The sequence below is a fragment of the Erpetoichthys calabaricus genome, chromosome 3 (genome assembly GCF_900747795.2).
Source record: "Erpetoichthys calabaricus chromosome 3, fErpCal1.3, whole genome shotgun sequence".
Classification (NCBI taxonomy): domain Eukaryota; kingdom Metazoa; phylum Chordata; class Cladistia; order Polypteriformes; family Polypteridae; genus Erpetoichthys; species Erpetoichthys calabaricus.
Genome location: NC_041396.2, coordinates 92,035,452 through 92,102,478, shown reverse-complemented (window position 1 = coordinate 92,102,478; position 67,027 = coordinate 92,035,452). Strand labels below are relative to the sequence as shown.

The 67,027-nt window shown below is 37.0% G+C and overlaps 2 protein-coding genes across 2 annotated transcripts in view; both read right to left on the bottom strand.

The window, feature by feature from the left end:
• Positions 1–13,576: 13,576 nt before the first annotated feature.
• Positions 13,577–34,086, bottom strand: LOC114648226 (pepsin A-like). Its single transcript, XM_028797124.2, has 9 exons — positions 33,981–34,086; positions 33,716–33,869; positions 30,713–30,830; positions 30,433–30,551; positions 27,499–27,698; positions 22,695–22,811; positions 15,436–15,580; positions 14,989–15,087; positions 13,577–14,116 (listed from the first exon to the last, which is right to left on the bottom strand). The coding sequence occupies exons 1-9, from the start codon at positions 34,034–34,036 to the stop codon at positions 13,964–13,966; spliced, it is 1,161 nt and encodes a 386-aa protein (XP_028652957.1). The 5' UTR covers positions 34,037–34,086; the 3' UTR covers positions 13,577–13,963.
• A 20,278-nt stretch (positions 34,087–54,364) lies between these two features.
• The window catches only part of LOC114648227 (pepsin A-like), a 14,307-nt gene continuing 1,644 nt past the window's right edge, over positions 54,365–67,027 (bottom strand). The window contains exons 3-9 of the mRNA XM_028797125.2: positions 64,943–65,060; positions 63,254–63,372; positions 62,916–63,115; positions 62,653–62,769; positions 57,505–57,631; positions 55,004–55,102; positions 54,365–54,693 (exon numbers count right to left, since the gene is read on the bottom strand). Coding sequence (XP_028652958.1) covers positions 54,538–54,693; positions 55,004–55,102; positions 57,505–57,631; positions 62,653–62,769; positions 62,916–63,115; positions 63,254–63,372; positions 64,943–65,060 — 936 coding nt within the window. The 3' untranslated portion in view covers positions 54,365–54,537. The remainder of the gene's footprint in view (positions 54,694–55,003; positions 55,103–57,504; positions 57,632–62,652; positions 62,770–62,915; positions 63,116–63,253; positions 63,373–64,942; positions 65,061–67,027) is intronic.

The following is a 67,027-nucleotide window of genomic DNA, read 5'->3' as shown; positions in this document are numbered from 1 at the left end:
ATTTAAATGTGAGCTTTAATTTAAAAGCTGTGACAGCAGGGGTCGCTGTTGACCCGTGAACCCACAGACAGTACGTCCAGACACCAGATAAAAGTATTAGAAATGAATGTAATAATTATAATAATATGCACAAAGCACCTCCACCTCCACAATACTCAATTAAATCAATAATCAATACAATAACCAACAATAAATCCTCCTCTCCACCCAGCCGCTTCGTCACACTCCCACCCAACTCCGGCTCTGTCTGCTGGGTTTCCCACAGTCCTTTTTATAGTCGTCGACCCTGAAGTGCTTCTGTCCTTCAGTCCATGTGATTCCATAGCATTTCCGGGTCAGATGAAAACTCTTCTTTTCTTCAGCCTGAAAGTACTTAATTTCTTCCGTCCCCGTGACAAGGTAGTACTCCAGGCTATAATAGAAACACTCGTGTCTCCCTGCAGCGTCCCCTGGCAGCCCCCATGGTATCCAGCAGGGCTGTGAAGCCAAACTCCATTGTCCATGATGCCCTGCGGGAATTCGGGGCACCTCCATGTTGCAGGGAGGACTCCATCTAGCGGCCTGGGGGTGCTGGCCGGGATAAACTGTCGGCCATCTTTCACAAAGCTTAAAGTCTAACTATTCTAAATTGTCACTCTTTGATAGAGGTCTATAGGGGGTTAGATCCCTAGCAAGGAATAAAAAAAGTTTTGAAATCACTGACCTTGAAATTGTCGAAAACGGGACCCCACATGCATATGTTTGAAACTGGTCATTTCTAACATTCTGGGAGTGGCTCTTAGAAGATTAAGACCACTTGTAAAGAGTCAAAAATCAAATAAATATCTGTGATCAGCAACCTTGAAATAGCATAAAACTTCACCCCATGTGCCTGTATTACCAATGCCAATTTTTTTTAAAGTCACATCAAAAGAAGTAACTTTGACTCCTTGATCCCTCGGGGTCATTTGATGTGGCATGCACATGTTCAAGTCCTTTTGATCATTTCTGGTTAAGACACCTTTTTGTTTACTCTTTATCATAAGAGTGTAATTTCATGCATTAATTATGGTCCAAAAATGGCATAAAATGAAGGTTTTTCAGGCCAAAAATAGGTGGAGCACCAAGACAAAAAACAAAGAGATTTCAAAGGGTTAAGTAATCCTTGTGGACACAACAATCAGGAATTGGTTCTGAAAGGGTCTAAAAGGGTCACATCAACAGTGGTAGATCTTAGTTTAATGAAACACCATTTTTGTGAGCTGGTTTAGTTTAATAAATTCTGTCAGGATGTACAAGCTCCTGTAGTGTGCCCTAGATATGAAAAAGAATGGGGAAAAAAGATTGCAATACCTAAATAGACAAGTGAACCTATATGGCAGTGGTCCTGGAGGGTCCCTAGAGGATTATATGGGTAAAGCAAAGATCTCCTTCTTTTGTAACATACATGGAATACCTAAAGATGGGTTCCTGTGTATCACACAAGTACACGCAATTTTCAGACTTTACCCTGAAATGAGAATGCCTCTGCTGTAGAAGAAGATTCTATGAGATAATCCCATGGACAAAGTTACTGGAGCAAAGTCCTTGGAGTTCAAGGATCTACATTTCTATATACAGTTTTGAGACCAGGATTCAGTCAAGGCCTAGATGAGGTTTAGACCCACTATAAAGTAAGATGGTGGCAGAACCGTAGTGTGGTGGTAAGCAAAGCTACTTCATGGACTCAATGTTCTAAATTTGAATTCTTTCTCTTGTCATTGTTCTTGTGGAGTTTATACAGTTGCATGCTAGTCTTCCTCTGGGTCTTCTTCAGCAGCAGCAGCAAGACAGCAGCTAGTCCGACTGCATGTCCTTACCGTGCGTTCAGCCCCCACTTCACAATGCGAGAGGCAGAGATGCGAAGTGGCAAAAGGACAGCTGCTGTACAAACTTTTAAATGATCGACACGCAGTGCGACATGCAGAACACGCAGCTCGCTGGCAGCAGCAGCAAGACAGCAGTTGGTCCGTCCACATCTCCTTAGCTTGCGTTCAGCCCCCCCCCCCCTTCACAACACAAGCAGCGTTATACGTCCCGCGAGAAAGAGATTTAACCATGCCCGGGGCCGGAAATAAAGGACAAATATTGTTTTTACAAAAGTTTTAAAGTAAAAGTGAAAATAATGCATATGTAACAATTCCCATGAAAATAGCAATCTCTTTAAATTGTATATCCGGTAAACCAAACCCGGGGGTGGATGAGCGAAGCGAGCAGGGAGTGGAGTCCCCTAGTCTTATAAATTATGATGCAGCTATCATCATGGGCACATATCAGTTGTAAGCAGGTCTTCCTAATGCAGTGGTGAAAATTATTTCACAACAATAAAGGTTCATAAGTGGCTCTGGCTTCAGGCTCATCTGTGACTTTTAAAAAAGTAGTTCTCATCTTGTATTTTGAAATTCTTGAGTTTATTCGAATCATTTGCAGCAATAAACCCAGCAGGCACTGTTAAACCTTTGAAATAATGACTTAGCCTTTGATGGACTTACCATTGCTGATTCTTGTCTTACATGTAATGCTTTTGGGACAGATTCCCAACAATTAATTATCTTCATTAAAAAATTAATGTAGCCATTAACAAATTGATTTTTTTTTCTGTTTTATCACACTGAATGGAAGTTCCTTAGCAAGTTTTGGCTTTCTTAATTAAATCTGCTTTTGGATGGTGGTCATTTGCAGCCTGTTGGAATTCAGATAGATCCGTCTGTTGCATTTCTTTGACATTGCAAATGTCTGCAGCAGTGTGGTGTAGTGGTTAAAGATTTGGCTATCAAGCCCTGAGCCTGAGGGCTCACATCCCACTAATGTGGGATTTGACAATGTGTGGCTGTAAGCAAGTCAATTCACCTTCTAGTGCTCCAATAGAAAAACAAAATGTAACCAATTTTATGCAAAATGTTGTAAGTCACCTTTGACAAAAAAGATGACTTCAGGTTAATAATAACAATAATTTCTGTAACTTCAGGAGCATCTCTTTCAGTGTTTGACTGATGCAGAATTAATTATTATGCCACATTGTCTGGTTACTAAATGTAATCTCTTGAAAAAGTGAAAAATTTGAAATCACCCTTTCTTACCATGTAAGTGGTCAGTTTGCTGTGCTAATATACAATCACTCAAGGTATGAACGAGAGATGTGAACTGGAAGAAACGGAATGAGAAGTTAGGGAAGGAATTAAACAAGAACATCCACTTTTTTGTTTTTTTTTTTATATATCAATGTGGTATGAAACCTTGCTGTAAGAGTAATGATTAAGGAAATAATTTTCATATTGTGTTTCATATATAGCAGACTAGCCTTTATTGCTCCATTTTGGAAGCATAGCTGGTGCAGTAAACAGGCAGACTGAGATAGTGGTTAAGGCTTTGATCCTCAACCCTGAGATTGAAAGTTCAAATCCCACTTCTGACACCATGTGACGATGCATGAACACCTGTCCGTGCTTCATTAACACCTCACTCATCTCATGTACATTTCCTACTATCTTCAAACATACTCTCTTAGCCCTACATCTCAAAAAAACAACACTCAGTCCATCCTAATTTAATAATTAAAGGCACAACACTCTCTTTTCCTTTCTTTCCTAAACACTTCAACGCACTGTTTCTAACCAGGTCTCTTCCTTCCTTGTATGGATAACTGGATTGCTTGATACCAAGCAGTCCGGCTTCAAGAGGAAGCACTCAATTGGAAATGGCTCTACTAACAGTGGTCAACCACCTACAATTTGGTAGAGCTACTGATATGTCATCAGTCCTGATCCTGTTAGATCTCTCTTCTGCCTTTGACACAGTCAACCACAACATCCTTCTTGCCACCCCTTCTATAACAGTGGCAACACTGTAACTGTTCTCAGATAGTACATCTCAGGTAAATCCTATAGTGTTTCCTGGTGATTAGAGTTGTCAAAGGCACACCAGACCTGCACAGGTATACCCCAAAGATATGTGCTGGATCCTCCATTTCTCTCTTTGTACATTACCTCACTGGGCTCCATCATCTAATCCCATTTGTTCTGTTATCAGTGCTATGCTGATGAAACACAGCTGTACCTGTCGTTTCCTCTGGAGGACAATATGGTATCAGCTAAAGTCTCTACGCATCTTAATGATATCTCAATCTTGATGAAGGTCCACCATCTACAGCTCAACCTAGCATAAACTGATCTTCTAGTGATCCCGGCCTAAGCCAGTCTGTTCAATTCTCCATCTCTGTACAGCTTGGCTCGCTGTCACTAACACCTGTCAAGTCAGTATGCAACCTTGGGGTGATGACTGATGAGCAGATATCTTTTTCTGACCACATTTCTATGGTTTCTCATTCATGTAGGGTCATGCTGTACAACATCTGCAACATCTGACCTTATCTGACGGAATGTGCAGCACAACTTGTGGTCCAGGCTTTGGTCTTGTCGTGTCTGGATTACTACAACTCGCCTCTGGCAGGAGTACCTGCATGTGCTATAAATCTGCTGCAGATGGTCCAGAATGCAGCAGCCCATCAAGATGGGCACATCTCACACTTTTCTTCAAAGAAGAAACTCTTGCTAAACTGCCCACAAGAATCCTGTCCAACAGAAGGCAGTATAAATGTGTAAAACATTAGCATATTGTAGTGAATGTTATAAAACTAAGTGAGGTTATGTCAACCCAAAAGTAAATAAAATAAGTAAGTAAAATTTTTTTCTTTATAAAGTAGAAAATGCTGATTTAACAAAATCATTACTATATGGCTACATTCATTTATTTAACAGAATCTTCTTAAAAGCAGGAGGATTATGTAATTGCAAAATATCTTGAAAAGCAGTTGAGATATCCCAGAGTGATCTACAGATGATTTCTGGGATACTGGACCTCAAAATGTAATCATGATATCCTACAATTCACTTCAGATGCCTTCACATTGATTCATCTTTAAGAAATCTCAGATGTGCAATTCCATTAAATTCCATTAAATTGACATTGCAAGTGTATGTGTGTGTGACCCCCTATAACAGACTGGTGCCCTGTCCAGGGTTGTTTCCTGCCATGGGTCCAGTGTTGTTCAGATGAGCTCCTACCCACATGATCTTGAATATCATTTTCAAATATCTAAAGTACAATTAAAAGTATCTAAAACACTTCTTGAGCATTCTAAGATTTCTTTAAATATACAGGAAGTCCTATTGAAGGAGTAGGATATTGTATAGAATGTGGCAGTGAGATATTTGTAAATGAATTTCAGATATTCTAAAATACACAGCAGGTCAATTTGAGCTATCTTTCAAATGTATTTGAAAGGCACATGAAAATTTTTTGAGATACTTTGAAATGCATTTAAAGGGTCTTACATTGAGATACAGTATATTGGAATAAGTTTTAGATATCTGAAAAGCTAAACTGCTTTTTAAGGTGCCTGAAGTTCATTTTGAGATACCTCTAAATGTATTTGGTTTGAAATATATTCAAAAGAACATGAAGTGCATTTGAGACATCTGAAAATGTAATACTGAAATACATTTCATGTATTTGAAAAGCTAAACTGCATTTTGATACATGTGCAGTTCATTTTGAGATATCTCTAAATGTTAATCTGGATTGTTAAACTATTTGAGAATGAGCAGAAACAACACAGTGAGTGATCAGGCCAGGAACCTGAACTCCGCTCTATGGATACGTAAGGCAATGGTGCTTACCACTGAGCCACCATAAAATTAATATAATCATTCTTAAAGTTATGTCATTTGAAGATCAATGCCACTTTCTACAAGCTCACCATTCCAAGGTGTAACTGTTAATTTCAACATACGCATTTACAGTAAGGAGTACATCAGGTATCCTGATTTGTGTCTTCTTTTAAATTCAATGTATTACTGTTTTTTTCTTGTTGATTATCTTGTAGAATGTTAATCATAATTTCACTATTCTGCACACATGACAATACTACCCCTAATATTCTGCTTCTGAAAACTGGTACTCCGTTTCCATCTTCTTGGTAATCACCCATAAGAGTGACATTCCCTGTAATTGCCTTTTTTAACAATGGGTCTTTCCTCATATTTCCCTTTGCATTGTTGGTGTCATAGCTCACACCAGTTCAACATACAATAGTCTCTAAGTGCACAACTTACAGGAAGTAAAAGTCTAGGTAAAAACTAGGACAGACTCAGCATCTTTCTGTCATTTTTGCTTGATTTACTTTATCTGCTCTTCACATTTAAAATTGCTGCTTGCAGACAATTATCTGCAGTTTGTCCAGAAAATCCATCCCATGTGCTCTTTGAATTAACCTAGATACAGTATGTGGCTCATTAACTGAACAGCCATCAAACAATATTATCTTTTCACTTGCCTCAGCTGCTGTGTTTGATGCATTCAACCAATAAAAAAAGTCTAGTTGCTCATATGTACTGGGCTTTATGTGGAAGGTGAGAAAGATTTTTTTAAGAGAAGTCTGCATCACAGATTCCTTTATTGTTTATAGAGGTAAAGTGACTATTTAGTCATCCTGCTACTTATAAAACCTTACATCTTGGTTATTTTTTATTGTGATAGACCAGCTCCTTTAAACCTGATGTACTGTAGAACCGGTGGCCTATCTCTACTTTATATTTATTGATTCCTACATTTCCAAAAACCTGGAATCGTTTTAAATATTGTCACACACGCAAGTATGGGAGGCAGTCTAAGGGCTTACCTGGGGGTAAGATGCAGAGTCAAGGGTTGATGAACAGTACTAATGCCTTTTCTCCCTCTTCCACAGACCACCAGAAAGATAGCCCAGCTAAGAACCCGCCCACTTCCACGACTATAACACACCCTCCTGCTGACCTCATTTCCATCTGAGACCCCGCCCTTTCCTGTCCTGTGCCTATAAACCCCAAGCACTCCACTCTCCAAATCAGTAAATGTTTTTCGCTCAGTCTGTTACGATTACTCGTTTTCCTAATTTTGATTGTTGGCAAGAATATAACGGGGTGAATCACCCAAACCTTTACTGTTTTCTCTTTTGCTTCAACAATATATATCTATACATATTAATAAAAGGCAAAGCCCTCACTGACTCACTGACTGACTGACTGACTGACTGACTCATCACTAATTCTCGAACTTCCCGTGTAGGTGGAAGGCTGAAATTTGGCAGGCTCATTCCTTACAGCTTACTTACAAAAGTTAGGCAGGTTTCATTTCGAAATTCTACGCGTAATGGTCATAACTGGAACATATTTTTTGTCCATATACTCTAATGGAGGAGGCGGAGTCACGTATCGCGTCATCACGCCTCCTACGTAATCACGTGAACTAAAAACAAGGAAGAGATTTACAGCACGAGTCAAACGCGGGAACGAAGGTAAATGACGTTAATTTTTGACTGTCTTTTAATACTGTGTAAGCATACATATTAACACATGTGCAATTAAACGTGTGCATTTACGGGGTGATTTCTCAGGCTTAAAAGCTCGCCTTTTATCAAACGCGGGAACAAAGGTAACTGACGTTGTTCACTGTCTTTTAATACTGTGTAACCATACATATTTACACATGTGCAATTAAACGTGTGCATTTACGGGGTGATTTCTCAGGCTTAAAAGCTCGCCTTTTACTAAAAAGGTAAATGCAAAACTATTTTCAATCATTCTATGATCTGCTTCTCACAACTGAAGGCACCGTGGCTGATGGTAAATGACGTTAATTTTTGAGTGTCTTTTAATACTGTGTAAGCATACATATTAACACATGTGCAATTAAACGTGTGCATTTACGGGGTGATTTCTCAGGCTTAAAAGCTCGCCTTTTACTAAAAAGGTAAATGCAAAACTATTTTCAATCATTCTATGATCTGCTTCTCACAACTGAAGGCACCGTGGCTGATGTTACGTCACTTGCTGTCCAACCATAAGCTTTACCTGGTAGGTAACCGGACACTCACTTCACTCCCTTTCAGGAATTGAAGCTCTGAGGTTTTCTTTTGTTCTTAATTAAAATTTAAAAGCAATACTTCACCGCTGCTAAGCCCCTCTAGCGCTGGCGTCCGAGGTTCGATTACCGTAAGCAAGTGCAGTGAGTGTGTAATTACATTCACGGCATTCGTAGTCTGATTCACAATCTGATTGTATGGGTGGTTACCTACGAGGTAACGCTTATACTTGGCCACCAAGTCAGGTCGAAGTGATCACTCGAGTAAAGGCAGCTTCACAAAAAAAACAGATCCTTAACAAACTGTTATTAGTATATTTTCCCTCAATTTAAAAACGTTTTATTTTCTTCTTAATAAAAATTTAAAAGCGGTACTTCGCCGGTGCGAAGCGCGTGGATTTGACCGACTGACACATACAGACATATTCATGAGTGCAGGTACTTCGGAAAGAAAGCACCGTGTAAACCTAAAGTTTAAATTAAGTTCATAGACCTACAAAAGGTTGCCATTCATTTGAGGCAAGATTGCTTTTCTTCTGTACAACTATACGTTGCATTCTCAAGAGTGTGCTTGCACGGCTTCAGATATATATGTATATATATATGTATGTCTATATATAAATATGTAAGCTTATAAGTACTGCCTTACTTCTCTTTAAGAAAGGAAGATGTAATGATACTTGATTTAAACGATTCCATGTCTTCCTGGGTTTGCGTAGCTTATTGTCAATATCTTTACACCTTTTTTTAAGACTTATTTACTGAAACGGGCTTTCACGAAAAAAGTTAGGGCTTTGCTACAGGATACACCCTCCACAAGTTAAGCAAGTAAAAATAAAATATATATTTCTGTTTTATTTAAACCTTTTAAGTTCGTATGCATAGCTCCATTTGGCTGTTTAATTTTTTTTTTTTCTTTCTTCAGTAATATTTAATCTCCTTAAAGAAAAAGAACATATCCATTTTACTTTTTTTGTACCTCTTTAGTAATATTTTAGTGTAAAAGGATAACCAGTATTTAAACCTTTTATGTTACTTTATACATTTATTTTACACAATGTTGAAAAATTAATAAGAAAGCTACATATTTTGGCAGCTGCTGCTTTCATTTTCAATGAAATGAAAAAAGCTCTCCAAGAGAAAACGTCAATGAAGAAGAAACAGTTTGCACTATCTAAAAATCAGAAACCCTCATTTATAAAAGTTTGCTGCAGATGACTTAACTGAAAATAAATGAATAGTTCCTATGTGTATAATACATATTTATCTATTTTACTTATGCCTTTATTCCACCAACTTACAACATCTGAGGTACAATTTGTTACATTACTTTTGTTTTTTGCAGCACAGGCAGGTGAAGTGACTTCCTCAGGGTCACACAGTGGTGTCAGCACCAGGATTTGAACTGACAAGCTCCGGGTTTACTGAAATATTACTGAACAAAGAAAAAAAACGAAAACGGGCAAATACAGCTATGCATACAGATGTCCATCCGTCCATTATCCAACCTGCTATATCCTAAATACAGGAGCCAATAAGTACATATGTATATATACAGTATATATACAGTATATATATATATATATATATATATATATATATATATATATATATATATGTGAATGTATGTATGTATATATGTATGTCTATATATATATATATATGTAGATATGTAAATTTGTATATGTATATATATGTTTTTGTGGATGTGTATATGTGTAGATATGTGTATATGTAGATATGTATATATATATGTATATGTATATATATGTTTATGTGTGTGTGTGTGTGTATATTACATATATAAAAGACAGCAACACTCATAACAATGACAACACAATTACATTGACAATCATGTGACGTTATTTTTAAAATGTTTCCTTTTTTTTTTCATAACCTCTTTAACACACTACTTCTCCGCTGCAAAGCGCGGGTATTTTGCTAGTTCATTATATATTCATTATATATAATATTACATATATTATATATATAAATATTCAGATCACTATATTATGATATAATTTCTTGGAAAGCCAGGTTAAAAAAAAGGCTTGTAGAAGTTTTTTGAAATGTTCCACAGATTTTGCCTGGTGTATTTCTATTGGTAAATTATTCCAAATTTTAGGTACATAAGAACAGAAAGCTGCCCCAGCAGTTCTTTTATCGTTAGGTTTAGGAATAACAAGCAAACTACAATTAGCAGATCTAAAACTGTGATTTGGTACACAAGGAAACAGGCATTCTGAAATGTAGGTTTAAAGCCTTTTATACAAGGAGAAGTATTTTAAAATCCATTCTAAAGGACACTGGTAGCCCATGTAAAGATATTAGTATTTGTGATATATGCTCATATTTTTTCCTTTAGGTTAAAATTCTTGCTGCTGCATTCTGGAGAAGCTATGGCAATTTACATCATTTTTAGGTAGTCCTGATAGGAGAGCATTGCAGTAATTCAGTTGGCTAAATACAAACGCATGTATTAATTGTTTGGTATCTTTAAATTTTATAAGAGATCACACCCTTGCAATGTTCCTTAGATGGAAGAAAGCAGTCTTGGTAATATTATTCATATGCAAACTGAAATTAAGGTCAGAGTCAATAAACACACCTAAATTCTTAACATCTGGTTTGATTTGCAGGGCCAGAACATTACAGTTTAACTGGTTAGAAAAAGTATTTGCGAAGCCGCCACCTTTCATCCCTTGATGAACAGAATGAAAGAAATTATACCCCGAGGAATAGCTTCTAAAATGACACTAGCACCATTTACATTTAACCATGTTTCTCAAAGAATTAAACAAATGTGAAATGTTTTACTATTTAAAGCCCTGTTACTAAATAAGGCCATATTAAGGGTAGTTTTAGCACACAGCTTTATAGAAGCCTTGGGTTGACTAGAGACACACATTAAATTGTTTGTACTTACAACAGGTTGCTTGTTGTTTCTAGCTGACCTATGTTTCTTTATAATAGGTTTAATGCAATGTATTTCTTTAGATAAAGCCATTATGTATTCATTATATTTTAGTACATATTTATGTCTATCATTGTTCAATAATCAAGAGCGGTGTATTACCTTTGCAATGTTTTCAGAAAGGACCCGAGCTCTGACTCTACTGGGGTGTAGGCCATCCTACCTGAATAACTACGGTCTCTCCTAGAAGAGATCCCAGTTATCTACAAAGCCAAAGCGGTTCTCTTGACAGAAAGTCTTCATTCAGTAATTCAGACAGTGAAGTCTTCAGAATGCTTCATCTGATCTTCTCATCTTTAGAAGTGGTCTTGGGATAACAATCCTCACAGCCAGGGTCCCCTCATTGATGGCATGAACAAGCAATGAGAAGTCCTTCTTCAGTATCTCAGACTTATGGTGCCGAATATCATTTACACCCACATGATATACAATACTTCTAAACTGTTTATGCTTAGGGTCCTATAAAACAGGTGTACCTACAGCAGCCTATAAACCCGGCTGTTGTTACCTGCTCACAGTGATCTGCCAGTAGGTCTCTGACGAAAGTGGTATACAGTTGATATTCCCTGTGTAGTGGGACGTGTCAGTTCCACCAAAAAGCACCTCACTTCCAGATTTCCCTTCCCTAAAGAAAAAGTAGAATAGCATCTTAGGTAATCCAAAATATTAACATATACATACATTTCACATAAAAAAAAATAGAAAGGTTAGCATTTTATAAGGGGTAGTTGTGAGGTGGCTCTAAACTATTTTTATTGGTCTCATTTGACCTGTTAAATTCGGGGGATGAATCAGGGACAAATATCTCAAGCACAGTGAAAATAGGTGACAGAATGAAAGAAAACAGAGAACCTTAACAAATTAAAACATGGCTATGTTTTTTTGAGGGCATTGACGTATACATGGGACTACACAGTGATAGAAGGGCTTTAGGCAGAACACCTTCAAAACAATTTCAGAAATGAGGAACCAGAACAAAGGCATGGATGGCCTTAAAGTTTTTTTTCTTTTTGATCTACTGTGAGGCTAGTTTTTTTTGTCTACATTGGATTAAACAATCTTACCAGTACATTTTATGCATGGTTGCAATCCATGCCAGAGGCTCTGATACTCCTGCAAGTTTTAGACAGAAGGAGGAAATCCCCAAGCCTGAGTTTAAATACTTGGGATCAACAGTACAGAGTAATGGGGATTGTGGAAGAGAGGTGAAAAAGAGAGTGCAGGAAGGGTGGAATGGGTGGAGAAGAGTGTCTGGAGTGATTTGTGACAGACGGGTATCAGCATGAGTGAAAGGGAAGGTCTACAGGACAGTAGTGAGACCAGCTATGTTATATGGGATGGAGACGGTGGCACCGACCAGAAAGTTAAAGATGCTAAGATTTGCATTGGGTGTGACGAGGATGGATAAGATTAGAAATGAGTACATTAGAGGGTCAGCTCAAGTTGGATAGTTGGGAGACAAAGTCAGAGAGGCAAAATTGCGTTGGTTTGGACATGTGCAGAGGAGAGATGCTGGGTATATTGGGAGAAGGATGCTAAGGATAGAGCTGCCAGGAAAAAGGAAAAGAGGAAGGCCTAAGCGAAGGTTTATGGATGTGGTAAGGTGACAGCCAAAATAAGTTAAAAAATAGTACCCACCTGTTACTTTTGTTTAAGAAGCATTTGAAGACATTTTTGGTGAATTTCTATCAAACTGATATTAGAATTGAACTTTAGAACCTAGGCATTGTAACTGGCTTTCATTTTGTTCTGACCTCTTCACTTGTGATGATTAATTTGTAACACTTCTGTAACATGTTTTTCCAACTAGTCCCCCAGACTGATGTTTACTCAGCTATATTGACCTCTTTTGTAAGTCTCTTTGGATAAAGGCATCTGCTTTAGAAATTCAATGTAAAATGAATTCAGGGTTGCTACATTCTACTTTCAGATGATCAGTATTTTGAGATATATTTTTACTCATTCATTCATTAATTCACTAATTCTATGAACCTTTGCTAGAAAGCTACAATTTGCAGCCCAAATGGAGCTTTTCTGACACTCTGGGACTCTTTAGCAGCTCAGCTGAACCTTTCTCGTGGCTGACCTAGCCATGCATCACCTGCTGCCACTTCAATGCTCCTATTTCAGTGACATTTTTAATTTACTCTTATCATAACTATACATGATATACAATATGAACAACAATCAAGGTATCACTTTTTTAAAATTTGCTTTTGTTTGTCTAGCTCACAACTGTTAGATCATGGCTGGGATGTCTTCTATTTCCATCCATCCATCCATTTTCCAACCCGCTGAATCCGAACACAGGGTCACGGGGGTCTGCTGGATCCAATCCCAGCCAACACAGGGCACAAGGCAGGAACCAATCCTGGGCAGGGTGCCAACCCACCGCAGGACTGTCTTTTATTTGCTAGTGTTTATCAGACATTTCATCAGGGACTTTTTTTCTCCTTCCACATTCTAAAGACACCTTGTTAGGTTGATGGATAGTTTTGAATTAGCTATGTAAAGTGTGAATATGAATGTGTATGAATGTGGTCTGTCATAGGCTGGTATCCTTCACTCAATTTCAGGGATTGACTCAGACTCACTATGGCCCTGGATTAGAGCCTTGTGGTGCGAAATAATAAAGTCAATATTCAGAGAAAAAAAAGTGTGAAATAAAACACCCATAAAACACTGTTTCTTGATAAAATTATTATTTAATTAATTTTCAAAATAAAGACTTGAAAAGCATTCACCAAAAGACTACTGTATTTACTCTCTGGTGTTGAATTAATTTGAATTAGAAAAAAAAATACACAGAAGAAAGAGGTGACTGGGGAAAGATTGGGGTAAATAATGCTTTACATATTGTTACATGTAGTTACAAAAAAATATTACTTTGCTTATCAATAGTAAGAAAATTAAAATGCATGCTACACTATCACATTGTTTTTTAAGAAGAGCTCATTGTAAAAGAGAGCAATTTTCCTAATCTGGATGAATATTCTAAAATGAGATCTAACAGAAAAATTAAATCCTTAGCAGCTTGTGCTTAAGAATAACTAAACTTCCATAACAACTGGGTTAAACTGACTTGGCAAGGCCAATCATATTTTGACCTCTGTTGAAGATGGAGTAATACTCTCTAATGAAGACATCGCCTAGGATCCATAATTCACTTGAAGAAATATCCATGGCCTCAATTCCAAGATAGCATGTTGAACTAGTTGGGTCTTGCTGTAGAAAGAAAAGGATATTAAATTAGCAGATGAACCCAGTTTTTCTTTCAAGTTATATTGGAAGAAACAGCTCGATAAAGGATACATCATAGTTGCATTGATCAGAAAGTCAAGAAATAAAATGGCAGTTCACAGAACGTTAATTTTCTAAGAAATTACAGAATGCAGATGACTGCATTCTTTAAACTGCTGGTTAGCTGCATGATATGTATCCATTGTAAAGTATAGCCTTTAGGAATAATTGACATCATTTTTTGCAGGCCGCCATCAAGGCAGCAGCTCTTTGATCTTATGTGTATTCTTTTATTTATTTTTCCAGCCAGACAGTGCCCAAATCTCTCAAGCCGTGAGGCAGTAGAGGTAACCACTGCACCACTATACTCTCCATTTTGGCAATAAATGCATATTTCATTTTGTATAGGACAGTTTCGCATGACTTCACCAAAGCATTTGTTTATTATAATAATACGCCCTTCACAATTATTATGCAATACAATATTATTTTAAGTACTAATCATATTTTTTCTGTTGAATTCTGCAACATTGAAAATTGATATATGTTAACCATAAAATAAATTTGGGTTTGTGACTAACACAGCATTCGTCAAGTTGCTTCCAACTTTCTGTTTGAAATTAATTAATGTTCAATATTTATTAAAAGAAATAAGAACTAAGGTATTTTTATTTTTTTATTTTTCATGGCTGGTAAATTATGCCTTAAAACTATGTTTTGTCTTGATTAAGTAATATATTTAATTGTGTTTCAATGTTTGCAAACTTTGAATAATTGAATTAATATATTGGCATGTTTTTCATTGAAGGCTTGACAATATAGCTTGTGTTTTCTCTTTTATAAAGATTGCTTTTTACCTCAAATACATAAGCCGATGGTGGAAGTGGATATTCATTTCCATCAATGTTGAAAACAATGGTGGGCATTTGTCCTGTTGTGTTGCACATAATACTTTCCTGGTAGAAACAAAACATCAAACCGTATTTGTTGAAAACTGTAAAAGAGTGCTTTATAGGTAGACAGACAGGAGCAAGGAAAAGCTGACAGCAGGACACTGAGTTTATGAGCTTTAATCACTACAGCTCTGCGCTTTCAGTAAGGTGATATATTTATTTATAATTATTTTATTTTAACAACTTTGGTTCTTCATAGTTGTCATATTCTTTAGTGTAATATGCCCACATTGAGAAAATCAAAGTAAAAGAGCAGGGACAAATCCTCTCTATGGTTACAAGCAAGAAAAAAAAGAAACAAGATTAGAGAAAAGCTACAGATGTTTTATCATCCATCAATCTGCTGCTTACATATCCATGTGCATCTTTCGTAGCTCCCAGCACATTCAGGAAATTCTGAAGAGCATCAGTGGGGCCAGTAAGAAACGAAGTCCCAGTATCGACAATAGCTTGACAACTATCAGCACATGCTGCAATATTGCCATTGATTGTGATACTGAAATTGAAAATCATAAGTTGTGTTTAAAACATGGAATACAAAATCTCATCCAGTCTTCAGAATCCAAAAAAGCATTAGCCATTAGTTAATGTTTCATTTTTTTAATTCACCAGTACATTTCCCTTCATAATCAAAGGTATCCACAAGTAACTTATAATGATACTTAAAACAGTGACACAACGTAATGTCCATTGTGAATGGCAAATGTTAAAGTTATGCTGAAAAATCAAAATAGAAAAAGTCTAAATTGGAACAAACCACACTAATTCATGGTGTTCCTAAGAAATGCAATGAGTTACTTCATGGAGTAAAAGTACATAACAAACAAGAATAGTTGATTCAAGTATTTGAAATATTAAAAATGTGTGTTTCAATTTAAACAATTAAAGTCTCAATTGCAACAGAAAGTTGTAATTTTTCTCCCTTTGATAGAGGTCCATAGAGGTCTACCTCCCCAGAGAAGGATCACAAATCAAAAGTAACATCATTTTCATAATCACTGATTTTGAAATACCGTATTCTAAAACAACACCCCACATGCTCCTGTTTGAAATTTGACATTTTTAACCGTGTGGGAATAGCTCTTAGAGGGCCAGGACCACTGATAAAGAATCAAATATCAAAAATATTATATTAGCAATTAGTAACTTTAAAATAGCAAAAAAAAATAAATAAATAAACATGCCTTTAATACCAATCTCTATTTTTCCAAAGTTATGTGAAAGGGAGTAACTTTGGCCCCTCATATCCCATTACAACCTTTGGGGGTCAGTTGATATGGCATGCACTACTTATGGTCCAAAAATGACCTAAAATGAGGGTGTTTCAGGTGTAGAGGGCAAAAACTAGACATCAAGGCGAGTTAAACAGTATATCTTATGTGGGAGTGACACAAAAAGTGAAGTAATTTCAAAGCGTTTTAAGTAATTCTAATGAACACAACATATTTCCAAAAATGGGACTAATTGGAAAGTAAATTAATTAAAATAAGTAAGAACACAGAAACTTTAATAGATTGTTAAAGACTAAAATTCTTGTTTGCAATATGCATTTTTCCACATTTCAAAGAGAAGTTACACTGTTACACATTTTTCATGTTGAGGTAAGGAATCTATGTTGAGTCATTTCATTTGATAATAATAGTGATAATTCTTCATAATAAAAAGAATATGGTGTCCCCCTAGACCCAGCTTCTGCCACAGCAGAAACTCTTGCCAGTCTGCCCACAAGAAACCTATTCAATAGAAGGCAGTGTAGGCGCATGAAACTTTTGCATATTGTTATGAATCCTAAAAAATTAAATTAGGTTATGACAATACAAAGGTAAATTAAACATTTTAATTTTCTTGATAAATTAGAAAATGATGGTTTAACTTCTTTACTATCTTTACTATTTAGGATATATTATTTTATTATTAGGATCTTCCTTTCCAAAAACAGGAGGACTATGTAATTGCAAGATATCTTGAAATGCAGATGAGATGTCCCAAAGTGATCTCCAGGTTATTCTGGAATAAGGGGGCTCCGCCCCCTACTTGCTTCGCTCGCCTACCCCCGGCGTTTTGAACCCGTAACCGCTGGGCAGCCACGTGTGAGGATGACGCACGTTTAATACGTAGCGTTCGCCCGTGTCACTCTGGGGCCCCCCACTGTTAATACGGAGCTCCGTCCGTACTATTATGCGGTGCATTGTGGACTACTGCGGACCCTGTAGTGTTTCCCGTTTCAGTTTGTATCTCGGTCAGTCGAGCTTTTGTATTCCGGTCTTCATTATCTGTAACCTCCTGTCCATGTGTTTGGCCCCCTCGTTTAACCTGTTTATGACGTTTTACTCTCCTTTCTACTCTGTCTTTCATTTCTGATCTCGCTTTATTCTGCTTTTGTTTCAATGACACCTGGTCTGTGGTGAATATATTTTCCCTTTTTCGAGTAATAATTTTCATTTGTTTGCGATACTGTGATGTTTATCGTACTGTTAATAATGCATCACTGTAATGTGATTCACCTATGCTGTCTAGTTTGGACGTGTGAGGATGACGTATGTTTAATACGGAGCGTTCGCCCGTGTCACTCTGGGTCTCCCCACTGTTACTACGAAGCTCTTTCCGAACTATTATGCGGTGCATTGTGGAGCACTGCGGACTCTGTAGTGTTCCCGTTTCACTTCATATCTCGTTTAGTCGAGCTCTTTCTTTTTGGAGCAGTGCCTGCCTGGTCAGCGGCATTTCAGACGCACGTTGTAGGCGCCTGCGTTCATTAATTATATCTAGGCAGGCGCGTGTTTGTATCTCGGTCACTCGAGCTGTGTCGTGTTGAATCCGTGCCTGCTTTGCCTACGCAGTTTGAGACGCGCGTTGTAGGATGTGTGGTGTGGACGTTTAACTGTCGTTGTTTCTGCCTTTATATTCTATATCTCGGTGTGCATGTGTTTCATGCCTAGGTTTTTTTGAAGCTGTTACATTCCAGTTTTCATCGTCTGTAACCCGCTCTCCATGTGTTCGTCCCCGTTCTTTAATCCCTTTATAAAGTTTTACTTTGTTTCCTACTCTGTGTTTTATTTCTGACCTTGCTTTATCCTGCTTGCGGCATGTCAGACGGTTCGTAGTCTCTCTTGTTTTACTCTGGGGAGGGGGGCTTTGTTCTGTAACCTGCTCTCCATGTGTTTGCCCCCGTTCTTTAACCTCTTTATGACGTTTTACTTTGTTTCCTACTCTGACGGTTCGTAGTCGTTTTGCTCTGGTGCGGGATTGGGCTTTGTGTGGCACTTGCGCACTATGTCTTTTGCGTCCACGGGCAGGTCCCTGCGTCCATATCCGGTTTACCATTCTCATTTAGTAATATGGATATGGATACCGCACCTGAAAATGTAATCATGATATCAAAAAATCCACTTCAGATGCCTTCACATTGACTCATCTTTAAGAAATTTAAAGTGCATTTTAGATATCTCAGATGTGCAGGTCCATTAAATTGACAATTCCAAACTGGCCCAGTGTGAGTACAAGTTAATGTGTGTGTGATGCCCTATAATAGACTGATGTCCTGTCCAGGGTTGTTTCCTGCCATTGATCTAGTGTTGTTCAGATGAGGTCCTACCCACACAACCTTGAATATCACTTTCCAATAAACAAAATACAACTAAAGATATCTAAAAAACTTCTTCTAAGATTATTAAAATACACAGTAAGTCCTATTGGAGGAGCAGGAAATTTTATAGAATGTGGAAAGTGAGACATTTGTAAAAGAATTTCAGATATTCTAAAATAGACAGAAGAGCGATTTGAGATATCTGAAAATATATTAGAAATGCACATGAAAATATTTTGAGATACTCTGAAATGCATTTGAGATATCTGAAAATGTAAAGTGACTTATTTTGAGATATATGGAAATAAGTTTCAGATATCTGAAAAGATAAACTGCATTTTAAGAGGCCTCAAGTTCACTTTGAGAAATCTCTAAATGTATTTGGTTTTGAATACATTTAAGTGCATCTATCCTAAAATGTAAATGTATTAAATATATTCTAAAATACATAGAAGGTCCATTTGAGATGTCTGAAAATGTATTAGAAATGGATATGAAAATATTTTGAGTTACTTTGAAAAGCATTTGAGATATCTGAAAATGTAAAGAGACTTATTTTGAGATATCTACTCTATATATATAAAATCCTAAGCCTAAAAGTGGAACGATTTTGTGCGAAAATTTTATGTGACTTTTTATGTCACGTTTTTTGTCACGCTTACATATATATGAACATATATATGTTTGGTATCATTCTTTTCAGGATTTATCGAACTTTAATGTTTAATGATTTTCAGATTCTTATTCTGTTTTTAAATTATGAATTACAAAATATCAAGATCTCGCATCCCGCGAGACAAGACTTTGTGCCAACAGATTTAACCATGCCGGAAATAAAAGACAAAGAGTAGGACAACTGCTGTACAGGCTTTTAAATGTTTGAAGTGCCACGCAAGATGCAGATCACGTGGCACGGCAACAGCAGCAAACCAGCAGCTGATCGAGCAAAGAGGTTGTAAAAAAAAATTATTTGTTTCTCATTGTATCACCATCTAAGAGGGGGTTTTGGAGGAGCGGCCGCATCTTCTTGGGGTGTGTTGAGCCCCCCTCTTCACAAAAGAAGCGGCAGAGACGCGAAGTGGCTGGCGCATAGCACAGGCCACAGGGGTTGGCAAGCAAAGTGAGCAGGGGGTAAGCCCCCTAGTACTGAAATAAGTTTCATATATCTGAAAAGCTAAAATGCTTTTTTAAGATACCTGAAGTTTATTTTAAGATATCTCTAAAGGTTTGTCGAACTTTTTGAGAATGAGCAAAAACAGCACAGAGAGTGATCAGGTCAAGAATCTGAACCTATGGGTCTCTAGAGCTGTAAGGCGGTGGTGCTTACCACTGTGCCACCTTACAATTAATTTAATAATTCCTGACGTTATGTCATTTCAAGATCAAATCCAATTTCTACAAGCTGAGCATTCCTAGGTATGGCTGTTATTTTCAACATTTGCATTTACAGTTAGGAGTACATAATGTATCCTGGTTTGTGTCTTACAGTATGTTAAATAAAATGAAGAACTGTATATTTCTTGCTGTTTATCTTGTTGCATGTTAATCATAATTTCACTGTCTTCTCCACACATGACAACACTACCCCTAATTTTCTGCTATTGAAAATTGGTGCCCCCTTTCTGTCTTCTCAGCTTTCACCCTTAGGAGAAACATTCTCTGTGACTGCCCTTTCTTACCAGTGGATCATTCTTCATATTTCCCTTTGCATTGATGGTGTCAAAGCTCACAATAATTCAACATCCAATAGTATCTAAGTGCACAGCTTACTGGAACTAAAATCTAGGCAACAACTAGAATGACAGACTTTGCACCTTTTTTGTTATTTTGTTTTTACATTATCTTCTCTTTACATTTAAAAATTGCTGTATGCAGACAATTATCTGCAGTGGGCAGCTGTTTGCACAGAAAATCCAGCCTGTGTGCTCTCTGAATTAACCTAGATACAGTATGTGGCTCATTAACTAAGCAGCCAACAAACAATATTGCCTTTTCGCCTGCCTTGACTCCAGTTACTCATATGTACTGGGCTTTATGTGGAAGGTGAGAAAGAAAAATTCAACAGAAGTCTGCATCATAGATCCCATTATTGTCTACAGAAATAAAGTGACTGTTTAGTCATCTTGCTACTTATAAAACCTCACATCTTGTTATTTTTTTATTGTGATAGACAGGGGTTTAAAAGTCTGTCTTGACAGCTGCAGAGACTACAGTCAGTTAAAAAATGAGCAGCTCCTTTAAACCCGACGTAGAACCTGTGACCTATCTCTACTTTGTATTTATCGATTCCTACATTTTCAAAAATCTGAAATCGTGATATTGGTTTACTCCAAAATAATAATGCATATTTGTAATATTCATGAGGTGCTGTTTTCTTTGTGTATTTTAAATCACAAAGTTTGAATGCTATAAGGCAGGTCTGAGTAAGCAACATACTCCTGTGTAAATGCAGGGCATTCATTAATACTTTATCATTCACAGGGTGCAGCCATTTTACGGGAGCACTGAAAGGAGAAGTGGTCTAGCTTGAACTAAAGGGCCTAAAAGCAGATCTATGAACCCAGGAACAGTTCAGGTCTGTGTGAAAATTTGCTGCAAGAATCACCCAAAACAAAAGTCCCATTAAGCAGGAGATTCATTTATAGGCATGACTTAGCTTTTGTTCATCTCACTGGATAAATGCAAGAACTGCAGCCAGTCCAACTTTCATGGCTTGTCCTGGCCTATGCACCATGGGCCTTTCACTATTTTTTTTTAGATGTGCCATACTTGCTATCAGCCTATAATCATGTTGGGCTCAGACCATAATGTCTCATTTCATCTCATTTTCTGAAACCACTTTCTCTGGTGAAGGTTGTGGAGGCAGAAGGCCAAGCATGACACTCAGTCTTCCCTGTTCCCAGCTACAGATTCTAGATCTTCTTTGGAAATTCCCAGGTGTTTCCATGCCAGATGAGAAATATAATCCCTCCAGCATGTGCTGGGTCTGCAGCAGAGTCTCCACCCTGTGGAACACTCAAGAGAAAGCAACCCTGGGGGCATCCAAAGCCACCTCCTCTGGCTCTATTCAATATGGCGATGCAGTGACTCTACTCTGAGCCTCTTCTGAAATGCATAGATTCCCACCCTATCATGGAGTGTCAGCCCTGCCACTCTGTGAAGAAGCTTCATTTTAGCCATTTGAACTCATGATCTCATTCTTCTGGTCCTAACCAACAGCATGTGACAATGGGTGAGCGATGTAGTTTTGCTTTAAAGATTAAACTCCCATTTCACCAACACGGAGTGGTTCATTGCCTGCAGAACAGCTACTGCCACTTGCATCCACTTGTGAATCACACATTCATTGATTTTTTGCATCACTCATAAAAATGATCGTGAGATACTCAAACTCCTCCACTAATGGCAGTTATTTCCCCCTAATTTGAAGACAGCAATCCACTCTTCTCCTAGTAAGAGGACGATTACCTCATACTTAGAGGTGTGGATCCTCATCCCAACTTCTTCAAACTTGGCAGCAAATTATCTTTTCATTGTGTTTATTCATTTTCCTTTGGTGTTATGCACTCATAGTCTGAGCTTTCCGCAGATGGACCTGTTTTGGAAGTTTAATATGACAATGACCTAATGGGCAGGGTAAGACCAATGAAAAGGAGGGCAATATATTTTCAAAGAGTTGAAGTATTTGAGGCTATAACAAAAAGATGCCATAGAGGGAGTGCTGTGGACAGAGTCCTAGCGAATAAATGCCACAGCATTTATGGAATAGGGCTATGGAGTCAAATCTACAAGGTTGGCAGCTCAATATTGTATGACACTGGTGTAAATCTGTTAGCCACAGTTAGATGTACAGAAAACAGTTGCATTAGATCACAATAGGGAATATAACCATGACTAATGACATCTGCTAGTTAAATAATGATTAATTCAACATGAAAACTACAGGTCAGCCGGGGTTTAAGCTCCTATAAATCGGTCAGCTACAAGTGAACCTGCAGCTGCCTATAAACCCGGCTGTTGTTACCTGCTCACAGTGATCTGCCAGTAGGTATCAGATGAAAGGCTTATCCAATTGATATTCCCAGTGTAGTGGGATGTGTCAATTCCACCAAAGAGCACCTCACTTCCAGATTTCCCATCTCTAAAGAAAAAGCAGAAAGTAGCTTAGGTAATCCAGAATGTAAAGAAATACATACATTTCACATTAAAAAATAAGTTTAGCATCTTATAAGGGACATGCATGAGGTAGCTCTATACAATTTTTTTATTGGTCGCATTCAGGGGATGATTCAGGAATCAATATATGTCAAGAAAGGTAAAAGTAGGTGGCAGAATAAAAGAACACAGAGAACCATAAAATAATTCAAAAATGACTACTTTTTTGAGGGCATTGACGTATTTATGGGACTATACAGTGACATGTGGGCTTTAGTTTAGGCAGAACAACTTCAAAACAATTTAAAAAATGAGGAACCATTGATGGCCTTAAAATTTTGCTATTTTGTTTGGTGTATTAAACAAATAAGCAACCACTAAATTGTATGTATAGTTACGCTCCATGCTAGAGACTCTGATACTCCTGCACGTTTTACCCAAATAATCAACCAACATCCATTAAATTAGGGTTAGAGTTAGGATTAGAGGAAATCCCCAAGCCTTCTTTCAATGTTTCTTGTTAAAGGGCATGATTCTTTAACACCATATTCTCCTATTACCATGGTGTTGGTCAAAGACTCAGCTCCTGTCCTGCAGCAAGTTTGACAGGACTTTATATTTATTTTTTTATCATTAAAATTTAAGGTGGATTGGAATTGTCCCTACTTTGTACAGATGTAACATAACATAATCTTGAAACTTATGCAATCAGAATTTGGGCAAGAAGCAAGAAATAGACTTGGACAGGGTGCTAGTCCCTTGCAGGGTCCATTCATACATACACCCAGTGGCGTAGCTGGAGTTCGCTCCACTCGGGGCGGGGCGGGGCTTCAATTTGCCGCCCTCCAACGTACCTGAATATGTTAACCTATTTAAATAGAAAATTAAAATGACGTATAGAGAAAAATGAAGATACATTTTGCGTAGATTTATTTAGATAGATAGATAGATAGATAGATAGATAGATAGATAGATAGATAGATAGATAGATAGATAGATAGATAGATAGATAGATAGATACTTTATTAATCCCAATGGGAAATTCACATTCTTCAGCAGCAGCATACTGATATATAGAGAAACAGCAATGTTTTTTTCACATATAATTATTTATAAGCATCAACTAGACAAGAATATAGTACAGACGCACTGATAAGCCATGTTCTGATTATTAGTTTAACATAATTACGCTGCGAAAACTAGAACCGGGTGTGGTGTACAAGTGATAGGTGGGGATGAGCAAGAACGTATTCGGATTGTTAACGAAACGAAATTATACATTGTGAATTAGTTGTTTATCTTCCTAGAAATTATTATCGGTGTAATGAATTTGTGAATTTCCCCTTCCCCTTCTATCTAATGTTTCTGTTTATTTTTTTAAATTTCAATTGCCGTGTCTGATGCCATCACAGAAGGGCCGTCTTAAAATGATTTTTGAAGCATTTGTAGATGAAAATCGGAGAATTCATTTATGAGTGATATTTTTCCGAACCCTGCTGCTTACACGTGAAGTGTTCTGAGCCTTTCGGCCAATAATGCCGCCCCCAAAAATGTGCCGCCCGGGGCGGACTGCCCCCTCCGCCCGCCCCTAGCTACGCCACTGCATACACCCACAGAGAAGTTGATTTAGAACTGCCAGTTAACCAGCATTAGTCATGTGGGAGTAATAGTGGTAGTCTCACAGTAATCAACATACAGACATGTTAGAAGGTGCATCTTCTATACGAACAACACCCAAGTATAGATTTAAAACTCAGAATGGTGGATCTTTGAGATGGCAGTGCAATTTACTATGCCACCTAGGCCTACCTTACAAATTAAAACAAAATACCTATAAATCTGTCATATGTAGCCTGGGGCTGACTGGTGACTTAATAACAGGATGACTAGTAAATTAGAATCAGTGTAGATCGTTTTACCAGTTGTCCATTAGCAGGATGAACTACAGCACAGTTTGCTTGTAATTTATTTGATGCTTTTTATAGCTTTTCTTTTTTTTTTTTTTTAGAACTGCTTTACGCTGCATAGGACAGCCATTTTTTCCACATTCTCTATTGCTTGCCTATATACAGTTCTTTGTCACTTCATTACAAATTGAAATTTCAAATTTGCTTTAAACACAAAGATAAAAAGTGAGAACTGGACAAACCAAAGCAAGTGTTTATAAATAACTCAATGTACCAGAGAATGTGACGTGGTCATGGAGAAAGTGAATTAGAAGTACACGATATCTATTCACTTTCTGCGCACTTGATTGTGTATTCAGAGTACTGAATGAAGTGCTTTTACATCTGAATGGAGCAGAAGAAAGTCCCATTTTTCAGTGACATATATTCTGTTAGTTGAATATTTCTAACATTAATCTTTGTGTGGAGTTTGCATGTTTTCATCATATCTATATGAGTTTTCACTGGGTACCTCAGTTTTATTGCCACATCTTAAATACTGTAGGTACATATCAGGCTGACGCTTTAAAATAGCTTTAAAATTGACCCTGCAAGAGTGCCATGACTGATTCATGTCAGCGTCAGTGCCGCCAGTCTAGGAAATGATGTTGAACCATGACTCTGATAAAGTGGGTTTAGCAAATGGAAAGATGTTTTTCCTTAAATTTCTCCAAGTATAAAGGTAGAAAATACTTAGGCACTTATATTATTACTGTACATTTAAACAGGCATCAGTGCTTTTGTATGTGAAACACTTATGCTTTCTGTTATTTTTTTATATTTATTTTATGCTCATATCTTCAGAAATCAACTGTATGTAAGAATAAATTGAACTAAATAAAATTTTAATAAATATGCCACCCCAGGGGATGCACAATACCAGAGTGTCAGTGGGCCTACAACTTTACACTTACATGGTAGCCATTATAAATATTATGCAACATATAAAAATTCTTGAAGGGTTGTCCATTCCTCTTACAAAGATCCAATCACAGCTCAATGACTTTAACCTTGTGTTTACTCATAAAAATAGTCCTTGTACCTTGTCCTTGGAGTACTGGTCATCAGTGTAGTACTGAATGATACCTAGAAATTCATCAAAGAAGTGACTCTTTTCTCAGTACACAGATTTACACTACTTGTGAGACAACTAGAGTACACCTCTCCAGTCAGCATATACATAAGATTATTTGGTTTAAGATGTTTTTTTATAAATAATTGAGGTTGGAATAGAGCTCTGGTTCTTCCCCCTGACAGCATCTATTTTACACAAAAAGAACATTATCTTTCTATTAAAGTACTCTATGTACTGTGTTTCCCTGAAAATAAGACCTACTCCGAAAATAAGCCCTAGCATGTTTTTCAGGCTGCTCTGTAATATAAGCCCTACCCCAAAAATAGTCAAGACAAGATCGTCAGCTGAAAAGTAAGGTGCCACGCAATGCAACACGCGTGCCGGAAACATCCATTAAATATCGAGGACACCTTGCCACAATATCTCTAAAAAGGATGTTTAATGTATACATCCATCAATTCAGGGCGGCGCCCATTCCAGCAGCATCGGTGCAAGACAGAAACAAAATCTCTGGATGGAGCATCAGCTCATCGCAAGGTGAACACAAGCACATGCATACACTAACATCATTGTAGCTTCGCCAAATCCCCAAACCTTCATGTCTTCGGATGGAAAACTGAGCCCACTGTGGAAACCCACCAGGAAAACATGCAAACTCCAGGGAGGGATCACAAGGGAAGTGACTCCCTGCGAGACAGCAGCGCTACCACTCTGCCACCGTGCCACCCTATATGTGTAACTATTAGCAGTATTCATTATTTAAACAAAGTTAATGATTTATCTGTAAAATGTAACATACATATTTTAATGCATTTCATCATGAAAGTGATATCAAGCATAAATCTAAGAATTCTAAATGTGCAGAGAGCTGGAATATTATAAATTTAATGTGTTGGGTGTGGCGATACTGCTTGCCGCTGCTGTCAGGTCAGACGAAAGCCCCAGAAGCGCGTAGCGGTTTTACAACTGGGTCGGTTTTGAGATGATGTTTACAACGGTCTACTTTAATGACAAAGTAAACTATGGGATTAAAGAGGACATTTTGAGTTTAAAGCTGAAAGTTTCACTTTAATCACAAAATAAATATTTTCAATATGTCCTTATTTTTTTTCTCTGTGGCTCAGATACGCCACTGTACATTCTGATGGTATTGCAAAGGTGCAAAAAAAAAAAAAAAAGATGGCACAGAAGATGATATGTGAGACTTTTAAAATGTATCATGTCATTACTTTGGGGAATATGCAACACTTGAATATCAAAGCACCACAAATGCATTTGTATGTCGGCATTTTGCTTCATCGTATTAAACCATTCATCAAACATCGAAGCGCGCACATTGATCCTGGAGGATCCTAAAAGCGGCTGGAGTAGCAAGAAATTCAGGCTGAAATTCAGGGTTTGAATGTGGAGAGTTATGATGATATTCCAGAAGAAGATGACATGACTGTATTTGGATAAATGTATATTGTTGTACATGAATAAATATGAGATACCCCCTGAAAATAAGCCCTAGTGCATCTTTTGGAGCAAAAATTAATATAAGACATTGTCTTATTTTCGGGGAAACACGGTAGTATACACAATGTGTGGAAATTTAAAGTATCTTCTTCTTTCTAGAAACAGAAATTAGCTGCAGAGAAAAAATGACTCACGGGCTAAGGTAAACTGAAAACAAGTCCTCGGACACCAGGCCTTGGTCCATCATATTGTCAAACACCGGTGTGGCACCAGAAGAGGAGATAACTGGATATGCCAAGCCAAGGATGCCATCAAAGGGTGCATAAGTAAAGGTATCACCTGGTTCTGTGACACTCAAACCAAACTCCTGGTTGGTGACCTCTATTCCTGTTATCTATGAGAAAAATTCACAAAGGTTGATACAGATAGTGGAGCACCACCAAAGACAAAATGTATTGTATTGTTATTTATCATTATGAAATTGTATAATAAATTGTATTATGAACAGAAATGAGTTCTGCACTAATAAGTCATAGAAAGTATTTTTCTAAACTTTATCACCTCCCCATTGTTTCCCAACTGTATCCCACTCCAACATTGCAGAAAACTAAAACTTAAAACTAGAACTGACACACATGTTTAGATACTATAGCTGTCGACGCTATACAAAGTGCTGTCTGTATGCTTTTGTTGTTACTGATGACCAGTCAGCTCAGTATTTTAATATCACTTCCTTATTGTCCTGCCCCCAAAAAACATTAGAGAGCCTAGACTCTAGCATATAAAACAAACCATTGACTGGCACCTTGCATCTTGTTTGTATATATTTTCAATTACAATGTTAGCATTCACATTCAAGTAAAGCAAAAAATATATATTACATAGTTGCACTGCTGCCTGACATGAAACCACTTCAGTATTTAGTTATGAAAAAAAAATGGCATATAAAGTATCAAATGAAGCAAAAAACAATATTTTTCTAAGTAAATAGTTTAAAATTTACAACCATACTCAGATATTTCATGGTATATGAAAGTAAATTGCAATCAGCCAATTCTCTAATCAGAAAACATTCAGGCTCAACATGTAGTCTTCATTAAGCTGCTCCACACACATAACAGTGCAAATTTACACACCTCTCCTTTGTTTTGTTTCCACCTGGCACTGTGTCTGCACTTTCTGGGTAGCTGGTGCCTCTCATAGGTACTACATATACTTGCCTTTATGGCAAGTAGTACTTTTGTTGTGGCAGGTGATGTGAACATATTGTCAATGGTGAAATTTCTCCCTTGTCAGTGAAAGGTTTAATGAGTTACATTACCACATTTCCCATTCTTTGAGCTGGACCTTTCTCCAAATAAGAATAGTTTTAGCATCTATTGGTTGTTTATATCAGCAGCTATTCAAAAATTAATGCCAGACTTCAGTCTGGTTTTTTTTTTCATGTACTGACATTGCATGTGATAAATGTTCATCATGCGTTATGTTCTGCCATTGTTTATAAGAAAGGATACATTTCTGCACAAAAAAGTAGCCAGTAAGTAAGCTATGGTATGAAGCATACTTTTTAATGTGACACAGGCCAAATGTATGGGAAAGACCACACATCACATAGTTCTTGGAGGTTGAAGTTGGTAACATTTATTGAAAACCTCTGTCTATAGCATTTTAGAAGGTCAAGATCTATGTTTGAAATGCTGTGTAATTCCACAAGACAATATTTGACAAATCATTAGGAAGCCACTGGTCACATGTTCTGTCCTGCAGTGGGTTGGCACCCTGCCCGGGATTGGTTCCTGCCTTGTGCCCTGTGTTGGCTGGGATTGGCTCCAGCAGACCCCCGTGACCCTGTGTTCGGATTCAGCGGGTTGGAAAATGGATGGATGGTTGGATGGTCACATGTTCACACCTGAACGTACATTTCTAGGACTCTGAAAAGATTGTACACTATCCCCAAATATAGAGCTGTTCGACAGGCATTTAAGGTCACAAAGACCGCCATCTACCATTGTGCTTATGTGGTATGCGTAGTTATTTGACAGAGAATGATACGTAAGTACATCAACTTATCAAATGTTGCAAAACCAAATGAGTTTGCATACTGCAATTCTGCAGCACACCTTGTGCAGCAGGGGTATAGCACATTCAATAGAGCACATATACTGGTACATATTCTTCCCCCAACTGAAGGTCACCACAATTCATTAAATGTGCAAGTTGGTCATAATTCTTGAAGTGCTTGTCGACGACTAGTGTTTGACCTGAGACATGTGAGTTAAAATACTCGGTAGTTTGCATAGTGTAGCCATATTCACTGCATCAGACTTACACAGGTTTCTAAAACTAATTCAAGACCCCTAAATATTATGAACACTTAAATAGGCTGTACACGCAATATCTAGTTTTTAAATTAAACTTCTATTCCAGCGGTTCTCAAACTTTTGAAGTAACAACAAAGGGGGCGCGAAGATGTGAAAAAAAGAAAACAAGAATTGAAAATATGAAAAATACATCTATTGAAACCAAAACAAATTAACTTAAACTACATTCTGATACTAGAAAAATAAATATAGAGTTAGATAAATGTCGATAAAAGTTAAGTAGGTATAATAAAATATGCATCTATGATATATCATTAATTAAAAAAGAACTAATTGGTATCAGTGTGCTTCTTTCAAAAAAACATTAGGGGGGCGCGATTAAAACTGTTATGAAAACTCGGGTCACAAATACTTAAAGGTTGAGAGACGCTGTTCTAGTCTTTCTTTACGCACAAGGGGAAATGTGCTCATTTTTTGAACATGACATTGCATATTATGGACAGCTTCAGGTATGATGATTTTGACGGGATGCATATTTTGTTAAAGGAGAGATATTTTATGTTAATGTTGTTATAGGACACCAAATATATGAGGAAATACTTCATTTTTTCTGTCAAATTGTTCTATTTTGTTTTTCACACAAAATTGGATTATATTAACTTCAGTGACTCACAGAAGGATATTCAAAGAGTAGTTTTGGCAAAATTTACAGAAATTAATTGAGAAACATTCAGTTTACAAAAACATGCAGAAGGAATAATTTCATTGTTATTTCAGTAAAATTAAATGGAAACCATGTCTACTCACAGTAACTACATCATATCCCAAAATTCCTGTCATGCTTCCTGTCCCATATTGTATTGCCAGATTTTGATTAGTAGACAGGAATGTAGATGATTGATTACCGTCAAATAGTGAATGGTTTGCTTGACAAAAGAAAAGAAATAATTAGAATCACCTACATACTTGTGTGAAATCAAAGTTAGAAGCATAGTTCATACTTCTTGACACACAGAGAACACAGGTGCCCAGTTTAATGTGCTACAAGTCAAAAGCAGTGAAAATAGTGTGAGCCAATTGTACTTACTGCAAGCTGGGGAGGAGCAAAGGGAAGAAGGTACCCACAGATTGGAGGACCCTGTGTCAAATATCACTGTGAATTCCTGGGGTGGAGTGCCAATGGAAATATTTCCAAAATACTCTGCCTGGAAAAATCACCATGTGTATAAGGTTTAGAAAACAAATTAACATTAATGAACTTCAATAATGTTATATACCACTCTAACAATGTTTTACATATTTATATTATACTGAGGTTAAAATAAATGATTCATTTTGTTTATTAGGCTCTTTTTCACAATTACCAATCATATAACAGTAGTTCTTTTGGTCTTTAATTTTATCAGACATTTTCACATTTTGATGCTATGTGAATGTTTTGAATACATGCTTAAATATAATTTTCCTCCATTCTGGAAATTTTTACTTATACCATTCCTTACCATTTTTCCATATTTCTGATTATAAAGATTTTAATTATTTGGTTATTTTTGTTAAGAATTAGCGTGACAACATGATATAACTTAATTATCATTTGTTTTTATTTTACAGCGACACAAACCTGTTTTAGTTATGGGCACTGCTATTTTGTGCATGGACGCAACTGTGGGTTGCTACATAATGGGAGAGAGGAGACCATTTTTAAGCTGGCCACTCAGGTCATTCACTGTTTGAATCTGACTACTTCTTGTGTCTTAAAGTGTTTCAAGTTTTGAATTATTTGACTATGAATTTAAAATGTTTCTTGACTTTGATTTTTTTGCCTACGATTTGTGCTTAGACCATTTTTTGACTAGCTGTTCTGGTTTGACTACGCTCATTTAGTGACTTATGATTCATATTCTGACCCACTAACAAATTTTTTCCCATGATGTGCCATTGAACTCTCTCCAGAAGAGTAGCATTCCAGGCCCTAAGATTTGAACTATGATAAAAGCAATCTTACTTACAAAGGTAAGGATAGCATAAGATTTTTCAAACTTCCTTAATCAAATTCACGGTCACAGGGGATCAAAACCTACACTGGCATTAATTTGTCTCAAAGCAAGATCTAAGCATGGATATGACACCGGTCCAATGCTGGACCCTCTGAAGCACTCCCACATGGGGACAATTCATAGTTAATCAAACACACACATCTTTGGAAAAGGAAAACTGGATTACCCAGAGAAAACTCCATGTGGACACAAGCAAATATTACAAACACAGAATTCAAGGTGTTACACTGCATTACTAGTGTGTTGACTAATTTTGCTCAGCTAGAACAATTAATTTGAAACTAACTAGCTCTTTGTCTTGGATTTGAAATGCTTTAGTTTAGTCCTCTTGGTTTAGGGTAGTATCAGAATAGAAAGAGACCCCACAAATAAGAAATTTCTTGAATAATTCTACAATTTTTTTATCTGTATGATGTTCTCATTACACAAGGCTGTGAAATATACAAAACTACATCTGATTTAAAACAGATCTAATGCCCGATCTATGACATGACTGTTAATCATGTCACAGAATAAGAGCTAAGCTTGTTTAATAATGTCGTTATCAGTTTTTGAGAACTGAGCCTTGGGTTCTCTTGTGGTGCATAAATACAGGCAGGATCCAATAATCTGTATCTATCTTGGAGTGATGAGTATGTGTAACACAAGGTACATGGTCAGTTTTTATACCTGCAGAACAAAGTCTTGTTCTGTTGTAAATGCATGCTCGTTCATATATAAAAACAGGTTTTGTTGTTCTGGAATAAAAAAAATATATATATGTTTTAGATAGCACCTTTAAATAGTGAAATGCCACCCCACAATACTTTTCAATTACAGGGGAGTAATACAGCTATTTACATTTAGCTTTTACAGTTGGAGCATGGGCAGGTGAATTGATTTGCTCAGGGTCACACAATGAAGTAGAAGGTGTAAAGTCTAATACTTAAAGCTACTAGAGCAGAAAACATTATAACTCCGATAAAAACTAACATTTTGTTAGATTGTTAGATGCAGCTGTAACAAAATGCAAAATGTTACTCATGTAATATTTTACAATATTTATTTCTATTCTTTGCCACTGCCCAGGATTCTGACCAAAACCAACATTAAATCACATTGTAAAAAAATGAAAGCATTGCATTTTGATTTACATTACAACAGCAGTTTAACTCTCAAAGCTTTCAGCACTTTATTAGACTAAGTTTATAGCCAATGGTTTCATTGACTAAAGAGGTGGCACACGGGCAGCTTTCTTCATGCACCTTCACTTAGTTTTGCCCCTCATTCACTCTTCTTCCTTTCTACAGATGGTCTCACACCTGCAGGGCCGGATTTATATGAAAAGAGGCCCTAGGCTATTCCACTTATGAGGCCCTTTCACCTTCCATTTTTAAGTTTGTAAATTACATGAGAGATAATAAAATTTTGCTAACAATTTGAATGTAGGCCCCTCTTGATCTTGAGGCCCTAGGCTGAAGCCTAGTTAGCCTATAGGAAAATCCAGCCCTGCACACCTGCCATAGCTCTAATGCTGCTGCCTGCCACTCACAGTTCATTTAATCCTGGCTGCTTTTAATTCCATACATATATCCCAGATTCTAGAGCACACAGTTTAAGGATGCAGAAATCCAGCATTGTTAAGGTGCATCTGACTCTTTCTATGCACCCCATTTAATAACTCCTTTTTTGAGCTCTTGTAAACTGGAAAAGTATTTAATTTGCTCTCTTAAATAACATTCAATCTCTTTTCCAAATCTTTACAACACTTTTGGTGACAGCAATTCAATATGTTCTTATATCTATCTATCTATCTATCTATCTATCTATCTATCTATCTATCTATCTATCTATCTATCTATCTATCTATCTATCTATCTATCTATCTATCTATCTATCTATCTATCTATCTATCTATCTATCTATCTATCTATCTAGTTTATTTTAAAACTACGAACTACACACTTTTTCTTAATTCTCTTCAAGTACAACTTATGGAAAAATGAACTGTCCTTGCTAAAATACTGTATACCTTATATCAAACTTTGACTTACATCCATATAGTTCAGCAGAGGCTCATTTGTGGGCTGTACAGAAAGTCCTTTGTATTTGGTGAAACGATTATAGTTACTGGTCGCAATAACATTGTCCAGCAGCCCATACTCTTTCATGAGCGCCTTCTGAGATTTTTTTTTATCAAGTCCTACTCTGTAAAAAAAAAAAAAAAAAAAATGTAAAAATAGTACCACTATGATGTTGCATAAACATTATAATGGATAGGCATACACAGAAGCCCTAGTTTTACAAACTCATACATACCGGATGAGACCCTCAGAGAAGGCAGCTAGGGCACATAAGATGACAAGCACCTTCATATTGCAGGCTGTTAAAGAGTGTGACAAAACAGATGTTGCAGTGCTAGCATTGCTAGTTCAGACCTTTTTATACACTGTTCATCCCTCAAGGGCCACCCACCTGCTTTTAAAGAATAAAACAGGTGAGAAAAGTCAACAAACTGTGTTTATTGTGCAATATCTTTACTACCAAAAAAAAACCATGTGGGCCAAAAATGTGACTTTTTAAAATAAGCTTCAGGCTGTCATAAGTAGCTTTTAATTTTTTTCCCTTCAACATTCAGTATTACTAAGTGAAGGGCCAGATGTGCTATACTTATTTTCAATATGTATTTTAATATAGTTGCTTTATGTAATGTTGTGCAGTGGGTAGCACTGCTGCTTCACTGATCCAGGGTCTTGTCTCATTGCCAGTATGGAATTTGCACATTTTCTCCATTTCTACATGGGTTTTCCATCAGACACTTTTACCTTTTCTTGAACTGCTTTAAGACATTGGAAATAACAATAATAAAATGTATTATTGTTGAAGTTCAAATGCTTGTCTCTCAGGAAGTGTACATCTTCCAGTTCCCTACCTTATCAAACCTCAGGACACAATGTACTTCAGAATATATGGGTCTCTGGTGAGGAGTTGTATCAAAAGAGGCCCTACAATTGCATCAGGGACACCAGGCTAGAGCTCTGTCAAGAAGTTCCCAGTGCACTTGCATTTCTTAATCTTCTTTTTTCTGCTAGGTGACACCAACTGTGTTTCACCTTTCCATATGATTTGAGAGACATCATGATTTTGGGGATTGTGAAACATTTAATAGCTGAGGAAACAAAACATGACTTTTCTTGTAGGTTTTGTTTCTCTGTCTGTTACTCTTCCCATGCGCAAACCCACACATAGGACATACTGTCTTCCATGCATATAGGGCATATGTATCATATCTCTGCTGTGGATTTGGTATTTCAGCCAGGGTTCCTCTCCTGGCTGGGGTTCAAATTCCTATTTAATGTCTTTTTTGTTCATTTTTTAATATTTTGTTTATGTTCATTTTGTTTGACTTCATAGTGTTCATTTATCTTGTGTTATATGCTATGTATTTTGCAGGTGGTTCCCTAAGAGACGGGTCCACCTGCTCATTGCAGCAAAGGGACTGCCAACAGTCCCTTACAGCTCATTCGAATGCACTTGAGAGTTAGTTAGTGTTACTAGTGTTTTTTCTGTGGTTTTTGAATTATTGGGAATTTTGAGCTTTTGCTTTGTTTTTTGACCTCACTTTCTGGATTCTGTTTTGGAACTGGTTTGTTTGGATTGCCTTCTGTTTTCAGACAACTTCTTTTTACCTTTTGTGCTCCACACAGCTTACTTTTGTTCAAGACTATTTTTGAATAATAAATCTTTTATTTTTTACAGATTCTGTGTTTGACCTTATTGCTAGCCAGCACAAGTTGTCATTTTTGGAAGTTTTTGGGACTTTGTGCTTGGAAACTCTTAAGTTTCATAACATCTACAAGGAAGGATTTTGTAGCAGAAAAAGACAAAAATGTATTCCTCTATATTTTATTACTAGCAAAATACCCGCGCTTCGCAGCGGAGAAGTAGTGTGTTAAAGAGGTTATGAAAAAGTAAAGGAAACATTTTAAAAATAACGTAACATGATTGTCAATGTAATTGTGTTGTCATTGTTATGAGTGTTGCTGTCATATATATATACATATACACATATACACACACATATACACACACATACAGATATATTATATATACATATACACATATATTTTTTATATATATATTTTTTATATATATATATATATATATATATACACATACATACATACATATACACACATAGATGCACTTACAATAACATAGAAATCAATATAAACAACATTAACATCATTATCATATGAGAATATGAAGTAATATATAAGAAGCACATTTCATATAAATATAAATTATTAAACAGTAAAATCTTCTTCAATAATTTGCTACCGTGGCTTTTCGTTGGTCTGTCCAGGATTTTAAAATCACATGTAGCTTGCAAACCGTTTCACGTATTGACTTGAAATGTGGTACACATATAATACGTCACGTCTGCTATCCGCTTTATGGGTGATGAATGTATTACTCTTTTTATGTTTATTTTATTTTAGAATCAACTCCTATCTGCGCACACCAGGGCGGCCGTGGGCAGATGCGTATGGTGTATTCACTCCATGTTATCGTGCATTGCGCTGTCACTGGTATTTTCATAAAAGAATTTGAACAATATATAAGAAGCGTATAAATTATTAAACAGTAAAACATTAACATTTAAGAAGTAAAGTTACATTGAGTACTACTGCAGTGCCTTCGGGTATACCTCATTTTTTCTTTGCCCATTACATGCTTAAATGTATACATTTTTTGGTGTACCTACCCGAGAACACGCGACATATAACCGACCGTGGGAGAAGCATGGATTTTAAACACGCGTTGAGTTCATCTGCTGGTCTCCCTCGTGGAATAACTGGTAATGTTTGAGTAAAATCTACAGCGAGTAAAACGACATTACCTCCTTTTTTTTTTTTTACGATCTCTGAGATCTTGCTTTTTTCGGTTGAAGGCCTCATAAGCTCTTTTATGTTCAATGTTGTACTTAATAAGTACTAATTATCCCAAACCATCATCTTTGAATGTTGCAAGACTTTCGCCTTGTATGTAGATCGGGGGTAATTACATTCATTGCATTCCTAGTGTGAATCACAATCTGATTGTATGGGTGGTTACCTGGCACTGTAGGGTTGCCACCCGTCCTTTAAAATAGGGAATCGTGCCGCGTTTGAGAATGAAATTGCGCGTCCCGTTTTGAATCAATACTGGACGGGATTTATCCCATATTTTTTTTATCATTTTTTTTTTAAAGCAGCGTCTCATGCAAATCATCCCACACGCATTTTATGAAGATGCCTCCTTTCCTACTTTTGATTGGGTAATACTTGATGTCATCGTTAGTTTGATTGGTGTTTTTAACTGTCCAGTGAGGAGGGCGTGTCTTTTAAGTACAGTCTGCAAAGTGTTGGCACTGAGATGTTGCGTCAGCGCCATAGTTGAAGCCCCTAACGTTGCGGTCAGCAAGTCGGCTAACATCCGCCATGTGCCATCTTTCAGTTGCGAGAAGCAGATCATAGAATGGTTGAAACTGTTGCCCCTAACGTTGCGCCACGGCGTGTGCTTCGTTTATACCTCGTGTCTTCTCATTAAACTTTTATCTCGCGAATATGTTATTGCAATCCGCAGCGGGAGCGTTTCTATTAACTTAATTTAAACTTACGTTTTACACCGTGCTTTGTTTCCCTTATGAACATGCTTGTATGCTTAACTCGCTGCGTTCTCAATTGTTTAATAAATTTTTTGCTCTTCGCTGTTTGCGGCTGTTCCTCCATTTCCCCCTACTTCGTTCTTTTATCTCGTGAATATGTTATTGCAATCCTTCACGGGAGCGTTTCAATAAACTGATTGAAAATAGTTTTGCATTTACCTTTTTAGTAAAAGGCGAGCTTTTAAGCCTGAGAAATCACCCCGTAAATGCACACGTTTAATTGGACATGTGTTAATATGTATGGTTACACAGTATTAAAAGACAGTGAACAACGTCAGTTACCTTTCTTCCCGCGTTTGATAAAAGGTGAGCTTTTAAGCCTGAGAAATCACCCCGTAAATTCACACGTTTAATTGCACATCTGTTAATATGTATGCTCACACAGTATTAAAACACAGTCAAAAATTAACGTAATTTACCTTCGTTCCCGCGTGTGACTCGTGCTGTAAATGTCTTCCTTGTTTTTAGTTCACGTGATTACGTAGGAGGCGTGATGACGCGATACGTGACTCCGCCTCCTCCATTACAGTGTATGGACAAAAAATATGTTCCAGTTATGACCATTACGCTTTGAATTTCGAAATGAAACCTGCCTAACTTTTGTAAGTAAGCTGTAAGGAACGAGCCTGCCAAATTTCAGCCTTCCACCTACACGGGAAGTTGGAGAATTAGTGATGAGTGAGTCAGTGAGTGAGTCAGTCAGTCAGTGAGGGCTTTGCCTTTTATTATTATAGATTTCTCTGTGAATTTATGCAGTAAGTGTTCTGGGTGTGTCTTTCTTGTGTAACCAAAATATTAAAGTAACCAAGGGAACAATGAAATAATTATAATTGAGTATATTTTATATTTTAAGAATTTATAAATATGAATCTTCTCATTAGGGATAGATGAGTGTGTTAAAGACTTTTAAACATTAACTATTTTGGGACGTTTAGATTATATCAAATATGTAGGTATGACATTAGGATATACCATTTATCTATATGCTGATTGATATAAAATTGAAATGATTTGAATGGTATGTAAATATACTTACTGTATTTTAAACTTTATTTTTTCATTTTATTCAGTTTAGGTCTCTGGCTGAACTTTTAGAGTGCACCAAAATTAGTTCCTTCAGGCTTGTCGAAATTAAGATGTGTTTTTGGAATTTGTTGCAGTGACTTATAGCTTTTCTTTGTGAATAGAATATTTTCCCACCATAGTTAGTGCAGAAAAAAGTAGGAATATTCATGCAATATGCTGCAACCTTACCTACGTGGTCCTTTGGTTATGCATTGCTAGGCTGGATCACTGCAAAAGAAGCTTCCTTTCGGCTACTGAATTAGCTGTGTGGGCAGGAGTTTTCTGACTGTGGCATGGAGGTGGTTGAGCTGGATGCATGAATGTTTCAGGAAATGTTTCTGAGTGTTATTTAAGATTTCTGTTGTGTTTCATGGATTTCCACTGCTGTAGTCCCATGTGACAGATACAGCTTTGATACAGCTTACAGAAAGGTGAAAAGAGTAATACTGAACAGGATCATATGTGGCCATACAATTAAGTATGTGACATGCTGAAACGTCATTTAGGTACAGGCTTCAGTAGTGAAGTAACTGAACAATGTTTCAGTTTGGTGAAAAGGTACACTGGTATAAAAAGGAAAATTTTTCAAAATCCTGTATTCTACTTTCCTTTGACATATTGTATCTCACTATGATCTTTATCTTGGACTGCTGTAGTTCACTGTTGTCTTGAGATTCTGGGTTTCGATTTTTCCTTGAGCTGCTGAAGTCCACTTTTACTTAAATTCTGTTTTTCCTTTCCATCTCATCTTCATTCTTTTTACTGATTAGAGAGACAGGAGAACATGTTTAAATAGGCGAGTAAAATTTTTGAAGACTGCAGCAGTGTTCTTCGATATTATTTTTATAAATGTGTAAATCACAATTCAAATGGATTTTTTCTTTTCTAGAAAGGTGGAATACATTATGGATTCCCTAGTTGCCTAAATGCTTAAAAAATATGATGAAAAATAAAATGAATAAGTTGCATAAGCAACGGTATTATTTAACTATAAAGGGAAACTAAAAATTTGCAATGGCAGCTAGATGGAGCTCTTGACTGGGATCACTGGAGATTTTTATTAAACATATTGCAAAATAGTAGAAAATAGAAAACATGGGCTACTTATGGAGTTTTTAACATAATGAGGACATGAAAGGGATAAACAGAGAGAGCAGTTAAAGAAAACAGTCATGTTGTTTGAAAAAGATATTCAGCACATTGTTAATGATTCGAAAGTGAAGGTGCAGCAGCCCTTGCCCGGCATTCTGTCATCTTGTTGATGGTTTGGAGAATGAGGTTGGTTTGTATCCTTCTCTGGCTAGTGTTTTTGAAGGCAATAGTCAGTGTTTAGAATGTGAGAGGAAATGAACAGACGATGAAGTAGTAAGTGTAGTAAAGCCTAAACAGATATGATACCAAAAGAGTGGAATATGGGTTGGTAAGGATGACTACTTTCTAATACAGGCACTACTGCCAGTTAATCTTGTAGCAGATAGAAATGGCCATTCTACACAGGTGCCAATTTATAAACCTTGAATGCCTTCAGAAATAAATATATTAATTTCTACTTTGCCTAAACCTCGTAATGACTAGTATAAATACTGGGAGAGAGTGGCACATATTTTAAACTCATATAAAGTTACTTATGCAGACATGGACCAATTATTGATAGAAATTATAGTACAAGAGGACTGGAAAAAGACTAAAGCAGATTTAGAGTGTAATTAGCCAGAATTGCAGGATGAAGATGATGATGTAAAACAAAAATGTTACAGACAATTTTAGGAAGTTTGGTTAGAAACAGCTATGCAAACAAAATACTATCCTCACGTTGATTGGAGAGCAGCTAATAATACTGTAGTAAGGGAAGGAGAAATACCCCATGAATTTTAGGACAGATGTAAAGAATCTTTTATCAAACATTCTAGTTTAACCTGGTTAGATGATCATAACGTGATTATTAATACTAGCTTTCTAGCAGGATTGCCACAAAATTTTAGGAAACTGACAAAAGCTATTCCAATTTTAAATGAGGAAACCTCTATTAAAGTGATAAGACATTTACAGAAATGGAGAACAAATTTAAAAGAAATAACAAAGTAAACCTATAGATTTGTTTTATATTAATGCAAGAATGAGCAAAGAGAATGGGACTAACCAACCTTTCAGGGGATGACGACAAGGACGCAGCAGAGGTACATTTAATCCAAGTGGGAGCCAATGGCACGGTACTCCACAGCAACAAGGCTAGTGGGGAGGACAAGTAGACCTTCCACCATCTCTACCTCCATTAAAACGTGCCATCAATGTAGACAGGAAGGACATTTTAGAAAAGATTTTCCTTATAGGCAAAATAATCAGAATAGGCCAAATATGCATTGTACTGTTCAGAAACATCTCAATGTGCAGAATTCTATATTACAGAAATTAACTGGTCCTTCTTTTGAGTGCTTGTCTCTTTAAGCTTCTTCATTCTGCTGCTTGCAAACCTGTTGTTCATGACTTTCCCGATTGACACATTATTTCAATAATTTAGAATAAAGACTTACCACAAGTGCCACTTACAGGTAAAAGCCTGATGTTGATTACAGTAAAACCAAACATGTCACCACTTGTTTAACTCAATATCCACTTAAAGGCTAATTTTGATATTTTTCAAGTTGAAGTTACTTCTTCACAAACATGGTATATATACATTTGTAATGCAAAATTGTGCTTTAAAATTAAGCGTTTTCTGAAAATTAAAAAAATATGCAGTTGGTCCTGGTATTTTATAATGTAACCTATGGGGCACAGAGTGCCCAGGAAAATTAAATAAATAAAAGTCATAAGTAAAAGTCTAAAAACCTACTGAATCCGTCCATTTTTCATGTGAAGAAAATTGTTTAGCATTGATAAATATCTTGAGATTACACACACATTGTAAAATAGCTTATGTGTGTCATTTTTGAACAAAAAAACACATTATAATGAGATTCAGCCATTTTAAAGGAAGTCCAGCTATGTGCACTACATCGGCGCTTATTGTCTTCTGCAACAACCTTTGAACCCCAACCCCCCCCAATGGCATGTTTTCTTCTCGAAAGACAAAATCATACTAAACTGTTCATGTCACATGTTTGGTGTTGTGTTGTTTTACTTCCCTATTTATGTTCGAACTTCTGCCAGGAAGGCTATGTCTATCACAAAAGCAAATAGCAAATGTATCCTTACCTTGAGAAAACTAGCACAAGGAATATGTGAAAAAAGATCATTTCCAAATACACAGTAAGGAAAGAATATATTACTGAGGGTATAATCGTAGCCTTCACTAACACATGCAATACACCAATTTTTCCCATACCGAACCCAGGAATGAAACAGTGGAAATTTGTTTAAAGATTAAGAGCCATAAATTCAATAGTAGTACCCAGGACCCCAGTGGTACCTGATCCATCAGTCATTTATTGTTCAGTCCCTCCAGAAACCATACACTACACTGTTGAAGACTTGTGCCGTGCCTTTTTCTCAAATCCTTTGTACCCTGACTCATATTTTCTACTTGCTTCCACAGAAGTATTCTTGAACTGTTATGCCTCAGGGCTACTGTGAGTCACCCACATTGTTCAGTCAACCATTGAGACAAAACTTAGAACCTGTGATTTTTCAAAACTCTATTAATTCAATATTTAGAATTAATTTGCTGCTCTGTTTACCTTCCGTCACAGCATGCTCTGAGGATTCATTTTCGGGGTTTTGTAATTGCTCTCAACAGTTGATTATGGCCTATGCTGAAATCACACAGCTTCTGTAGGATTTCTGCAAACATTCAACCCCAAATTCTATACAGTAGAATGATGAGGTTATGCAGTCTTTCAGTTGTATCATACATCAACTGGCCCAAGCCCCCTCTTTGGATCTATCAGAGTATACACAGATAATTTTCTTGTTTGGACCTGAGAAAAATGGATTCTCAGTTATGACACAAAGGCACATTTAAGTCTATTTTTCCAAGATCCTCAACCCGGTAGCTACTGCTTTGCCACCCTGTCTAAAAGCAGTCTAAAAGCAGTAGCGGCAGCTCATTTAGCTGTTATACTGTAGCTTCTGCTTGTAATTTTTGGACCTGCATGACATTGCATCACTCATGACTACCAGAGCTTCGGTTGACTTCCAGATTGTCAAATTATGAGATTTCACTGTCAGATTTCTATTTAACAGTTCAAAAATGTGAAATTCTCAGCCCCCCCATCTTATTATCCAAACCTTTAGATTGTGAGCTAGTGACTGACTTATTCACTAAACCCAGATGTTGGTTCTGCTCCATTTCCTCTCCATTGGACAAAGAGCCTTAGGTTATGCCATTTGTTCAGATTGTGAAACCTTAGAATCAGGAACACTCTTCTTGTTCAACAGAAGTTGCTGAGATTTTCACTCTCACCCGAGCTTGATGCCTAGGCACAAACAAATCAGTAATTATTTACACAGATAGCAGATACTGTATGCCTTTGGGGTATAGTGCATGATTTTGGCATGTCGTGGAAACAAAAAGGAATTCTTACCCCTTCAGGAGGAAAAATTAAACATGGTCAGATGGTCAATTTGTTACTGCTCAAGCTTCCGTCATTAAATGCAAGGTATATTTTCTCCAATTAGACTCAGTCTCAAAGTGAAATCAGATAGTGGATGCTGCTGCAAGTTCCAATGACTTGTTCGCCACTCAACAGGTACAGCTACAACATGTGAAATTAAAAAGTCAACCCTGCAAAAAATTTAAGAGTCTGCCCAACCCCATTAAAAGGCCTCATGGACCAGGGCAAGTCGTGTTTGCATTGAGCAGGAACTGTGGATCTCTCCACAGGGAATCCCTTGTGGATCCTACCTCAAGATTAGGTTGGCAAGCAAATCTGATGCAGAGTTCTTTACATGTGTCAAAAGGGTTTACCTCTATAGCAACAAATGTATGTGCCAACTGTTTGAAAATGTAATGTTTTGAGAACAGCTTTTGTACTTCACCAGCTCACCCAGAACCATGGGATCCCTTTGTACATATTCAGAAAGACTATCCTCAGTTACCAAAATGTCAAACTTATGAAATTTAATTGTTATGGTTGGTATGTCCTGAGTTAGCTTCCCCGGGTCCTCCTTGTGTGGAGTTTGCATGTTCTCTTCGTGTCTATGTGGGTTTCCTCCGGGTACTCCAGTTTCCTCCCAAAGTCCAAAGACATGCAGGTTAAGTGCATTGGCGATTCTAAATTGTCCCTAGTGTGTGCTGTGTGTGTGTGTGTGTGTGTGTGTGTGCGTGTGTGTGCACCCTGTGGTGGGCTGGCGCCCTGCCCTGGGTTTGTTTCCTGCCTTGCGCCCTGTGCTGGCTGGGAGTGGCTCCAGCAGACCCCCGTGACCCTGTAGTTAGGATATAGTGGGTTGGATAATGGATGGATGGTTGGTATGTTTTCTAAATGGGTGGAAGCCACACCAATGACTAAAGCAAATGTAACTACAGTGTCTTAGTTCTGAATAAAAAAGATATTACCCAGGTTTGATGTTCCATTGCTTATATAATCTGACCAAGAGACATAGTTTTTAAAATATTTTTATTCAGGACCTACCATATGTAAAGGATTACAAATTGAAAATGTTTTTCATTGTGCTTACCTTCATCAAAGTTCAGGGCAGGTGGAAAGGAGCAACCTGACCATTAAAAACAAATTAACCAAAATACAAGCAATAACTGGATTAAAATGGCCATCTGCTCTACTGCTAGTGTTAATGTCAATAAGAGCTACCCCCCAACAAAACTACAAGCCCAACACCTGTAGAGGACACTTGTGAGAGGACATTTGACAAGGTGTATTTTAAGATTAATTGATAACTTTTTAGTATCTTCTGTGTGGAGGAACTTTTGAGCAAATTGCATGTGAGGACATGCAATCGGAGATGCAATTGCTGACAGCACAGTAGTCGGTGACTCTCTAGTAGATTCTCCATCAAGTGATAATGCCAAAGAGGCTTACATGGGACATCACAGAGGTACTAATGGGAAGACCAATACAACAACCAGCATCTTCCCCTCACCTATGTGATTCACAAGCACTCCCTGCAATGACAGATGAAATGTTGAAATTCTGTTTAATAATGTGCAAAAATCTAAAGTCTTTTTACCCAATCAGATGTAATGAGTCATTAATTTGAACTTAGACACTGAACTATTGCAGATGTTTTCAAGAGAAAGAACTGCCTTACCTCAAGGTGGAATGGCCCACACCAGGTACTCCTACCCACTACCACTGCACTGAAACTGGAAAGAAGACCAAGCTGGGTCCACACCTCCCATTGTTGAAAGGTCCCAAAAGGGATCAAGCCATCAAGCAGTTGACAACTGAACCTCCATTTATTCCACTGTCCTCAATTTGTAATTAAAGGGATTACAGATCCTTGATGTAAACAAGACAAGACAGATAGATAGATAGATAGATAGATAGATAGATAGATAGATAGATAGATAGATAGATAGATAGATAGATAGATAGATAGATAGATAGATAGATAGATAGATAGATAGATAGATAGATAGATAGATAGATAGATACTTTATTAATCCCAAGGGGAAATTCACAAGGAGTGATCAATAAATAAAAATAGAAAAATAAAAGTAGAAAAGTACACATACACATACAGTCATACACGGAGCTGCTGAAAAGGCTGCCATTCTCGGCGGCGCCAGAACTAATGAGAATAACAACCATGTAATAATAAAATAAAAGGGCTTTAAGTGTTACGTGCGAGCAACAACAGACATTTTGACCTTGGGATATTGAATCTCATATATGTAATATTATGAATAAATAAATAAATAATATTTATTTTTGCCAGAAGGCTTCCACGAAGGATCTGGGCTATTAAAATAATGGGTTGAATAAAGGTAATCAACAGCCATTTATATGTATTATATATATATATATATATATATATATATATATATATATATATATATATATATATAATTGCATATTTGTATATATTGTATGTTGACAACAGGAATGTACAAGCATCACAGACATAAAAAAGAAACATATTAACTTAAAAATGAGTTCTACAACTCAATAAGAAACAAATAATATTAACCGCTGTATGATCCATTCCATATAATTTGCTGAAAATATTTAAAAGAAGTAAACAGTGCTTATGAGAAGGCATTAATAGTGCTTTTGGGATAGGAGCACTTGGCACTGGAGTATCTAACTTCATTAGCCTAGAAGAGATATATAACAAATTAGAAGCCTTTGGTGAAAATACAGATCAAATGATTAAAATTATGTTTTCTTGGAGACCAAATATTAGTAAAACTCTCCAAGCCTTCCAAAGAAGTATGGAAAATACTGTGACATTGCAATAAATTGTTAAAGCAACTGAGCAAGTTTAGAGATGGAGTGTCTCATTCAGTGAGTGTCTGCGAGTGTGCAGTATGTGAACTGGAAAGCCTACTTGAAAGCTAAAGATCCCAGCTGGTCGCAGAAGATCTTAAACATCATTAAATAAGCTTGGGTATGACACTTGCAGTTGAAGTGTGACCCTGAAAATGGCCTGTGTCTTGAATCAATGTAAGTAGTGATGACGTCTTCCGAAGGAAGGACTGACACCTACTCTCTAGCACTGGTATTGCCCATCTTTAACAGAAATCAAGGATGGGAGCCCCTTATAGTCCATGGGTGGATAAATCAATAGGGTGACTTTGTGGATGTGAATATGTGTGATAAATGAATGATAGAATGGTTTTGTTTGCATGAGAACTGCTATCTTTCGTCATTCTTGTTCACACAATGGCTTTGGAGAATGTCATTAGAAACATAACATAAATGCCATCATTGCCTGTGTTGTTTCCAGCTGTACTATTGAATAGTCTGATCATATATAAAATAAAGGGACCAGGCAGATGTTGTGAAACTAATATAACTAGCATTTATTGGGTGGAAGGGATTCAAACTGTAACTGTAACTAAAGAATAGATATGGGATTAATCAGCAGTTGTTGACAGTGTCCATCTACAACATTTAGAATCTCCTAATCCATGGAAAAGCTTACAGCAACACATTACAGAGATTTATAGAAGGGAAACAGCAGCAAATACTACTTTTAAAAATAAGATTACACAATTAAAAGCTGATGGCGTTAAGGTGGTACAGATTATAGAGGAAATTAAATCCACTTCAAGTCCTAGCTGGTGGGACTTCTTTGGAAATTGGACACTTACACTGATAGATCGGCTTAATAAACTATATTGCCCATTTGCAGTTAAGTTAGGCATAACAATTTCATAACAAACTGTTGTGTGTTAGGCAATTATATATGTAGACAATTGATGGCTGAGATTGGAAATATATTGGGAAGAGTAGCAGTAAGGGATTTTTGTCTTCACCAGCAGAGACAGAAGCAGATTTGGGGGAACACCATAATTTTCTTACTGTTTTACTTTCTTATGAGAAGAATAAATAATTAAAATTACTGTTCTAAAGAAACAAAAGAAGGAACTGTAGCAGCATATTTGTTGTTTATTATTTCTGTGTCAATTTATAAGTGCTCAGGGGGTGTTTTACCAGTATAACCAAAATATTCTGTACCCATTGTGTTCTGAACAAGTAACCAAGGGAATGATGAGATAATTGTAATTAAATATATTTAATATTTTAAGAATTTATAAATAAGAAGCTTCTTTTTAGAGATAAATGGGTGTGTCATAAGACTTCCCACGTTAGCTATTATTCGACCCTTAGACTATATCAAATATTTAGGTATAGATATATTATATACTGAAATGATTTGAATGACTTGTAAATTGAGTTATTGTATGTTAAACCTCTGTTAGTCAATTGACTCCAGTAAACTGGTAGAATGCACTAAAGTCAGTTCCTTGAAATATTTGGCTCATTTTTGGATTTATTTGTAGCACTGACTTATGTTTATAGAATATTTTCCCCCACAGTTTTCTCCATTCTCATGCACTGCTCAGCCCTATCTCTGTAACTCTTAATTCTCACTAGAACAGCGTCTTGCCTGACCTTTTCATTCATTATATAAATGCCCCAGGAAATTTGCATATTCAAAACACTTGTTTAAGGAAAGGTAAGCACCTTGAGCATGGGAATGGCACTATATAAATGCAATGTATTATTATAAGCAGTATTTGTATTATTAAGTTGATGCTGCAAGTGGGAAAATTCAGCACTCTCGTCTGTACTGTGTTGTACTTATTTTTCTGAATAACGTATTGAGTTAAGCCTGTTTTGAGCTGCACTGGGCAAAAGGCTTGCCTATACTCTTAAAAATAAGCCAGACAAGTGTAGACACAGCTATACCCTTAGTTGCAACTTCCATATAGGACTACAAGGCATACTGTCACGTATAGGTGGAATGCAAACTCCCATGACACCTCAGATATCTCTGCAAGGTGAAATATTCACCATTTCTGCTTGGACTCCTAATTCTGAAGTTAAATATCTTAATATTGGGCACAATCTATCTTTATTACTTTTTCCTTTTTTTAACCTGAAAAAATGTTCACTGGTTACTTCTGTATTGTTATGTTCTACCTTGGGTCCTTTTCTTGGTAGGTGTTCGTTTTTTTCTTCTTGTATTTGTTTGTTGTGATAGGGTCCTAGGGTGGCCCTATTCTCCCCTTTATACTTCAGACATTGGGACAAACTAATCGTGCAATGATTTAGTACCAGAAACATACGTGTTCTTTAATTCCTGATAAAAGATAACAACACCAGACCATTTCCGTGAAATTTGTGTGCATATTTTTATTTAATTGTAAAGGCAAAACTATAAAAGGTCACACACCTCTGTAGATGTGATATGTTCTGTCTGTTCTTCTACATACATGTAATATGATTCTGTTGTTATATTAGAAAGCCCAGCACAGACCTGTTACGCTACAAAATGTTCAGGAGGGGGTGTTCGGCCAGCTGACCGAGGTCTCTAGGACCGTGACTTTGTCTTTTTATTTTCTGTGCTATGACTGACCATGGAAGCCTGAGATCATTTTCTCCAGAGATGATCTCTGACTTGAGATCTCCTTTGCTGTCAACTGGCCATATCTCAACAATAAAGTTAATTGAAATATTTTGTAATTTTCATTTATGTTAAATGGTTTGGAACCCTGCCCGGGATTGGTTCCCTGCCTTGTGCCCTATGTTGGCTGGGATTGGCTCCAGCAGACCCCCGTGACCCTGTGTTCGGATTCAGCGGGTTGGAAAATGGATGGATGGATGGATGGTTTGGAACGAACTTGTTTTAGCACTGTATACTTTTAAATAAATCAGTATCTTTATGTGTATGCATTATGTAATTAGAGATTGGTAAAGTTGTTTCAGTGTTCTGAGCCTGCACTTAGTGAAAAGCTCTATACAGAGATTAAACTTAATTGAATTTAAAATTTAGTATATTTTTAATTTGAGGTTTAGCTAGTCATTTATATCATAAATATGTCCTGATTTTTTGCATAAAAATATATTGTTGTTTTCTGATTGTGCTATTAGAAAACAAATAGAAATTAAGGCTGTTCCTGCCCTATACCTGAGTGAAGTTTTTGAAGCTTCATTTTGAAAAAGGAGTTCATTGCCTATAGCACATACCAGTTTCCTCAGATATGTTTAAACAAAGGTATTGTGTAACAATGTATCTCAGGCTACAAACAAAAGACTGAAAAAACAATATCTCTTCACTATTCCGAGGCAATATGTAAACAAAACCAACAATTTTCCCTCCCTATGCATAATTGATTTCAAAATTCATTTTCTTTTATCATGACTACACCCTAACACATATTTCATTTTCCTTTCAATGCACCATTTTTGTTCTCTCTGAGAAATAACATTACAAAACACCAGATAAGCTTCACAGAGATGTATCAATCATGGCAAACAAAGAAAAGAGTTAACAAACCTTTCAATGGCATAATACTAGAACTGCTACATCACAAACTTAAGTTAGTCCAAGTAGTTCAGACCTGAGTTGTTTCTTCACACAACATCACCATGCTTACAGGACAAATAAGGTAGACCTTTCAGATCTCTGGGAAATACACACCAGCAGTATACCTAAGTTCATTCTTTAGGTATCTTTGGTATTTTTTTTTTGCCTTTGTAATCTTCTTTTTTTCCTGTTAAAAGTTAATATTGATTCTTCAATTCTGTGTTCTTTGAAGTACTAACTTAAATAGATAATACAAACGAAGAAAACAACCCATTTCTCTATTTTTTTAACACACTTAATCCCATTCAGGGTTACCACCTTGTTTAAATGTACTCAATGTACGTGTACACAGTTCATCTTATTAGTGTGAATACATCATAATTTACTCCATTTAGAATGTGACTGTTAAAGGCAATGTGTTCCAGGTCAGGCCAGGTTGGGGAGCATGCACTGGTACAGTGTTTTGCCGCACCCACCACACAAAGAAACACCATGGAATCCCGGTTGGCACCCAGTTGGTCCAGTCCAACCATACAGAATTGACCATCTATCTGCCACATCCAGGTGTTATGTGGACGTCCCCTTGGCCTGGTCTAGCAGCTCGGGTCCTCAGAAATTAGAATTCTGCAAGCCAGATCATCCTCAGGGAATTGCACCACATGGCCATAGTGCAGATAATGTGCCTCATTTGGTGCTCCGTGAGCAGCCACTCATTCGAAACAAAGTCAAAAGTCAAAGTGAACTTTATTGTCATCTCAGCCATATACAAGTATACAGATAGATGAAATTGCGAAGCTCAGGGTCCACAGTGTAACAACATGACGTGCAAATAATAAATTAAAAATAGAATTAAAATTTAAATTTAAAATTAAAACACAAACAAGACAAGACCTTGTGCAAAGACAAGACAAAGAAGCAGCAGCAATATTGATGTATAAGATATGTAATATAATAAAAAAATAATAAATAATAGATATAGATAATACAGAAATTATCAGTGTATGATAATTGTTGTTTAAGACGTGTGTAAACAATGACAGGTCAGAATGTTTCATAGCAGAAGGATAACTAGTGATACCCAACGATTCTCTGAAAAGACACAGTACTGAAGGAGTCCAGACTTCATCTCAAGTCACTGCATAGCATCCCTGTCTATAACTATGCAGCAAAACAAGAAGCATCAGGATGCTAAAGAGTTGGACCTTCATCCTTTTGCAGAGATATCAGGAGTGCCATACACTGCTTTCCAGGATCCTCATGACCCATGATGCTCTCCCAATCCATGTACTGACTTCATAGGAAGATTCACCAGAGCCATGAATATCACTGCTGAAGTAAGTAAACCTCCCGACAAGGTCGAGATTCCTTCCACAGACAGACGCAGTTCTGAAGGTTGTGCCCAAGATGTAGTCAAAAATCTAGCTGTTGGTTTTTATCCAGGACACTTGCTAGGCCAGACACTCGGACTCCTTGTTCATTCTCTCGAGAGCCCTGATCAGATCCTCCATTAACTCCACAAAGATCACAGCATCATAGGCAAAGTCAAGATCAATAAATCTCTCGTCACCAACACATGCCCCACAGCTGCTGGACTCCACGACCCTGCCTATCACTCAGTCCATGCAAGAACTGAACAGAGTAGAAGCAAGAACATACCCCTGACGAACCCCAGAACCATCTGGGAAAAATGCAAAGGTTCTGCCTCCACTCTGCACATCACTCACAGTACCAATGTACAGGCCAGCCGTGATATACAGCAACTTCAGAAGTCTTAGGATGTCCCACAGGGCAGCGTGATCAACTGAGTCAACAATTTATGAAAATTAACAAAAGCTTCAAAGAAACTCTGCTGATATTTGTGTTTGTGCTCGATGAGAACCCTCAGTGCCAGGATACTGTCGAAGGTAGACTTCTAAGATGTAAAAGCAGGTTGCTCCGGTCACTGGTAGGTGAGCAAGTGATCATGAGGATGACCCTAGCAAGGAACTTACCTGGCACCAAGAGCAGTATTGTAGTTGTCGCAATCCTTGCGCTCACCCTTCCCTTTCCAGACAGGGACGACAAGTCCCGTATTCCAGTCAGTTGGGATGATGTCCGTCTCCCAAATGGAAGAAAAGATTGCTTGCAATGTTAGGAGTACAACCTTACTACCAGCCTGGCAAAGATCACCACGGATACAACACATCCGTGTAGCCTTCCCTACCCTCAGCTGGTTCACTACCTGTGCAATTTCAGTGAGATTGGATGGTTCACAAGTAATAATGTGTTCCCTTAAAGAAAAAAATATTTTGAGCCTTTATGTAAAAATGTGTCTGACTAAAAAACCCAAACAAAGTATCATATAGTTCTTATACTTTGGTGTTCATGTTATCAATCTATAAGTTTTCTACATTTACTTTTTTCAGTGTTGGCTTATAGAACCAAATATAACAATACAGGATAACAAGTGTATAGCAATGTACAGAAAGCACAAAAACAAAACAATAAACATAAAAATAAATAAAACAAACACAAAGAATTGAAAATACAGAATCATGCAAACAAAAAAGAGTTACAGAAAGAGTCAAGTCCAACAAGAAGATGAATTAAAAAAAAAGTTTCTTCAAATTTATATTATTTAATTTGTCTTTCATGTAAATATGTTTTTTACTTCTTCACCACACAAGCAGTGGGAAAGGACAATAATCCTTATCTATATTTTTCTAAATGAATAATAATATTTTTAAGGAATTTTTAAAGTAAATATATATATATATATTGTGACAGATAGGAGGTGCTGTCGTCCCCTTGGACACTCAGACCAGACGCCAGACACCAGATAAAAAATCCAAATATTATTTATTCTAATATTTAAAGTGCACAAGGCACCTTCTACTCCACAATTCTCCAATAAACAATCCAATAAATCAATACAACAATCAATCCTCCACTCCCAGCAGCTCAGTCACCCTTCCTCCCAACTCGGCTCACTGCTGGGATCTCCCACAGTCCTTTTATAGTCCATGACCCGGAAGTGCTTCTGATCCCCCCAGTCCATGTGATTTTTAGCACTTCCGGATCAGATCAAAACTCTTCTTTTCTTCAGCCCGGAAGTATATCATCTCTTCCATTCCTGTGATTGTGAAGTCCTTCCGGGCTATATGGAAAGGACAAGTTCCTGGGCCTCCCTGCAGCATCCCCTGGCGGCCCCCACAGTATCCAGCAGGGCTCTGAAGAAAAACTCCAAGGTCCATGATGCCCTGCTGGAATTTGGGGCACCTCCATGTTGCCGGGAGGGCTCCATCTGGCGGCATGGGAGTATTGGCCGGGATAAACGTATACCATACGGCCATATACCACAATATATATATATATATATATATATATATATATATATATATACTGCGGTGGGTTGGCACCCTGCCCAGGATTGGTTCCTGCCTTGTGCCCTGTGTTGGCTGGGATTGGCTCCAGCAGACCCCTGTGACCCTGTGTTCGGATTCAGCGGGTTGGAAGCTGGATGGATGGATATATATATATATATAAAAGGTTTAAGAGACCTTTAGATATAAAAAAAACACATAATTTACACTTTAAGATACATAGCTGTCTTGCACCTGATGCTTGCTGAGGTAAGCTCCAGCTTCAGTTCGACCCTGCTCAGGATAAGCAAGTTTGGAAAATGGATAGATGAATGGATGCACAGCTTTCTAAAAGTGTCTTGGACTCACTATGGAGCAAAATGGTGGTACCTTTTTTGCAATGAATTTATAGGCCACTCTTGGATATCTCAAAGTGGTAAAGCCATCGCACAGTACTAATAAAACTTTATTCTGGAGCTTGTCTACTTTGATTCAATAATTTTTGTTCCCTAACCCTAACCCTAATAAAAAGAACACAGCAGTAAATGTTTTTTAAGATTAGGGTGAATGTCAAGTGAGTAGCTTGTGAGATTCATTAAGCAGCTATGAGAAAAAGTTGCTTTTAAATGTTAGGTATTCATTGTAGCTTATTTCAAATAATAATTCATCCAAAAATTAAAATCTCATAGTCCTTCTTTTCTCATGGAGTTTCTGAAATTTTCACTCTTTTGATTCAGTATTTATAATATTGTCTTCATGAAGCTGTAAGGATATACAGCATAATGTAACTCAGTGGTCCATAGCCGGATCCTTTATAAAGAATGACAACTTGTCCCCCAGCATAGTAATGATAGTAATGAAAACCCACAGGAAGTTATTCAAAATAATACAATTATAATAATACATTGAGATTGTTTTTTAAATGGAATGAGTTTTAATTTCTTGCGCACTGTCATAGTTTCCACTGTGTAAAGAGAACATTTGAACAGGTGACAGAATTGCACTACTGTCCTGCTTAAATGGGACATCTACATTTGGGACCTGAAGACATGCAAGTAGAAGCGTACAATTGCAAGCTAAAAATGCCATTTCTCATTATTTTGTGCAGTTTTGCTGCATTCACTTCCATTTGAGGTACATAATGCATGCTGATTACATGTTCTCATGTTCATATGGACTTCTGCCTCTTTGAACTTGCTGTATTCTTTGTTATTTCATGGCCTAACCCCTATGGCCACACACACAGTGACATGAAAAGATCTATGCCATTTTGGATCACTGAAAACAATAGGACAATGCTGTCCATAAAGTAATAAAAAATAGCCAACAAAGGACAAATAGCTTAAAGTGAGGATCACTATAAAATTTAGCTTCAGATATTTGTCATACTTGCTAAAACAGAATCATTGTATGTTGCTGCATGATTGTCATGATTTATTTTTTTTTTTAAAATTGCATAGATAGTAAAAAAAACAAAAAATTGCCATTTTTTTATGCAAAGGCAAGGTTTTAGCAGGTTCTTGTCATTTTTGCATCAATAACAATACTAATAGTGTGAGCCTCGGATAATGCATATTGTATGTCTTTTTGTTTTATACTATGTCAACCAAAGACTTAAGGGTAATAGATAAAAAATAAAATACACACCACGATTTTGTTTCATACTTATATTTATTTTAAACTATTCTACAGAATAAAACATTTACTCATTAACCAGAACATATTCAAGATTTATCACATAAAGTAATGAAGATATTTTGCATTAACAGAGGTGGGTCCATTTTCAAGAAGCTCCAAGGTGTGTTATAGGTAAGTGCTGATTAATTTAAACTGCTTGAGCCAGGCCAACCATGTTATTTGCTCTGTCAAAAATAGAGTAATAGACTCTGATGAAGACGTCACCCAGGATCCAAAGATCTCCAGAGGATGTGGGAATATCCATGGACTGGAAACCGCTGGTGCACTCTTGGCCACCATCACTCTGAAATTTAAAAGAGGAATGTATAAATTATTAAGAAAATGTGGGAAAATATCTCCATTGTATTTAATAGTACTTTTAGCACTTGACTTAGGAGGACGTAACCACACTTTCAGTTAACCACTGTAAAAATCAGCTTAAAATAATAATAAACTTATTCCATGCATTTGTTTTTACATTATTCCATGTGATTCCATGTGGACATTTTGATTCCATTTACTAAATAATTTATTAATGGGGATCAATAGATTTATGATTTCTTGGGATTCATTACTATATAATAAAATGTGAACTGAAACACAAGCTATCATACCTGGATAATGTATGCAGAAGCAGGCAGAGGATACTGGACTCCATTGATACCAATGATAACCTCAGGCAGGTTGGGAATATTCTGGCAGTTGACGTTGTACTGCAAATGAAAGGAGAGCTTTTCAGGATGTAAAGTGGAGAACATATGACTGAAGAAGCAATCCCTTTCACAGTAAGTGAACAGTTTGAACAGGACTGATATAATACTTCTGTGAGAGTTGTCCAGTTTTCTCTGATCCAAGACAACTTAAACATTACATATATTAACTGGTCCAATACAATGTTTGTACTGCTTGCTGTAAATACTCTTGTAACTTCAGTCTTTGAAGAAAATTGTGTTTCTCCCATTTCCCTCACATCCTACAGACATTCACGTTAACTGAAAATGATCATAAATGTATTTTGTTAATGTTGTGTTTTTCATATTATTTTGCTTTGGTTTTATTAATTATTATTATTTACCATGATGTCATTTTGTTTGATTTAACGATATTCACCATTTTGCTTGTGGTATCTCACAGCTGTGGCCATATCATAGCTTGTTCACTTCAAAAAGTGCATATGGGAAAACTAGACAAAAATAAACTTTAAATGGGAGTTGTTATGTGTTTATTTAGCACAAATATCTGCCTATGGGGTAAGCAAAATTGATAATTTTCTATTATTGTGACGCAAATCAGTGGGGCCACCGCCCCCACTGTCTTCCACTGTGAGTCATGCATGCGCAGCACTCCATGTTGACAGTTAATTCCTTCCCATTAATCTTTTCACATTATCTCTTGAATAGTGCAGTGTACCCCGGAACAATGAAAATTTGGGAACTACCAACCAGCGAGGAGACATCCGTGACCTTTCTTCAGGACACAGGTATGTTTCCTATAGAAAGGCAGTGTCCCCAAAACCACCCTATGAACCAGCTCCCACACACAAACCATCGAAAGACTGTAGGGTTCGGCAAAGTGGAGAAACAAGAGACACAGAGGGACTGCTCACCACCATTTGGAGTCTTAGCTCGCAGAATTCATGTGGCAAAACATTCACTCCAATGGAGATATGTGTACAGACATGGCAAAATGTATAAAAGAGTTCTGGCCACCAGAAAGTCAAATGGAGTAAGTTTTCCATCTTTAGTTTTTTTGTTGAAATAAAAGTCTGTTCCCCTCACTAGTTCGTTGTTTTTCTTTTTTCCTGCTTCAAATTCTGAGTTTGAAAGTAACGAAGGCACCATGTGCCTGCAAAGTCCAACTCACCGGGTGAAGAGGGAGGCCTCACCGATTTGCGTCATGATAAAAAAGTATCATAAAATTTACCTGACAAGATTTCTTAAAGTAAGCTAAATAATCGTAAATACAAAGTTTATAACAAGACGATAACTCTTACAATAAGGACAGCAAGATTTAATGTCCTGATATAAACACTTTTCACTTGCTTAGATTTTATTATTTGCAGTGTTGTCATGCCAGTTACTAGTATTTGACTGTCGCTGTTGTTGTGTGTGATGTCAGAGGGCTGCAGCTACTAAAGATAGTTGCATCCATGCATTGTTATACAATCTATTCATCAAGGTTATGAAAAAAAATAAAGAAAGTTCTTGATCGGAGAAATCTCAATGTCAGTATAGGCTTTTTTAGATTTTGGTTTCACTTTATGGTTGTGACAGGCCATATTGCCCTCCTACCTTCAACTCTAAACCATTTTCTGACTATATGTCTTTCCAACATCCCTCTCATAAAACAATATTATTTGATAGTCGAAAACTGTAGGCACATCGCCCGGTGTTCACAACAACTGATGATGTTGAATTTTTCAGGTAAGTAAATCTAATATATGCCCTGTGATAGACATCTCTTCTTCCCAGGGTTGTGCAGAAAGCTATATAAGGCTATCATGAGTTACTGTAATCAATAACACATTTATGTGCTTCTTTTTTTTGAATATTCAAATAGGTCGGGGTGTTTTTTTGGCCTTAGAACCCTTTGAGGTCTATTGTCTCTAGCATCCTTATTAGCTGGAGTTTTTGTTTTTCTTATTTTCTCCCTGTCAATCAGACCATAGCATTTGTTTATTATCATGTACTTTTATTTTCTCATCGGTTATAAATAATTGTTCTTTAGCATGTCACTTTTTTGTTGTAATCTATTGTTAGGTATCTGTTATTATTGTAAAGCTCCTTGATATACTTTAATGTATGAAAATGTGTTACTGTATATAAATAAAAAGTGATGTTGGTCATGTTGCCTTGTCTCAGTCCTGAGAATTCTGTGTTGAAAAAACCAAGTATGGTGAATTAATGAATGACAAAATAAAGTTATGCTTCATCTGCAGTTAAAGTCAGAGTAAGATTAAATATGAATCGATCATAAACATATTGTTATTGAATATTCAGAATTATGCTATGGGCATCATATTTAGGAAAAAAATGTCAATAGAGTCTTTTTTCTGTTATTTGGGTCATTCTTTATCACTGCATCTCTAATTTGACAAACCTAAAACTCAACTCACCGAGATACCAATGGCATTTTGAATGTTAGAGATTGGGGTTGGGGGTCCAGACAGGAGTGACGTTCCAGTGTCAACAATGGCCTGGCATCCCTGAGAGCAGGCAACGGTTTGTCCATTCACCTGAATGCTAAAACACAAAACAAGATACACAATTTCAATGTGAATGCTTACTTCTTAGTACATGGCAGAAATGTTAACTTTGGTTTTTGAAAAGAATAAACCCAACTTAAAAAGCATCACAAATAATAGCATTTTCACTTTGCTTTTTATGTGTTGCAGAGTTATTGGGGCCAGCTACCTTTTTAAATGTGTAAGGAGTCATTGTGTTACAGTTGAGAAAAATGCTTTTCTGTTCTTTTCTGTACAGTTGTAAGAAAATGTTTGTGAAATTGTGGGGATCGCCCCAATTCTTCAATTATTTACTCATAAAAATACTGCCTGATCTTCAGATAAGAAGATAATAATAGACCAACACAATATGCCTAAACTGATAATACTGAACTTCGGTTTCCTCCCACAGTCCAAAGAAATGCAGGATAGGTGCATTGGCGATTCTAAATTGTCCCTAGTGTGTGTGTGTGTGCGTGTGTGCGCGCCTTGCGGTGGGCTGGCACCCTGCCCGGGGTTTGTTCTTGCCTTGCGCCCTGTGTTGGCTGGGATTGGCTCCAGCAGACCCCTGTGACCCTGTAGTTAGGATATAGCGGGTCGGATAATGGATGGATGGATGATAATACTGATTTGGTAATAATGACCTAACTGCTATAATCTGTAGTAAATAAAAATGCATGGTTAAGAATAATTCAAATGAAGTGATACCTTGGATAGCACAGCACAAAGAAAGGAGGAAACAGTGAAAACCATTTGGGGACCTTACTGGAGAAAGACATTTCCAGTATCTAGTCAAGGAAATAAAATGTCACAGGGGCAGTAGTAAAATCAGCCACCCAGACGGAGTCTCAATAGAGTCTACTGCTAAAAGAATCTTCATGACACCATAGTTAGAACCACTAGCCAATAAATGTCACCAGTACAGAAAATAAATGATGAAGGAAAAGAAACTGAGGTTTGTGTCTAGAATTTTAACTGTGGAACAGGAGGCAGGAATACGACAGAACAAGATGCTGCCAAAGACTATTAAAGAACTCTTTAATTAATGTTTCATTATAAATGACAGTAAGCATAACTTTGGATTATATGAGGGACGTTCAAAAAGTTTCTGTACCTTTTTTAACTCTATGCATTAAGAATTTCAAAAACAAATCATATCACTTTTCTACATGGTCACCTTCATTTGTGATGCAATTTTCCCAGCATCGTACCAACTTTTTCATACTCAATTACTACTCCTCTGCCTTCACTGTTTCCAATGAAAATATAAAAGTGAGGAAACTTTTTGAACGTTCCTCGTATATTAAATGTAATTTTAGGCATATTTAACTATAAGCGAATATTACAAGCGATATTTTCAAGAAATTAGTTAATCCAGTTTAAAAATATTTTAAAATTAAGCAAATAGCAAACAATTAGGTAGACTTAGTTAATCGGGATTATGGGTTGGACTGACAACAGCAGCCTCAAAATGTTTTATGGCATCTTATAACTTCCGTTGATGCGTTATCCAGGACAGAGGTACTCTGTGTCAGAAATGGTGGTGTGTAATGCTGAGGCACCTCAAGGAACTGTCCTGTCTCCCTTCTATTCACCCTCTACATAACAGACTTCCAGCACAATACCAGCGATTGCCACCTATAGCAATTTTCAGATGACCCCTCCATTATAGGCTGCAGTAATCATGGAAACGAGTCTTTGTCTTATGGTTCAGGGACAACAACGTGGAGGATGTACAGTAGAAGTGGTACAGAGCTGCAATTAACTTGGGGTTCATATGAACAACAAACTGGACTTGTCTGACAACACAGTGACACTGTACAAGAAGGGCCGGAGCAGACTGAACTTGCTATTGCAACTCAAGTCTTTTGATGTGTGCAGTATCCTGCTGGAAATGTTCTACCAGTCCATAGTAGCCAGTGTGGTGTTCTAGTCTGCATTCTCCTAGGGAAGCAACTTGAGCTCAAAAGAAGCACAATATCTGAACAAAGGCCTGCTCCATTACAGGATGAACCCTGGACACACTAGCAGCTGTTGTGGAAAAGATGGTGATGGCAAAATTGAATTTCATCATGAAAAATCCCCTTCATCCCCTCCAGCAGCCGCTGCCTCATGCACCTGCACTTTTAGCCACAGGTTCATTCCACCATGGTGTACTAAGAAGTGCCTCGGGGGGTCTTGGGGGCCACTGCTATCAAGCAATTCAGTATTTCCTCCTGGCATACTCTTTAAGATCATTTTGAGTATCTAAACAATATTGTTTGATTGATTGATTGGTTATATTATTTGTCCTGTGAGTCTGTATCCTTGATTTTCTTGTTTCTGCTGCTATATGCACCTGAATATCCCCATGGAATTACTAAAGTTTACCTAATCTGGTCTAAGAATACGTGATGTGTCTCATTCAGTCACTTAAGAGCCTAGAACTGGGAGAAGTGACCCAAAGGCTCAACTGAGCTTATTATGGCTAGAGTGTCTGTGAAGGCATAGGAAGGCACAATGTCCCTATGGAATAAAATGCAATTTTTATTTATTTCATGCTTATCTGACCTTTCTGGCCCTGGTCAATTTGGAATGTAGAGTTGCCCCTGATATAATAAATAAAAAGTTAATAATTATAATATCAAAATTATCAGCTGCTGTCATGAGAGAAATACAAGTTTAGTTGCAGATGTTAAGTTCTGCTGTGGGTCTCATCCTGGGATATTGTCCTTTTTTTGACGCATTTCCTGACCTCTTCTGTTTAGGGTTAAACTGCATTAATTGGTTAATTATTGCTTATTTTCTTTAGTTAATTTCTTCTGTTAGCTTCAGTATATTCTTTGTGTGTTCTATTAATTATATTGTTTAATTGTTTTTGATGGTTGGAGGGGCAAACTCCCCATTCCGTTAGCCATCCATCCATCCATTTTCCAACCCGCTGAATCCGAACACAGGGTCACGGGGGTCTGCTGGAGCCAATCCCAGCCAACACAGGGCACAAGGCAGGAAACAATCCCAGGCAGGGTGCCAATCCACCGCAGGACACACACAAACACACCCACACACTAGGGCCAATGTAGAATCGCCAATCCACCTAACCAGCATGTCTTTGGACTGTGGGAGGAAACCCATGCAGACACGGGGAGAACATGCAAACTCCACGCAGGGAGGACCCGGGAAGCGAACCCAGGTCCCCAGGTCTCCCAACAGCGAGGCAGCAGCGCTACCCACTGCGCCACCGTGCCACCCCCATTCCATTATTCATAAGTCAAATGGCCTTTTAATGTTTTTCATTTTTGGAGCTGTTTAAGATTGTGGATTTCTTTGCCTTAGTGGATATTATTTTTTTAGTTCCTTATTTCATGTATTTGGATTATAATTCTTGATTATTTGACTCTGTTATGATCAGTGCTTTTGTTAGGTTTTTGCAAGTTTTCCTGAATGAATAATTGCAAAATTTGTGTTTATAAGGTTATGGGACCCTAGAATTATGAATTTAACATTAGTTCTTGGTTTAATTAAGAGTTGGATTTGATTTTGCCACACTATCTTTGTTTTGTTTTGTTTTCGGGGCACCATTTTAGAGCAAAGTTGTTAGGTCTTTTCTAGGCAATCATTCCCAGAACTTCCTGGAATGCGCTACACGTTTTTTGCCCATAAAACAACGGGATAAAAGGTCCTCCCTGACATTCTGTTGCTATCCAAGAATGGTAGATGATCCTGGTTTAGCAAGCAAAATTAATTCTCAATCGTTGTTTTCTTGTTAAAAAATATTTTATGTTATAGGTTTCTGAATTTGATTAGCAGTTTGTGTTTGACGACAGGTCAGTCGGTATTGTTTCTTACTATGTTCACCTCTCAGTCCTTATCATTCAAAGCAACAGATTGTCTCTCTCCGAGTCAGTAAAGACTTTTGTTTTTAAACATTTTTTTCTATGATTTCCCTTTCCCTTTCAGCATTTTGTTTTTGGCTGCAGTATGATGTAGAACGGCCTTGCTCATTACAGTTTAACCAATTTGTTTACAAGATTGGTGTACTGTATAAAGAAAATAATTATTTTACTATTATTTTGTGATTGCAAACCCTTAAACACATGCAGGATGTCGATGTGGGCTGGGGTCATTGATCTCTTTTCCTCTCAAACCTCTAACACTCGAAAAAGAGCAAAAAAGTGATAGAATGTTGTCAAAGAATATAATGCAGTTAGGCTGGCCCTCTAGAGACTAACTGATGTTCATAGATGTACTCCAGACATCACCACCCAAAACAGTGTGCCTTGCAACACTATCAAAACTGGTAACTGATTGGTGCATTTCATTAATTTCTTTGTGGCTTTTCTGGGGAGTTTGTTGGGCATCTTGGTGGCTATTCAGGGGTCTCTGAAGTCAGGTAATTTGATTTTGACATTTATTTTGGTCTGTAACATTTCTTGAGGAAGCTACAAATTTTTACCATCTCTCTGCAATTCCATCTTAAAAATTGACAGATCGTGCCATTTTGGGATTTTCACATTAGTCACTGCTGAGGTAACTTCCCAGAATTCCCAGAGAAAGCATGATGCATGACACTATACAAGACAACACTATACATGCTCACATTTATGTGCTGTTTAGACATGTTTTTGGATCCTTTTAACCTTTTCTGTGCAATTCTTGTTATGGTTTTTTCTAACAGCTTTTGAACATTTTTTGCTTTTTGATTTTAGTTGTTGGTTAGACTTTCTGCCTTGGTGAAAAATCAGTTTTCCTTTTTGGTAATGACCCCTACTTGTATTTTTTGACATCACTTCATCTGCTGACCTTAAATTAAAAATCTCTGTGCTATGACAGAACTCCACCTTTCTTTTACTATAAGTTACCTTGCACCTGTCATTTTTGTCATACTAGTAAAAGTAGTTTACAAATAATATTACAAAAATATTTTTGGAAAAAACAACATCAAAACATGAATTAAGTACTGTTGAAATTAAATGGATTCCTAAAGAGGCTCAGTTTAACCCAAGGCCATTCATAACTGGATATGTCATAGGTTCTGTCACGGGCAATTGTGTTACTTACTAGTCAACCTGGATTTGCCAGTAGGACTCAGATGTGAGGGGCACCCAGTTGATGCTGCCACTGTAGTAATTTGGATCGACACCACCAAAGGTCACTACGCTGCCAGACTGATCGTCACTAGAATAAGAAAAGAGCCATACCGATTTGGAGTGAGGACATAATTAAATGCAGAAGCAGTTCTTATAATGGAGCATTGTAATGCTAAAAGAATTTAAAATTTAAAACTAAAAAATGCATGGCTATGTGAAAGGTGAATTCCTTACGGAGAGAGGTAGAATGAGAACAGGTCCTGGTTCACCAGATTCTGGCTCATCATGTTGTCAAAGACAGGTGTGGCACTTGAAGAGGAGATTGAGGGGTAAGCCAGTCCCAAAATGCCATCAAACTGAGCATAATAGAGGAAGGAGCCAGGCTCAGAGGTGCTCAAGCCGAAGATTTGGTTAGCCACATTAATGCCTGCAACCTGAAAAAGTGCAATAAAGAATATAGGATGAATCAAAAAAATCTATTATAAAGTGAAGATCTTCTGCTTTTTTGATTTTATTGTTTTTTCAGAGAGTACATCAAATTAGGTAATTTAATCAAAATAACGCTTACTCACATCTACAGTGTCATAGGCCAAAAAGCCAGTCATGCTTCCAGTGCCATACTGGATAGAGACAGATGTGCTGGTAGCCTGATAAGTTGAGGATTGACTTGGGTTGAATCTGTTGTGATTACCTGCAATACACAAAGGAAAAATGATCACTCAAAGTGTGCTATACTGGTCTAGAAGACACCAGCGAAAACTATCAATACACTATTCAAATAAAATTCATTGAAAGGACTGAATCTATAGGTGACAGCCATGTATTCAACCTTCTCTCTATTTTTCTAACCTACTTATATAAATTAAGGCAATAGCACACTGGGGTCTATCCCGACAGTTTTGGGTATGATGCAGTAACAAGATCTTGATATATTTGAGTCCTGCCATTTTCATCCTCACAGTATATAATAAAAAATTTGATTTACTATTGAGGTTGTAGTTTTTTTTAAAACTATAACGTATACAATGTTGATTCTTTAATCAGCCATCCCATGCTGAAAAAAATATCATTGAGCTGAACTGAATTCTAATGTTGAGAATGCAGTGTAATAATTCTCCATGTGACATCAAGTTTACTGGATAATAAAGGAAAAATCTGCAAATCTGTCTATCACTGTGCACCAGTCAATGCCAGTTGTACTATGACACAAGCTGTACAGACACAGCACTAAGTGAGAAAACCAGCAAGAGTGCTCAGTTATTCTGTATATTGACATGCACGTGCTATTTATATTGTGTCACTTGAGTCATGTTTATGACAGTTCTGTGCTGTTTTTTTATTTATTAGTTTTGCCATATTGTTTTGTCTGTTTTTTGTTTTATATGGGCACACTTAATACAGTGTGTGGCATCACAGGAATTTTTATCTTCTAAAAAGCAGACTTGGGAATGCAGCTAAAATAGTCAGGTCTTCTGATCTGTTTTTTTGGAATTACTAGATCCCACCTGTAATTAGAGTTTTAAACAATTTATGAACAATGAGATACTGTGGTTTCGAAGCATGATTGCTTTTAATGTAGGTATGTTTAACTTACATGCATATACAAATGCATTTTAACAACTTAGCTTATTAAATGTTAATTAAAGTGAGAAGCAGAAGAGCATTTCTAAAGATAAACAGGAGTTGATAACAACATAAATATTAACTGAGTAACAGTAACAATAAGGATTTTTGAGACATGTCATTGATTCTGGAGCTCCACTGAACAGTCATCTTTCGCTCACTTGGTTTACACAGAACAAACTCCAAAAAGGATCTGGCTGTGACCTGTAATGCTATATGACAGCATCGCATATACTACTGCACAACACACCTATTGTAAGACAGGCCTACATGATAGTCGCCATTACTCTTGAGTATGATAACCCTGCGACAACCCTAACCTTAACCATAGTGCAAGCATGTTTTATGAGAATAATGTGGTAAGTATGCATTGGATATAGTATGATGACAAGAACACAAAAGACTGGGCATGTTGCTGAATGGAACTGACATGTAAAGTAATGACAGCTAAACATTATCAAGGGTGTGCAATTTGCTTGGCTTGTTACTGGAGCAGAGAAGTGGGGAGCTGCAGCTGGACTCTAAAGGGATATGCAAGGTTAATAAAAAAGAGCATATGGGTAATGTATAAGTTTAAGCTTACTGGAAACTAATTTTAAATGGTTTGTTGTCACAGTGGTTCTACTGCTATTACTTACTGCAGGCCTGGCTGTTGCAGTAAACAGAGGGAACCCACAGGTTAGCAGATCCAGTATCAAAGATAACTGTGAAAGTCTGTGGTGGCGTTCCAATGGAGATGGTTCCAAAATAAGACATCTGCAATATCAAGACAAGACATAAAATGAGATGAAATTGGATGTAAAATTGAATACATTCTGCTAGATCAACAGGAAGGAGGCTCTTCATAACATGCGGTTCATCATTATACAAAATTAAATTTGTGATTGAACTGTACCTAATAAGCAAACAGGGTTCATTTGTTAGGATCATTGGCTTTAACAGAGATCTTAGAAAAAGGTTCTGGCCTAAGTTGTTGAAAACAGAATACAGGGAGTAAATACTTCTTTATTTTACAACATCAAACATATTTCATAAAAGCAGATAATTGTTTTTGAATTTCCAACATATTTTAATGTACAGTAATATAGTATATACTTCAGCAGAAGAAGTAGAGCTTCCTTAAATCTTGCAATCTTTCTATCGGGAAAAACCTTTGATAGAGTTGAACAGGGTTAGTTATTCGGCTCATTATGCAACAGATGTAGTAGAGCTGCATGCATTAAATTATTTTATTCTAGTGCAAAAACTCCCGTTTTTGTACATAACATGAATTACTTGTTCTTTGCTTTAGAACTTGCCACAAGAGAGGGGTGTTCTTTGTCCTCAGTTCTATTTACCATTGCCTTTGAGCCTCTAGCCATCCTATGGCATTAAGAATCAGATTTTTGGGGAATTTATGCAGATGATATTAGTGATTCATAATTGTCAGTTCTTAATATACTACATGTTCTGGAGAAGTTCTAAAACTATTAAGGTTCAGGAATAATTAGAATAATACTGTTTCCAGTTATCGACCTTGCACAGCAGCTTATAGTAGATCAATTTTCTTTAACTGACTGGCACCCTGCCCGGGATTGGTTCCTGCCTTGTGCCCTGTGTTGGCTGGGATTGGCTCCAGCAGACCCCCGTGACCCTGTGTTCGGATTCAGCGGGTTGGATAATGGATGGCTGGATGGACTCACAGCAGTTCATATACATATCAGTCATAATTTGTGAACTATTTCACTTTAGCAACCTGATTGAAGTTGTTAGGTAAGACCTTAAGAATTGCTATGCTTTGATCCTACATTAGTTTGGAGACCTACTAGTGTTAAAATGAACATTCTTCAACAATGTGTACATCCTTATAGAGTATTTCAGTATTCAGTGCATACAATGTAATAACACATTCTTCCTGCTTAAAGAATAAACTACTGTGGTACTGCAAAGTTACCATACTGTCTTATCTTGACTGCATCGAAAGAATCCGACCCACCCACCATAACACAACTGGAAGGTACTGTATCTTATTTTAATTAAAATGAATAAAAATAAAATTTAAAATTTAATTTGCTTTAACATATAAGCCAGGTTTTTAGCATTTTATGTGTTTTCCTCAATTAACTCAGCATGTTGAAAGGTAGGAAAGTTGAAATATGCCATGATTTGGATATGATGTAATATTATATGTCTTTAATTTGTTATGTATTCATTTTAATGAAATTGGGAAGTCAGTACTTCCAGGTACATTACACGTTAGTGATACCACACAAATCACTCAATTGGAAGAGTTTTCAATACAATACATCAGTTGTACTGTATGTTTATAATAAATGAAGTGCATTAACTTATATAATATTTATGTACACAAATAAATGGTAAGTAAATTTAATTAAATGAATAATTAAAATTTGTTAACTGATTTCATTCAGCAATACTGTATTTTGTATATTATTAATCAGTATAATTAACTGTAGTGTGTTGTAAAATGGGGTATCACAAGGAATGGTCCTGTCTCGTTTCCTATTCACTCTGTACACCTCAGACTATACATATAGCATCAGGTCATGTCACTTGCAAAAATTCTCAGATGACTCTGCACATATGGTGTCTATTGATAAAAGGGATGAAACAGAGTAGAGGAGTTAGGTGGAGAACTTTTTTTGTTTGTGCAGAAAGAATTGTCAGCATCTTAACATCAGCAAAACCAAGGAACTGGTGCACCAAAGAGCCTCTATGTCTGG

Coding starts and splice junctions, on each gene's coding strand:
- LOC114648226 (XM_028797124.2), bottom strand. CDS start 34,036: ATGAAGGTGCTTGTCATCTTATGTGCCCTAGCTGCCTTCTCTGAGGGT. Junction 30,831..33,715: donor CTCTGCTGAACTATATGGAT/GTAAGTCAAAGT, acceptor TGATTTTTCCAG/GCAGAGTATTTTGGAAATAT. Junction 14,117..14,988: donor CATCGGCTTATGTATTTGAG/GTAAAAAGCAAT, acceptor TTCTTTCTACAG/CAAGACCCAACTAGTTCAAC.